This window comes from Notolepis coatsorum (assembly GCF_963971535.1).
Source record: "Notolepis coatsorum genome assembly, chromosome: 4".
Classification (NCBI taxonomy): domain Eukaryota; kingdom Metazoa; phylum Chordata; class Actinopteri; order Aulopiformes; family Paralepididae; genus Notolepis; species Notolepis coatsorum.
The window spans coordinates 96488204-96560292 of NC_140168.1; the positions used below are offsets into that span (position 1 = coordinate 96488204).

At 45.0% G+C, this 72089-nt stretch overlaps 1 protein-coding gene across 2 annotated transcripts; it reads right to left on the minus strand.

Annotated features, from left to right (window-relative positions):
* Positions 1-10709: 10709 nt before the first annotated feature.
* Positions 10710-55117, minus strand: snrnp40 (small nuclear ribonucleoprotein 40 (U5)). Of its 2 annotated transcripts, XM_084312908.1 has the most exons (10): positions 54894-55117; positions 51029-51158; positions 50277-50370; positions 32189-32354; positions 26987-27109; positions 21186-21306; positions 20051-20133; positions 17793-17854; positions 13356-13459; positions 10710-10837 (listed from the first exon to the last, which is right to left on the minus strand). In XM_084312908.1, the coding sequence occupies exons 1-10, from the start codon at positions 54999-55001 to the stop codon at positions 10788-10790; spliced, it is 1041 nt and encodes a 346-aa protein (XP_084169034.1). In that variant the 5' UTR covers positions 55002-55117; the 3' UTR covers positions 10710-10787. The 2 variants fall into 2 exon arrangements, with proteins under 2 accessions (XP_084169034.1, XP_084169035.1); XM_084312909.1 differs by lacking the exon at positions 26987-27109.
* Between the last annotated feature and the right edge of the window lie 16972 nt (positions 55118-72089).

Sequence of the window (72089 nt, forward strand, 5' to 3'; positions counted from 1 at the left end):
TTTTATAAAGCTACTGGGATGGAGGTTTTTCCTCTTCCGACGACCTGTTTTGGTTATCGACGGATTCTCGTTCATATCTGGGGGATGATGACGGAATGGATCTGAACATATGTAGAGGGGTCTCACGCCCTGGGGGTGGGCCACCGGGCGCGGTTCGCCCCGAACGTCTGGGTGGCGCCTTCTTTTCATGTTTAAGATCAACACGCATATCTGCCCCTTCTCCTGGAGTAGGCATGTCGGCGTGGTTCTGGTCACGCTGGTCCGGATCAGTTAAACCCGTTGTCCGCCGGGGATGCAGATCTGCTGTTCTGGTACCCTGAGGGACTTGGGCTTTTTTCAGGGGGAAAAATGCCAGGTCGGTCCGGGTGTCACAGGGTTAAGCGCTATGGAGACCCTGGTTGGGTACATTTGTACTCAGCACTGTCGTAATGGCTTACGGCCATGCCAACCTGTACACGCTCGATCTCGTCAGATCTCGGCCGCTACACAGGTTGGTCCTGGTTAGTACTTGGTTGGGAGACCGCCTGGGAATACCAAGTACGGTGTGCTTGGGGCTGGTTCTCCATTATTTTCGCTCCTCTCTCACGCATGGCGAAGAGGGGCCTGTTGGGGTGGTCTTTGACCTCCTCAGGGGACCCTGTGCTCCCCGTATCACCGGGCCCGGTCCGAAGTAATGTTTTCGTTGACCCGTAGGCCCGGGATAACCCTGTTGGAAACTGGAACACGGGTACTGCGGTAGTGCCGCAGGTATGTTTTGGAGTTTTTTCCTGAGGGGTTATGGGACCAACCACTGCATAGGGTAACGACTGGGTGGTTGGTTCTCTGGTGTGTCGGTGCAGTGTCAACTCCCGGGTTGCCGCTTGAGTGTGCCCCTGCACGTTCATGACGTCTGCCAATTGTGTCAGCCTTCATTTTGAGGGAGGTTTGTCATGGTGACGACGACGCCAGCATACGCCCCTTCCGCCGGGGCGGCTGTGTTCAGCTGTCCCCTCTGGCGCCTGTCTCGTCCGCAGTCTCCAGGCTCGGGTTAACAGCCTGTTGCCTGGTTTTTCCCCGGTGCGCTGCCTGCTTCCATTGGTTAACCTTTTTTGTGTGCTTACGGCCATGCTGACTGCCTGTTCTGCAGGGTCAGTGTGCCAGGCGGTGGACTACCCGCTCGGCTGAGGGGCCTTTGTCCGAATACGCTGGCGATGTGGGGGGCGGGGTCACTAAGTGCCCACCTGGTGGGGTCTTGATGCTGGCATCATGGACTTCTCCGGGCCCCCGTTCCAGGGGGTCCAGTCCCTTTGGTGGGTCTGGGCCTTTCTTCGCGCTCCGCTGCTGCGGCCTTGCCACAGGGTTGGGTTTGCCCTTTGTTCCCGGGTGGCATGCAGGTTGTGCGTGTGTGTAGTCGTGGGGTCAGGCCACGGTCTGCTCACCCTGTGCGTTGAGTTGCTTGAGTGCCTCTTCGCACGGTCGGGTCCGTCGCCCTCCCGGGAAACCTCTAATAGGGGGGGTGCCCTCCATTAGGGGGGGTCGGGGGGGCTCGGCTCTCCCTGTTCTGATGGTTGTGGGGGGCTTTCAGCGGGGTGTATTTGTCGGCCGGTGGCTCCCGATCGGCCTCCCTTGTGCAATGAGTGATGTCGAGCGGAGCCACTATGATACAGAACGATAGGTTATGACTATAACCAAGTTCTGTTAATAGTGGTGACGCTCGGCATCCGACGCCGCTGCAGCCCTTGATCTCGCCTTGTGGTGAAAGCTTGGGAAGGAGGCGAGGGGGTGGCCCCACCCCTGCTTATATGGGAAGCTGATAGGGGTGTGGTCAGACAAATATTGGGATATAAAGGTACATTTGTGGTCTTTATTCAGTGCGCGTGCACATGCGGGGATAGTGCAATGAGTGATGCCGACCGTCACCACTATTAACAGAACTTCGTTAACCCTTTCACTGCCACACAACAAAGGGTTAACCCTTTCACAACCACACTACAGAAGGTTAACCGTTTCACTACCACACTACAGAAGGTTAACCCTTTCACTGCCACACGACAAAGGGTTAACCCTTTCACAACCACACTACAGAAGGTTAACCTTTCACACCGTCTGTAGTGCGGTAGTGAAAGGTTAACCTTCTGTAGTGTGGTAGTGAAAGGGTTAAAGATAGATTTTGGAGCCTTGAGGCGTGGGGTATAGCAGGAAAAACAGGGTGTTACCCGACACCAGGAATACCTTCCTAACGTTTTGTACTGAATATAAATCAGTGTTTTGCTTCATCGGTTACCGGAGCCAGAGGCAGACGAGGGAATCGAGTAGCGGAAAGAACCTTGGTAACAAAGTTAGAATAATTATTTTGTATCGTTTTATCATCAATCGTTTTAATCCGGCCGTGGGAATATAGGCCTGTGCCTGTCTATACGCTCAGACTGCAGCCAAAAGAAGTGGCTCAAATCAGATTTATTTGAGCTCAGATCCGTTATTTTTTCCACAACGGTGTGAACAGCATAGGAAACCGATCTTTTCAATTCTGATTTGGGAAACTTTGATATGTAAGACAAGATATTCCCTTTATTGATCCCCTTGTGAAAACTATAGGCAGTGTAAATAAATCAAGGTGCAAATGAGGGTCTGTATGCCGTTATAATTGCATTACAATAAATATAGTTACAATAGACCTATAATCTAATCTAAATAAGTATACAGTATACACAGGTGCAGTATGCATACGGTATGTATGGCATAAACACACAAACTTGAAATAACATAAAAAAAATAAAATACAAATAAAATATATCTTCCTAGACATGGAAGCAATTGTCAACATAGTTCAAGACAAGTTTCTCAAGTTTCTTTAATAGTTGTCATACAGAAGTACAGAATACTTTCATACAAAATGCTTCTTACTGTTACGCTCCAGAGACTGTGCTAGACAAGATAGTATCAAATAACATAGTATAGCATGTAATTTAGAAGAAGAAAATGAGGTCACAGTGTTCGGTATAGACATATGTACAATGTTCTGAGTTACCATATAATATACAATACTATGCAGTGTACTAATGCAGTGGTTCCCAAAGTCGGGGTCGCGACCCAAAGGTGGGCCGCGAGCAGCCACGGATGGGCCGCGAGACGATTTAAAAAAAATAATTTTTTTTTTTTTTTTTTTTTTTTTTTATTTAAATTTTTTTTGTCAGGGCACTGAACTTAGAAGCAGGCCAGGACAGTGTTTCTAGTTGTATTCTAAAATTCTATTCTATTGTATTCTAAAATGTGACTATATGGTTTTATATTAACTTAATAAATAAACAAAAACGAAAAATCTACTTATTTCAACGAACATTTCAAACTAAATAACAGATTATGCACATAAAACGCTGAAAACAACCGAAGCAACAATAGTATTTTAATGAGGCTATTATTATTATCATTATTATTTTGCAACAAGTTAGCCCTCTCATAAATAGCACATATAAATGAATAACTAACTTGAACTAACTTAATAGGATTGAAGTGATATTTGGCTTAAAAAATCGGTCACCTGGCAAAAAAAAAAAAAAAAAGCCAGACGATGTGCATTGGGCCGCGGCTCTCTGACGCCTTATTTTCTGGGCCCCGGCCTGAAAAGTTTGGGAACCCCTGTACTAATGTACAGTCCTATATAGTGCAAAGCAGAAATGGGATGAGGTACAATTTAGGTACAATTTACAGTAAGGTGTACGAGTTGTAGTGCAATCCTTCATCAATAAATATAAAGTGTGGGGAGTGGGTGCTACAGTGTGTTTGTTTAAAGTGGGTGTGTGCTATAAAGTGTGTGGGGTGGGTGCTACAGTGTGTTTGTTTAAAGTGAGTGTGTGCGTGTGGATGTGTGTGCTATGTGCGTTTGGTGGTTGTTGTTGTGTAGTGTTCATTGTTCGTTTAGCAGCCTGATGGCCTGGGGATAGAAGCTTCTTCTGAGTCTTTCTGTGCTCGCCTTGAGACTCCGGTATCGCTTGCCTGACCGCAGCAGTTCAAAGAGGCAGTTGTTCGGGTGACTGGAGTCTTTAATGATTCTCTTAGCCTTGCCCTTGCAACGCTTGTTGTAAATGTTCTGGAGGGTGGGGAGCCCCCCTCCAATTGTGCGTTCGGCTGAACGTGTCACTCTTTGTAGTCTGCTTCGGTCTTGTGCAGTGCTATTCCCAAACCAGGAGGTGATGTTGCCGGTCAAGATGCTCTCTATTGTACATGAGTAGAAGTTCTTAAGGATCTTCTGACTGACTTGGAACTTCCTTAGGCGCCTGAGGAAGTAGAGGCGTTGTCGTGCCTTCTTCACAACACTGTCAATGTGTGTGGTCCATGTCAAGTCCTCGGATATGTAGGCTCCGAGGTACTTAAAGCTGTTGACTCTCTCAACCGGTGCCCCGTCGATGCTGAGGGGGCTGTAGTCCTTGACCCCCGACCTCCTGAAGTCCACAATCATCTCCTTTGTTTTGCTGACGTTCAGGGAGAGGCTGTTTTCCTGGCACCATCCCGCCAGGACCTTGACCTCTTCCAGGTAGGCCCTCTCGTCGTTGGCAGAGATCAGGCCCACCACCACTGTGTCGTCAGCAAATTTGATGATTGTATTGCTACTCCGCTGAGCCACACAGTCGTGTGTGTACAGGGAGTAGAGGAGGGGACTCAGAACACAGCCCTGGGGGGCCCCTATGTTGAGGGTGATGGATGAGGAGGTGCAGTTGCCTGCTCTCACCACCTGGGGTCTGCCAGTCAGGAAGTCCAAGACCCACTGGCAGAGGTCATAGTTCAAGACAAATGGTTTTGTTCGAGAAGGGACAGAAAGAAGCAAAGCTTATCTGGTCCTGCCCCTTCCTTACAATATCATATTAATATGTAATAAAGTTATCTATCAATATCAAAAATAATATACCTATCCACTACAGCAAAAGATAAATAAATGATTACAAAAATACTAGTTCACGTTATTTTCAAGCTCCTCTAACTTATACTTGTCCAAGAATTCCTGTTTATATCTGCATTTAAACATTTCTTTTTGATCCACTTTTTCTCCCATTTTTCTATATTTTTCTCCCATCCCAATTTTCGTATCATCCAATTCAACCCTCCCCTGTCTGCATTTAAACATTTCAATAGTATTTGTTTTTATTGCTACATCAAGGCCATTCCAAATGGATACCCCACAAACTGAGATGCACTTGCTTTTGAGAGTAGTACAGACAATAGGTTGTTTTAAATTCTTCATAAGTTATACGTTGTCCGATTAGGTGGGCGTCAGACACACTCAGTGATGGTAGTTCCTAGTAGTTGAATGTCTGACAGCAATCCCTGCCCACCGTTGTGGTCCTAAATCAGATGAAGGTCTGTTTTTTTGCAATGCGACCTCAGTCATATCGGAATTCATGCGACCTTTACGTCGCCCTAGATTGACATTCATTACAATTCTGCACTGGCGGGAGTCACTCTGTGAATACAAACATGGAAGACAGCTGTGGAGGTGGTCAGTGGATACAGACATGGAAGACAGCTGTGATGGAGGTGGTCAGTGGATACAGACATGGAAGACGGCTGTGATGGAGGTGGTCAGTGGATACAGACATGGAAGACAGCTGTGATGGAGGTGGCCATGGAAGACAGCTGTGATGGAGGTGGTCAGTGGATACAGACATGGAGGACAGCTGTGATGGAGGTGGTCAGTGGATACAGACATGGAAGACGGCTGTGATGGAGGTGGTCAGTGGATACAGACATGGAAGACAGCTGTGATGGAGGTGGCCATGGAAGACAGCTGTGATGGAGGTGGTCAGTGGATACAGACATGGAAGACAGCTGTGATGGAGGTGGTCAGTGAATACAGACATGGAAGACGGCTGTGATGGAGGTGGTCAGTGGATACAGACATGGAAGACGGCAGTGATGGAGGTGGTCAGTGGATACAGACATGAAGGACAGCTGTGATGGAGGTGGTCAGTGGATACAAACATGGAAGACGGCTGTGATGGAGGTGGTCAGTGGATACAGACATGAAGACAGCTGTGATGGAGGTGGTCAGTGGATACAGACATGGAAGACGGCTGTGATGGAGGTGGTCAGTGGATACAGACATGAAAGACGGCTGTGATGGAGGTGGTCAGTGGATACAGGCATGAAGACCGCTGTGATGGAGGTGGTCATTGGATACAGCTGTGATGGAGGTGGTCAGTGAATAGACATGGAAGACAGCTGTGATGGAGGTGGTCAGTGGATACAGACATGGAAGACAGCTGTGATGGAGGTGGTCAGTGGATACAGACATGGAAGACAGCTGTGATGGAGGTGGTCAGTGGATACAGACATGAAGACAGCTGTGATGGAGGTGGTCAGTGGATACAGACATGAAGACAGCTGTGATGGAGGTGGTCAGTGGATACAGACATGAAGACAGCTGTGATGGAGGTGGTCAGTGGATACAGACATGGAAGACAGCTGTGATGGAGGTGGTCAGTGGATACAGACATGGAAGACGGTTGTGATGGAGGTGGTCAGTGGATACAGACATGGAAGACAGCTGTGATGGAGGTGGTCAGTGGATACAGACATGGAAGACAGCTGTGATGGAGGTGGTCAGTGGATACAGACATGGAAGACAGCTGTGATGGAGGTGGTCAGTGGATACAGACATGGAAGACAGCTGTGATGGAGGTGGTCAGTGGATAAACATGGAAGACAGCTGTGATGGAGGTGGTCAGTGGATAGACATGGACGACAGCTGTGATGGAGGTGGTCAGTGGATAGACATGGAGGCAGGCACGTGCACACATAGAGGCCAAGGGGTGCCTGAGCACCTGCCTTTTTGAGCCTCATCAAAAAAGTGCCCTCTTTGATTTTTTTTTTTTACTGTTACGCATATAGACTGCCCTTCCAACTGAAAAATGTCAGGATAGAATAAAAATATTAGGTAAAGAGAGAGAGATGCCCCATATTCCATTGCAGTTTGCACGGCCTCCTCAGCATGCCTCTCCGCGGACCTATATATTTTATGCATAGCGTGGGTGGTGATGATGATCATGATAGAAACCGCTGTTGAATGCTGGTATTACACTCATTGAGGGACACAAAGAAGTCAAGTCCGATGGCATTTGGGATTCTCAAATACAAATCGGGATTGGAATAAAAAATGCATTTATATTAAACAATACAGAATATACAGCACTTCTTGGGGTCTGTAGGATAAGCACTTATTCCCTCCCCCCTGAACATTTATGGAGATGTATGGGCCTTTTAAGTCAGTGATAAAAGTGTCTTTCAAGGATAAGTGAGCTCCTGCACTGATTATTATAGTTCAATATTCAATATTTGATCACCAAAACCCCCCAAAAAGCATAAAAAGGGGGCTCCCCGCCCGAAAAGGGCCCTTTAAAAATCTTGCTTGCGCGCTCGCTTAATATATACACACAAGTGTTGTGCCCTTTTCAGCCTTTGAGCACCTGCCCCTCAAAAGTCCTGTGCACGTCCCTGCATGGAGGACAGCTGTGATGGAGGTGGTCAGTGGATACAGACATGGAAGACGGCAGTGATGGAGGTGGTCAGTGGATACAGACATGGAGGACAGCTGTGATGGAGGTGGTCAGTGGATACAAACATGGAAGACGGCTGTGATGGAGGTGGTCAGTGGATACAGACATGGAAGACGGCTGTGATGGAGGTGGTCAGTGGATACAGACATGAAAGACGGCTGTGATGGAGGTGGTCAGTGGATACAGACATGAAGACCGCTGTGATGGAGGTGGTCATTGGATACAGCTGTGATGGAGGTGGTCAGTGAATAGACATGGAAGACAGCTGTGATGGAGGTGGTCAGTGGATACAGACATGGAAGACAGCTGTGATGGAGGTGGTCAGTGGATACAGACATGGAAGACAGCTGTGATGGAGGTGGTCAGTGGATACAGACATGAAGACAGCTGTGATGGAGGTGGTCAGTGGATACAGACATGAAGACAGCTGTGATGGAGGTGGTCAGTGGATACAGACATGAAGACAGCTGTGATGGAGGTGGTCAGTGGATACAGACATAGAAGACAGCTGTGATGGAGGTGGTCAGTGGATACAGACATGGAAGACGGTTGTGATGGAGGTGGTCAGTGGATACAGACATGGAAGACAGCTGTGATGGAGGTGGTCAGTGGATACAGACATGGAAGACAACTGTGATGGAGGTGGTCAGTGGATACAGACATGGAAGACGGCTGTTATGGAGGTGGTCAGTGGATAGACATGGAAGACGGCAGTGATGGAGGTGGTCAGTGGATACAGACATGGAAGACAGCTGTGATGGAGGTGGTCAGTGGATACAGACATGGAAGACAGCTGTGATGGAGGTGGTCAGTGGATACAGACATGGAAGACAGCTGTGATGGAGGTGGTCAGTGGATAAACATGGAAGACAGCTGTGATGGAGGTGGTCAGTGGATAGACATGGACGACAGCTGTGATGGAGGTGGTCAGTGGATAGACATGGAGGCAGGCACGTGCACACATAGAGGCCAAGGGGTGCCTGAGCACCTGCCTTTTTGAGCCTCATCAAAAAAGTGCCCTCTTTGATTTTTTTTTTTTACTGTTACGCATATAGACTGCCCTTCCAACTGAAAAATGTCAGGATAGAATAAAAATATTAGGTAAAGAGAGAGAGATGCCCCATATTCCATTGCAGTTTGCACGGCCTCCTCAGCATGACTCTCCGCGGACCTATATATTTTATGCATAGCGTGGGTGGTGATGATGATCATGATAGAAACCGCTGTTGAATGCTGGTATTACACTCATTGAGGGACACAAAGAAGTCAAGTCCGATGGCATTTGGGAATCTCAAATACAAATCGGGATTGGAATAAAAAATGCATTTATATTAAACAATACAGAATATACAGCACTTCTTGGGGTCTGTAGGATAAGCACTTATTCCCTCCCCCCTGAACATTTATGGAGATGTATGGGCCTTTTAAGTCAGTGATAAAAGTGTCTTTCAAGGATAAGTGAGCTCCTGCACTGATTATTATAGTTCAATATTCAATATTTGATCACCAAAACCCCCCAAAAAGCATAAAAAGGGGGCCCCCCGCCCGAAAAGGGCCCTTTAAAAATCTTGCTTGCGCGCTCGCTTAATATATACACACAAGTGTTGTGCCCTTTTCAGCCTTTGAGCACCTGCCCCTCGAAAGTCCTGTGCACGTCCCTGCATGGAGGACAGCTGTGATGGAGGTGGTCAGTGGATACAGACATGGAAGACAGCTGTGATGGAGGTGGTCAGTGGATACAGACATGGAAGACGGCTGTGAAGGAGGTGGTCAGTGGAGGGACAGTGAGGCGTTTACCTAGGTGTTTGAAAGCATATTGAAAGAAGAAATGTCCCTTTCACCTCCTCCTCCTCGCCCCCATTACCTGCTCATGAATGATCTGGCCTCCACTGCATGTCAACTTATAAATTAAACCATGAACCAGGGTTCCCAGACATTGCAAAACTTTCAAGTACTTTCCTACGCACTATTTTTCATTTTAAAAAGGGCATTTAAAAGGATATAAAATTCACTTTTAAATTCAGTTTTATAGAAAAAAAAGATCATACCCAATATTTATGGCTTAAAAACAATTTCCGACACTTAGTTACACTTTAGATAAAGAAATTAAATGTCTTGATTCAGAACAATTTGATCATGGGTGAACAAAACGTTCAATGCGAATGGTTGATTTGAATTTAAAGGACTTAAGCACCTTGTTAAAAAAAATTCAGTTTAAGGAATTTCAGGCCTTGACTTTTTTTTGGTAAAAAAAATCAAGCACTTCAAGGACCTTGTGCGAACCCTGATGAACTGTGACTTCAGTGTCCTCCCAAGTTGACAACAATCTTCATTATGGTTTAATTTGTCAGTTCAGGAGCGTGACCAGTTCACACTGGAATCTGATATTGGCCAAAGAAAATAATCTGATATGAGCCCAAGGTAGTGATGCACCAATGTGAAAATTGTGGCAGATACCGATAACCGATATTAATACCGATGTCGATATCTCTGTATAGAAAACTTTTTTATGATAATCAAATAAAGAGCAATTTTCCAAAACGCATTTTCTTTCTTTACTTTTGTAACTTATTTTCAGAAATGACTGATATTTTGAAACTATTAAAGGCCAAAACATGTATAAAAAAAAAAAAAAAAAAAAATGATTTGTAATATCGGCCCAATCTTGATATCGGACTGATACCGATGTGTAAAAAACTGCCATATCGGCCAATATTATCGTGCATCACTAGCCCAAGGGGATTAATAAAGTTTCATCTCATCTCATCTGACTCCGTTGTCAAGCTCGTCTGAGGACGACCAAATGATGATCGTTAGCTCATTAGAAAAAAAGGACAAAAAAGGCACTCACACGGTTTTGTACAGATTTGAGTTTATTAAAAAACAGAAAGAAAGAAAAACATACATCAGATAATCGTGGCTGTTGCGGATGAAGAATATTATGAACAACACCTCCTGAGGCTCCGGGATAAGCGGCCAACGTATAAAAGCACGGCGACCGCAAGATGGTTCTGGAACACGTCCCGCAAAGGCCCTTCCAGAGCAGGACACACACACACACACACACACACTTCTCTCTCTCCCCCACACACACACTCACTTCTCTCACTCCCCCTCTCACACACACACTCACCCTTCTTCCGCACCCCCTCTCTCACACACTCGCCCTTCCCCTTCCCTCCCCCCTCCCTCTCTCACACTTCTCTCTCTCTCTCCCCCACACACACTCACTTCTCTCACTCCCTTTCTCTCTCTCTCTCACTACTGAATTTCGCCCATGTAGAGTCGTTTGTCACTGGACGCTGAGAGCACTGTGGGGGGAGAAAGAGAACAGTTAGAGGGAGAGCGGGAAATGAGAAAACAAACATGGAAGTTCAAGGAAAGATGGTGTCCTTGGGGGGGAAGGAACACGACTCATTGAGAACTTGCAAAAACTATGCAGATTTATTTTGCACATCATGCGTCCCAAAACAGTGTTGTACACCTTCATTTAGTTTGACAATTATCAAGAGTAAATTAGTTTGAATGTGGCCACCAGTGATGTCATTGGGGGAAATGTAATCCTTGTGTCATGTTAATTACAGCTCCATGAAATTATGTAAAATCTAAGGCTGCACCATAGACAGCGAAGTGGGCACTGAATTTGTGGGCCCATAGAATGTTTGTGTGAGCTCTTACTCATGGTTTGAATGTTTGTGTGAGCTCTTACACTCATAAGATTTGAATGTTTGTGTGAGCTCTTACACTCATAAGGTTTGAATGTTTGTGTGAGCTCTTAGGCTGAGGTTACACCTTTCGTATCATCTTCGTATTGTTTTCTTATACGCATCGCCGCGTATCGCCGCGACGTCATGCGCCTCGAGTCACACTTTCGTTTTTTTTTCGTTTTGTCACCAGAGCACACTGATGTAGTACACTGCCAAAGCAGTAGGTGGCAGTAGGTGGCAAACATGAAGGCAATTTCAACCAATCAGAACGAATGTGCCAATACACTTCCTGGAAGCTCCAGCAAAGAAAATGTAAATAAGGCAGGCGCCTATGCCGCGCCACCATCTTGCTCAATGCAGCAATTCTTTTTTCAGCAAAGCCTAATAAAAGTGCAATAAACAAAACGGATACATTCACTGTGTGTTCTGCCTGTCATTTGTTGATGAAACAAAACTAACATCAACACAAGTGACCACCAAGAGCGGATAGTTTAGGCTAAAAAACGATCGGATGCATTGTAGCATTGTTAGCTGCATGCTAACGTCAATGGAGTATTGTGGCTAGAAGCTACCGTTAGCTCACGCTACTTAGCCAGCATCAAAACTGATGATATCGCGAGCTATCAGTAGTTAGATAACATTAGAGACAACGCTGTGTGTATTAAACAAAGGTGAATAGATGACTGGGCCATTTTGTTTAATGCTTCTTAAGTTGAAAGAGGAACTCTGAGCTAACAGGGTCTGAATCCTGATAGCTCACGTTAGCCAGCTGCTCATGCCATCGGTAATGCTAGCAGAATGAATGGATGTAAACTTTATTTAACATATTGCATATGGGTACAATACAATACGGCTCAATACAAACAATTGTTAAGGGAATGCAGACTGTTGTAGCTTGGACTGGGGTCCTTATAACAATAACTTGACAACACATGGTAGCTGAAGCTATTTGGGACACGGAGCTCTACGACACACACACACACACACACTCTGCTGTCACCGGAAGGGCACGCAGATGGTATCTACTGCGCATGGGCGTTTTCGCAACAACGGCTTAGCGTGCTGACTACACGCTGTTTGTCGACTCGTTTTTTTGCGTATCTCCAAACGCAAACACAATTTTGCGTTTCAGCCGTATCCACAAAAAAACGCCAAAATACGCGTTTCTGTGTAGATAGGACATCATACGTCGTCAAAAACGTATAAAAAAACGCCAGGAATACACTAGTCTAACCTCTGCCTTACACTCATAAGGTTTGAATGTTTGTGTGAGCTCTTACACTCATAAGGTTTGAATGTTTGTGTGAGCTCTCACACTCATAAGGTTTGAATGTTTGTGTGAGCTCTTACACTCATAATAAGGTAAGGTTTAAATGTTTGTGTGAGCTCTTACACTCATAAGGTTTGAATGTTTGTGTGAGCTCTTACACTCATAAGGTTTGAATGTTTGTGTGAGCTCTTACACTCATAAGGTTTGAATGTTTGTGTGAGCTCTCACACTCATAAGGTTTGAATGTTTGTGTGAGCTCTTACACTCATAATAAGGTAAGGTTTAAATGTTTGTGTGAGCTCTTACACTCATAAGGTTTAAATGTTTGTGTGAGCTCTCAGACTCCTAGCTGGGGTGGCATTCCCCTTTAAGTGATGCTGAGGGAGAGCCATTTATCAACATGTGTCACATTGAAAAAAATCACATTGGTTAGAGAGACAGAGATATATTTGAATCTTGTCTAATTGGTGGTGGCGATTGATTTTGTGTGTTCACAAGCAGTTATAAATGTTTACAACCACGTATAATGCAAATATAATTCAGAAAAAGGGGGGTTCAGAAAGAGAGAGAAAGAGAGTGAAAAAGTAATTCAGAGACAGTGAGAGTGAAATAGTGAAAGTCATTCAGAGACAGAGTGAAAGAGTGAGAGTCATTCAGAGACAGAGAGACGGTGAAAGAGTCATTCGGAGACAGAGCATTTCAGAAAGACAAAGATTCAGAGGAATATTGAGAGAGGCAGAGAGAGAGAGAGAGAGAGAGAGAGAGAGAGAGAGAGAGAGAGAGAGAGAGAGAGAGAGAGAGAAAGGCAGAAAGAGAGAGGCAAGGGGATATAGAGACATCTGTTCCTCTCACCAATAGGTTCTTCAGGATGGAAGGCCACTTCGTTGACGGAGCCAGCGTGGCCTGGAAGCTTGTAGAGGATTCTACGGGAAGTGGTGTCCCACACATACACAAACCTAACGAACACACACACACCTCGTTAATATAACATACACAAACCTAACGAACACACCTCGTTAATATAACATACACAAACCTAACGAACACACACACACACCTCGTTAATATAACAAACACAAACCTAACGAACACACACACCTCGTTAATATAACATACACAAACCTAACGAACACACACCTCGTTAATATAACACATACACAAACCTAACACACACCTCGTTAATATAACACATATACATACCTAAACACACACACACCTCGTTAATATAACACACACCTCTCGTTAACACAATGGTGGCCAAGCACAGAGATCTCCGTGTTTCTATTCCACCCGTTGTGGACAGAGGCACGGATATATCCGTGGCAAGTTGTTTTTGCTTTTATTCCATTTTAATAACCTATTCAAGGTCGCCGAGCTGCACTGCAGATTTACCCTACTCTTTGAATTCGCCAACGTGCAATACCGGCCAGATCCTCTTAGGGGCGCTGTCGCGATAATGCAGTGTGCACTGTGGCTGAAGGGAGCATTCTTTTTTTTAGAGTTTCCAGTAGCTGGATTCTATATGTGTAGCCTGTAGCTTGGATTACGTTTTGCATCGCAGATTTCACCATGCAATAAGGGGATTTATCATCAGCCAATGGACATATCGATCTACCAGATGGTGATCGATAACGGGGAAATGCTTTGGGGGATCCCACCGGACCACGGTAAGATCTTTTTCACGTAAAGTACAGCCCAATCGGGCATTATTATGATACCAACCAGGCGTTCGGCCTATGAGGCTAACGCGGTTATTGGTAATCAATAATCAGAAACGACGTCTCCCACCCCCCCCCCCCCCCTTTCATGCATACATGCTTGAGGATCGTGCCGATCATATGCAGTTTGAGTTTTAACTGTAGCGTATCTATAATGCCATTGGATTTAACGTTAGTATCTATTAGCCCTTTATCTCGGCTTCCAGGAAATATACTAGACCAAATTCCGTATACCGCTTATATTCACAGCGCTATAAAATGAAAACGTATTGATGATTTTTTTTTCTTTAAGCCATTTTGAAGGGACGGTTTATGGTCTCAATTGACAATGAGAATGGACAGATAGCAATACTATAAAGTATAGATTTAGCTCTACAAACAGCCCCACGTCTGTTTACATTTCCTGGTCCTCTTGAGATTAATTACTCATCCCAGTGGCCGCGATTGTGTTAATATAACATACACAAACCTAACACACACCTCGTTAATATAACACATACAAAAACCTAACGAACACACACACCGTGTTAATATAACACATACAAACCTAGCACACCTCGTTAATATAACATACACAAACCTAAACACACACCTCGTTAATATAACACATATTAACGAGGTGTGTGTTAGGTTTGTATGTGTTATATTAACGAGGTGTGTGTTTAGGTTTGTGTATGTGTTATATTAACACTTTGAATGCCCAGCAGGGGGCGCACATTCAGTGCTTGAATGCCCACATCCACTTCAATGTTGGCATTAATATCGCCTAATCTATGTTTTAAATTATGGCTATGTGTCTAATCTGCCCGTCACATTATCAATTACCTATTTCCAGTCAACATTGTCGAAGCAGATTGTTTTTTATCGGTTAATTTCCGTTTCATAGCATTTAGAAAACCCATCGTTTTCACGAAAAAAAGAGAATTCCATGATAATCGCCCCGTACTGTAATATTCTGTCGGCCTATTTATGAATCGTTTTCAAATAAACGCTAGATTATCGATAGTATATGTGTACGTGTGCACGCTGGTGCGGTGCGCTGAAAATCGATTCTCTCAGTTCCTGATCGCTCTTGGAGTCAAACAGCCATATCACATTATAGGAGAAAAGCTTATATCTCCGTGAAAACGGGTCTGATTATCCTAAGACTGGTAACATAGATTCCTTACCTGAGATCAGATGGTATCCAAATGGATTATTCCAATTCCTGATCGCCATTCGAAAAAATCGATCCTTTTATTGATCCCACGCGTATACTGTACACATAATCCCTGCTGCTCTGAGGCTCCATCATGAAGCTGATCGACCCCGGATACATGAGTGAGAAGTAAAATGTGGAGTCCGGGTTTTTTTTCCCCATTCATTTTCATTGAGTCCAATCCAAAAGGGTGAATTACCATCTGGGAGACGATAGGGGGCGCTTTTTTCACATCCGAGCGCCTGGGGTGGCTGATTTTCCAACGGTAGACTCGGTTGATGAAATATGAATTCAGATCGCTAAAAAAAAACGAATTCTCGTTATGGGCATTCAACCCGAGGGGGGTAAACCAGAGAACTCGGGTTGGGCATTCAAAGTGTTAACGAGGTGTGTGTTTAGGTTTGTCTGTTATATTAACGAGGTGTGTGTTTAGGTTTGTGTGTGTTATATTAACTAGGGGTAGGTTGCTCTATAAGCCTACGGCTTCAAACCTATCCTTTTCGTTTGTTTATTTGTGAAAATGTTCGATTTTCTTTTTTTATTTATTTGTAAACATTCAGGGGGAAAAAAGTGTTGGGTATGTATATGTGTTATATTAACGAGGTGTGTGTGTTAGGTATGTATAACACATATACAAACCTAACACTTTTTTCCCCCGAATGTTTACAAATAAATAAAAAAAGAAAATTTCGAACATTTCCACAAATAAACAAACGAAAAGGATAGGTTTGAAGCCGTAGGCTTATAGAGCAACCTACCCCTAGTTAATATAACACACACAAACCTAAACACACACCTCGTTAATATAACAGACAAACCTAAACACACACCTCGTTAACACTTTGAATGCCCAACCCGAGTTCTCTGGTTTACCCCCCTCGGGTTGAATGCCCATAACGAGAATTCGTTTTTTCTTAGCGATCTGAATTCATATTTCATCAACCGAGTCTACCGTTGGAAAATCAGCCACCCCAGGCGCTCAGATATTAAAAAGCGCCCCCTATCGTCTCCCAGATGGTAATTCACCCTTTTGGATTGGACTCAATGAAAATGAATGAGAAAAAAAAACCCGGACTCCACATTTGACTTCTCACTCATGTATCCGGGGTCGATCAGCTTCATGATGGAGCCTCAGAGCAGCAGGGATTATGTGTTTTTACAGTATACGCGTGGGATCAATAAAAGGATCGATTTTTTCGAATGGCGATCAGGAATTGGAATAATCCATTTGGATACCATCTGATCTCAGGTAAGGAATCTATGTTACCAGTCTTAGGATAATCAGACCCGTTTTCACGGAGATATAAGCTTTTCCCCTATAATGTGATATGGCTGTTTGACTCCAAGAGCGATCAGGAACTGAGAGAATCGATTTTCAGCGCGCCGCACCAGCGTGCACACGTACACATATACTATCGATAATCTAGCGTTTATTTGAAAACTATTCATAAATAGGCCGACAGAATATTACAGTATGGGGCGATTATCATGGAATTCTCTTTTTTTTCGTGAAAACAATGGGTTTTCTAAATGCTATGAAACGGAAATGAACCGATAAAAAACAATCTGCTTCGACAATGTTGACTGGAAATAGGTAATTGATAATGTGACGGGCAGATTAGACACATAGCCATAATTTAAAACATAGATTAGGCGATATTAATGCCAACATTGAAGTGGATGTGGGCATTCAAGCACTAAATGTGCGCCCCCTGCTGGGCATTCAAAGTGTTAATATAACACATATACATACCTAAACACACACACCATGTTAATATAACACACACACACACCTAGTTAATATAACACAGACAAACCTAAACACACCTCGTTAGATTATGGCATATGTGTGTATATTCATGAGAGTGTGTGTTTGTGTGTATGCATGTGTATATTCATGAGTGCGTGACTGCGTGTATGTGTATATTAATGTGTGTGTGTATGCGTGTATGTGTATATTCATGTGTGTGTACAGTATATTCATGTGTGTGTGTATATTCGTGTGTGCGTGTGTATATGCATGCGTGTGTGTATATTCATGCGTGTGTACGTGTACAGTATATTCATGTGTGTGTACAGTATATTCATGTTTGTGTATATTCATGTGTGTGTATGTGTATATTCAGGTGTGTGTACAGTATATTCATGTGTGTGTATTTGTACAGACGTACAGTATATTCATGTGTGTGTGTACAGTATGTGTATGCGTGTGTGTGTACAGTATATTCATGTGTGTGTACAGTATGTGTGTGTGTACAGTATATTCATGTGTGTGTACAGTATGTGTATGTGTGTGTACAGTATATTCATGTGTGTGTGTACAGTATGTGTATGTGTGTGTGTACAGTATATTCATGTGTGTGTGTGTCTCACCTGTCAGCCGAGCCTGCAGATATTTTACTGCCATCATTTGACCACGAGCATCTCAGCAGGTTCTGAGAGAAGAAGACGAGACATAAACCTGCATGTAATATAATAACAGTCTACTGAGTCAGTGTGAGGGATGATTCACCTACTGAGTCAGTCTGAGGGATGATTCATCTACTGAGTCAGTGTGAGGGATGATTCATCTACCGAGTCAGTCTGAGGGATGATTCATCTACTGAGTCAGTGTGAGGGATGATTCACCTACTGAGTCAGTCTGAGGGATGATTCATCTACTGAGTCAGTCTGAGGGATGATTCATCTACTGAGTCAGTCTGAGGGATGATTCACCTACTGAGTCAGTCTGAGGGATGATTCATCTACTGAGTCAGTCTGAGGGATGATTCATCTACTGAGTCAGTCTGAGGGATGATTCACCTACTGAGTCAGTCTGAGGGATGATTCACCTACTGAGTCAGTCTGAGGGATGATTCACCTACTGAGTCAGTCTGAGGGATGATTCATCTACTGAGTCAGTCTGAGGGATGATTCATCTACTGAGTCAGTCTGAGGGATGATTCATCTACTGAGTCAGTCTGAGGGATGATTCATCTACTGAGTCAGTCTGAGGGATGATTCACCTACTGAGTCAGTCTGAGGGATGATTCACCTACTGAGTCAGTGTGAGGGATGATTCACCTACTGAGTCAGTCTGAGGGATGATTCATCTACTGAGTCAGTGTGAGGGATGATTCATCTACTGAGTCAGTCTGAGGGATGATTCATCTACTGAGTCAGTGTGAGGGATGATTCACCTACTGAGTCAGTCTGAGGGATGATTCATCTACTGAGTCAGTGTGAGGGATGATTCATCTACTGAGTCAGTCTGAGGGATGATTCATCTACTGAGTCAGTGTGAGGGATGATTCACCTACTGAGTCAGTCTGAGGGATGATTCAGTGTGAGGGATGATTCACCTACTGAGTCAGTGTGAGGGATGATTCATCTACTGAGTCAGTGTGAGGGATGATTCATCTACTGAGTCAGTCTGAGGGATGATTCATCTACTGAGTCAGTGTGAGGGATGATTCATCTACCGAGTCAGTGTGAGGGATGATTCATCTACCGAGTCAGTCTGAGGGATGATTCATCTACTGAGTCAGTCTGAGGGATGATTCATCTACTGAGTCAGTCTGAGGGATGATTCAGTCTGAGGGATGATTCATCTACTGAGTCAGTCTGAGGGATGATTCATCTACTGAGTCAGTGTGAGGGATGATTCACCTACTGAGTCAGTCTGAGGGATGATTCATCTACTGAGTCAGTGTGAGGGATGATTCATCTACTGAGTCAGTCTGAGGGATGATTCATCTACTGAGTCAGTGTGAGGGATGATTCACCTACTGAGTCAGTCTGAGGGATGATTCATCTACTGAGTCAGTGTGAGGGTCAGTGTGAGGGATGATTCATCTACTGAGTCAGTGTGAGGGATGATTCATCTACTGAGTCAGTCTGAGGGATGATTCATCTACTGAGTCAGTGTGAGGGATGATTCATCTACCGAGTCAGTGTGAGGGATGATTCATCTACTGAGTCAGTCTGAGGGATGATTCATCTACTGAGTCAGTCTGAGGGATGATTCACCTACTGAGTCAGTCTGAGGGATGATTCATCTACTGAGTCAGTCTGAGGGATAATTCATCTACTGAGTCAGTCTGAGGGATGATTCAGTCTGAGGGATGATTCATCTACTGAGTCAGTCTGAGGGATGATTCATCTACTGAGTCAGTGTGAGGAATGATTCATCTACTGAGTCAGTGTGAGGGATGATTCATCTACTGAGTCAGTCTGAGGGATGATTCATCTACTGAGTCAGTCTGAGGGATGATTCTGAGTCAGTGTGAGGGATGATTCATCTACCGACTCAGAAACTAGTATTAGTTTATACGCCGATATCAGATACCATTGGTGCATCATTAGATGAGGAAGTCTTTTTGTTAAGCTAATGTGCTGTGACAAGAGAATCACATGACATTTCTGCTTTATAGGATAGTAGAGCGACAGGCCATGAAGATAGGAGAGAGAGAGACAAGGAGAGGGAGAGACAGAAAGAGAGAGAGAGGCACACAGAGAGAGAAAGAAAGTGAGAGATAGAGAAGAAATAACATGCAACATAGGTGGAGAGCTGGGCTTGAACCTGTGCACGGCATGTACCCCCAGCCCCCAGCACCACAGAGTGAGCGTGGAAACACCAGCACGTCTCTTACCTTCTCGTAGTTGTGGATGTTCCCCTGGAAGATCTTCACACATCTCTCCTTGGGGGCGAACGGCCGAACGTCCCAAATACGAACTAAAGAAGGAGACGAACACTGGTTAAATAAAACATGCACTCCTACTTTTTCTTTTTGTTGTCGTCCTTAGCTCCATTTATTTTATTTGTTCTTATGTACCTTAGATACTATTGTTACCTTGTATATATATATTAGGGATGTCCGATATTGGCATAAAAATGTGATATCGGAAAATATCCGTATCGGTTTTAAAAATTTTCCTTTACATTTATTTAACCTTTTCCCAGGCAAGCAAGTAAGAACAAATTATTATTTTATTTGTCAAAGTATGCATAATGTTGTGTTAATTACACGACCAGCGATATGTAATGTTAATTACCTGAAATTATTCAGTTTTTGGGGGGGGGGACGGGGACCCTGCATATATCGGTTGATATCGGTATCGGAAATTAAGAGTTGGACAATATCGGTATAGGTAAAAAAGCCAATATCGAGCATCCCTATTATATATATATGTTTCATTACATGTATATATACATTCATGTTCTATTCTCCATCCATCTATCATCCACAGCAACACTATATTATCACCGACATCCTGTTGGGGGACCCCCTTTGAACAGCCCATCTGAGGTTTCTCTCCTCCACGCCGCCTGTGGGGACTTTTTTCTTCCTATTGCTAGGTTTTAGTGAGTCGTTCCTTATCTTCATTGGGGAAAGTGGATTTCATGGTGGTTTGACGTTTCATCTCGACTTGTAGAAGAAGACTTGTACAGCCCATGGGGGCTATTCCATGTGATCTCGGGCTACAGATAAATTTGATTTGATTACCAAACCAACAGACTTATCCAACGATGAATCACATTCCTAAAGGCCAGTGTTATGCACAGTTTGCACACACGTATACATGCGCCCGTGACCCCACACGTCCCAATACACACACCCACCCTCATCCTCCACACACACACACACAGAGACCCTCCACACACACCTACAGAGACCCTCCACACCCACCCTCATCCTCCACACACACACACAGAGACCCTCCACACCCACCCTCATCCTCCACACACACACACCCCAATACACAGACGCACCCACACCCACCCACCTGTATTGTCCATGGCGTTGGAGAGCAGGTACGAGCCCTCAGAGCTCAGACTGAGCCCCGTGATGGAGTCCACGTGGCCGCGCATGCTGTAGATCAGCTTGTTCTGCCTCAGGTCCCAAACCTACAGGAGGAGCACCTTTATTTAGATCTGACCTGTTGTTTTTAGTATTCACCTTTATTTAGATCTGACCTGTTGTTTTTAGTATTCACCTTTATTTAGATCTGACCCGTTGTTTTTAGTATTCAAAATGAGGCAAATAGCACAGCAGCAGGTGATTTAGTAGTCAGTCTACGCACCGGCTTTCTGCACCGGCATCATGAATGAAAACTTTTATTTAAAATAGACACCACAGCTACATTGAACGAATGAATGATTTTTATTTCGGTATTTTTTTTTAATGCAGTAGTAGTAGAACTTCCAAAAAAACGAAAAAAATAAAATGACCGAAAAGGTGTAGGCTGAAGCCGAGGCTTATAATTGCCTAACCCTTTTTACATTACACTATTTAAAAAAAAATACAAAAAAGAAACATAATTCAGTACATCATTTAGCAAAGGTTACAAATGTTTCATAGTTTTATGTACAAAACGTATACACATTTATTTATGTTTTTTTAATTAGTGCTGTCAATCGATTAAAATATTTAATCTGATTAATCGCATGATTGTCCATAGTTAACTCGCAATTAATCGCAAATCTACCTTAAACAGATCTTTTTCAAGTTACAAGTTTTAATACTCTCATCAACATGAGTCAACAAATGCTTGCTTTATGCAGCCATTTAACACAAAAGGATGACCCTCATGCATTGCAAATTTGCATCAAATTCAAAACAGAGTGATGCACAAAATAACTTAAATAAAATAATAATTTAAAACAATGAATAAAGTGTGCATGAAATAATAGGGGAAAGAAAACATTAGGAACTTGTTACATTCACCCACACAAGGGCTGAGGACTCACACCCCCGCCTCTCTCCCTCACACACACTCCCAGCTCTCCTTCTCTCTTGCCCCTTCCTCATATCTCTCACCCCCACCCTCTCTCTCTCACACACACACACACTTTGAGTCAGAAACAAACATAGTATCAATGAGAGTATCAATAATACACCTGAAGTGAAGTAAATTTTTTTTTAAAGATTGTAAATTCTGGGGCGCCCCAGTGGCGAACCACATAGCGCGCTCAGCCGCGACACGGCCGACCCGGGTTCGATTCCCGAACCAGTCGTTATTTGCCGAATGTCTTCCCCCCACTCTGTCTCCCATTCCTCCTCTATCTCTATCTACTGGACTGCCCAGTAGAAATAAAGCGATAAAACGCCAAAAAATAAATCTTTAAAAAAAAGATTGTAAATTCTAAAGTTAATCGCGAGTTAAAAAAAATGGTGCGTTAATGCATTAACTTTGACAGCCTTAATATATGTTTTTCTTTTTCCCTTCGTCACTATTTGAACACAGCTATGTTAACACTTTCAGTGCCAGCAGGGGGCGCACGATTTAGTGCTTGAATGCCCACCATCCACTTCAATGTTAGCGTTAACACAATGGTGGCCAACAACGTATTATCCGTGTTTCGATTCCACCCGTTGTGGACAGAAGCACGGATATATCGGTGGTAAGTTGTTATTGCTTTTATTCCATTTTAATAACCTATTCAAGGTCACCGAGCGGCACTGCAAATTTACCCTACTCTTTGAATTCGAGAAGGTGCAATACCGGCCAGATCCTCTTAGGGGCGCTATCGCGATAATGCAGTGTGCCCTGTGGCATCTGTAGCATCTGTAAAACGGAAATGCCATTGGATATAACGTTAGCAGCTATTAGCCCTATATCTAGCCTTCCAGAAAATATACTAGTCCCAAATCCCGTATATCGCTTATATTCACGGCCAGGGACCGAAACTAAAGCCCGCCGCCCGCCAGGGGCGGTCAGTTTTTACCTTTGGCGCTTGACACTTAGAGAGCTGCCTGCCGTGTGGCGTGTAGACGTGTAGTTCATAACGATACTCTTATTTTGATTGTGCGAGTACAGATTATAGCCGCTCTCGTCTTTTTTTTCTCCGCCGCGAGATCGTTAAAAAACTACAAGTCCCACATTGCACTCAAGTCAACGGTCCAATCACAGTAGAGTGACGTGACTGGTTTCATGAGAAAGAAAGCAAATGACCAATCGGAAGCTCTCATTTGGCTTGTTTACTTCCACCATTGCGATATGCGGGCTGAGCTACCGTTACTGTTTAAACAATGACCCAGTCAACTATTCACTTTTAGTTTAATACATGACGAGGCATTGTCTAACGGTATCTAGCTGGCTAGCTACTGATAGCTGCTGATATCAACAAATGCTCCAGCAATAGTCGACTCGAGTGCATAATACCTTCGTTCCCTCGTTAGCTAGCTCACGTTAGATCTTATCTGTCCCAGTAAACTAAATTGTCTTAACGTTATCTACCGGGCTAGCAGTAGCTACAGATAGCTCCTGATATCAATGTATTATAATATTGATTGAATGCGTATTCTAGCTGAGGGCATGTTGAATGTGATTTGACAAAAGAACCGTAACGTTAAAAATAGGGTCCAGCTGCATCGCCGGAGAATCCTTGCATGCTGAATGTAGGGTCTAGCTGAATATAGGGTCTAGCTGCAGGGCCGGAGAATCCTTGCTGGAGCTGGAGGCTACTCAAGTATACACACAGACAGTGGAGCTGTTTGCAGATAGCAAGCATTTTGACTTATTGCGTGGTGGCGATGTCTCGCAGATAATACAACTACAAGTATGATTATATAATATATATTTTATTTCAATTTTGTTTTTATATAAAATATATATATATATATTTTTTTTTTAATAAATTTTTTTTGGCAGGTAAGAAATATGCTTGGCGGGTAGACTCTTCCCATCTAGCCGCCACTGGCCGGTGAGTCAAAAAGTTAATTTCGCTCCCTGTTCACGGCGCTATAAAATGAGAACCTATTGATGATTTTTTTTTTCTTTAAGCCATTTTGAAGGGACGGTTTATGGACTCAATTGACAATGAGAATGGACAGATAGCAATACTATAAAGTATAGATTTAGCTGTACAAACAGCCCCACGTTTGTTTACATTCCTCGGTCCTCTTGACATTAAGGGCCCTTTCTCACTCACCCTATTCGTTTCTATTTCGTTCCGTTCTGGCCCGTTCCGAGATCTGATGCGAACCCCCCCCCCCCCCCCCTCTCCCCCCTCTAGTTTGCGTACACACTGCAGTCTTGTTCTGTTTACGGTTTGCCTTTTGAGCGTTTACGCTTGCCGTAGGTGATGATGTCACGTTCGAAAATGTAAACACAGGAAGTGTTAACATGGCGCTGGAGGCTGGATGCTGATATAAAATGATTAAATAAGCAATAAATATGAAGTTATATTTGAACCTCTGTTGTCAAGCCTTGTCAATATAACCCACCCCATTTTATCACGAATGGATGGTGTTGTAGAGTTCGCTTTTGAGCGTTTCCCAGGGCTAACGCTAAGCTAACGGTTAACGCTAGTTAGGCCATGGTTAGACTAGTGTATTCCTGGTGTTTTTTATACGTTTTTGACGACGTTTGATGTCCCTATTACACAGAAATGCGTTTTTTGGCGTTTTTTTTTGGATACGGCTGAAACGCAAAATTGTGTTTGCGTTTGGAGATACGCAAAAAAAACGCATCGACAACAGCGTGTATGTAGTCAGCACGGAGCCGTTGTTGCGAACACGCCCATGCGCAGTAGATACCATCTGCGTGCCCTTCCGGTGACAACAGTGTGTGTTTGGGACATAGCTCCGTGTCTCAAATAGCTTCAGCTACCATGTGTTGTCAAGTTATTGTTATAAGGACCCCAGTCCAAGCTACAACAGTCTGCATTCCCTTAACAATTGTTTGTATTGAGCCGTATTGTATTGTACCCATATGCAATATGTTAAATAAAGTTTACATCCATTCATTCTGCTAGCATTACCGATTGCATGAGCAGCTGGCTAACGTGAGCTATCAGGATTCAGACCCTGTTAGCTCAGAGCTCCTCTTTCAACTTAACAAGCATTAAACAAAATGGCCCAGTCATCTATTCACCTTTGTTTAATACACACAGCGTTGTCTCTAATGTTATCTAACTACTGATAGCTTGCGATATCATCAGTTTTGGTGCTGGCTAAGTAGCGTGAGCTAACGTTAGCTTCTAGCCACAATGCTATATTGTTATAATGGCATACTCCATTGACGTTAGCATGCAGCTAACAATGCTACCGATCTTTTTTTAGACTAAACTATCCGCTCTTGGTGGTCACTTGTGTTGATGTTAGTTTTGTTTCATCAACAAATGACAGGCAGAACACACAGTGAATGTATCCGTTGTTTATTGCACTTTTATTAGGCTTTGCTGAAAAAGAATTGCTGCATTGGGTAACTAGGCAAAAGATGGTGGCCGCCTTGTTGACATTTGCAGGCACATTCAAGTTCTGATTGGTTAAAATTGCCTTCATGTTTGCCACCTACTGCCACCTACTGCTTTGGCAGTGTACTACATCAGTGTGCTCGGGTGACAAATGAAAAAAAAAAACGAAAGTGTGACTCGAGGCGCACAACGTCGCGGCGAAACGCATATGAAAACAATACGAAGATGATACGAAAGGTGTAACCGCCGCCTTAGCTTAGCCTAGTCTAGTATAGCCTGTAGCACTTTCTTTTCAGCAAAGAACGTGCAATAAACAAAACGGATACATTCACTGTGTGTTCTGCCTCTTTTCTCACGAATGGAACTCTGTTGTAGAGTCCGCTTTTGAGCGTTTTGCAGCTAACATTATCCCATCGTTCGTGGCAATTATATTACATGTCATTGATCTACTGGTCGACCACGGCCGACTGGTTGGGCACCACTGGTCTAATAGAAATAAATGCATTCAAACAAGAAACTAATGTATAGAAAATAGCATGGCAAACAAAAATTGCCAGGCCTAATGCGAGCCAGGGAGTGCTGTGCGTTTGTAACGTGGCTTCATGTTTTCATCCACTTGTTTTTGGTTGAGGTCTGAACTCTCAAATTGCCCATAAATATCGTTTTTGTGGGTATTCTCCAGTTGTGTTGGGTACCGTGTGTGGTGTTATCTGCCCAAAATTCAAGCAAGCATGACAGTAACGACGTTGTGTGTGTCACGCCCCCCGCACCCGCACTGCCCGATTCCGAGACCACCTAATCCAACTGATCCCGTTCAGCGGGGGGTAAAACGAATCAGCGCCGAGTGAGAACACTCCCCCCCGTTCTCGGGAGCAGTGATTCGATCCCCAAACGTGAGTGAGAAAGGCCCCTAATTAGACTCAGCCCAATGGCCCCGAATGTGTTAATGGCAGCCCCCCTCCTACATCTCAGACCTCCTATCCCCCTATTCCAACACCAGGTCCCTCAGGTCAGCCGATCAGAGGCTCCCGACAGTCAGGAGGTCTAACCTTAAGCTCAGGGGGGGCCGTGCCTTTGCTGTCGCAGCCCCTGAACTGTGGAACAGCATCCTCACCTCCATTAGGCTCCTCGCCCCCTCGACAGATGCCTTCAAGTCTAGACTCAAAACCCACTTCTACTCATTAGCATTTTCCCAATGTACACCGACTCATGCCCTGTTTGCTTGTGTGTCCTCCCGTAAAACTGAGATGTGATTGTTGTCTATATGTTGTCTAGAAGATGTATCTATGTGTATCTACCCTCTGTACAGCACTTTGGTTGACATGCGTCATGTTTAAATGTGCTCTATAAATAAATCCGATTAATTGATTGTGATTGGCCGAGGTACCTTGATGTCATTGTCGATGCCTCCCGACAGGATCTGGTCGCTGGTGTCATTGAAGGTGACCGCCAGCACCTGATAGGTGTTCTGGAACGTATGGACCGCCCCCTTCTTACGGACGTCCCACAGCTGGCGGAGAAATTCATACAACGTCAATCAAACCTTTAACTAGGGATGCCCCGATCGATCGGCCACCGATCGTTATCGGCCGATAATTAGTATAAATATGCGATCGGGGAATTCCGATAATTATTCATATTCGCCGATCACAGACCCCGATCGATGACGTGGAAAGCATGAGCCAATTCTCCGCCGACCGCTCGAAAAACACGAGGCAGTGTTCATTGTCGCATTTTCTCACCTGTAAACATGTCGGCGGTGTGGAACTATTTCACGGTTTCTGAGACTGATGTAACAATTGCCATCTGCAATGTATGCCAGAATAAAATACCTCGTGGGGGAAACATTGTCAAGAGTTTCAACACAACGAATTTAATTCGACATTTGAAGACTCAGCACTTAGCGGAGCATGGAGAATTCATCGAGGAGAGTAAAAAAAAAAAGGCAGCTGAGCCTCCACCAAAGCGCGCGCTGACGCAGACCACCATGGTAAGCACATCTGCGTATGGCAGTGGGACTCAGAAGGCCAAGGCAATAACACGCAAAGTCATGGAATTCATAGGGCTCGACGACCAGCCATTAAGTGTAGTCGAAAACACAGGATTCCGACGGCTACTCTCTCACATTGAGCCGCGCTACACTGTCCCGGGGCGCACGTATTTTACAGATGTTGCGCTACCTGAGCTCTACCAGGCAGTGTTTGCGCACGTGGACAGCCTCATGAAAGAAGACGTGTCTTCAATCAGCTTTACCAGTGATATTTGGAGCTCTGACGTCAGCCCCATGTCAATGCTGAGTTTGACAGCTCAGTGGGTTGACGCAGAGTTCCAACTGCGTAAAGCTGTCCTGCATTCACAGGAGTTTTCAGGCTCCCACACCGCTGCAGCGCTGGCAACGAACCGCGTTTGAAAATATGTTCGAAACGTGGAATATTCCAAGGGAGAAGATTCACGTCATACTGCGAGATAACGCCCGCAACATGATCAAATGCATGACAGACGCGGGACTGCCACATTTGGGGTGTATGGCCCACACGCTTCAGCTGGCTGTCCACGATGGAGTGCTGTCACAGCGGAGCATTATTGACATCACGGCTACAGGGAGACGCATCGTGGGCCACTTCAAGCACTCCTGCCTGGCTTATTCTAGGTTGCAGAGTGTGCAGACGCAACTCGGCCAGCCTATCAAAAGGTTGCAGCAGGATGTCAGCACCAGATGGAACAGCACGTATTACATGCTCCAAAGTCTCCTTGGGCAAAAACGGGCACTGGGTGCTTATGCAGCGGACTTCGAACTACCCGCTATATTCACTGCCAACCAGTGGGGACTGATAGAAAACATGCTGTCCATTCTGGCACCGTTTGAAGAGCTCACCAAGGAAATTAGTTCATCCTCCGCATCTGCCGCCGATGTCATACCTTGTGTCATGGCTTTAAAACGTTTCCTGGGCAGAGATGTGGCATCAGACCATGGCGTGAAGACCACAAAAGCCACACTGCTGGAAGCTGTAACCCGCAGATTCGCAGACATCGAAACAGAGCCCCTCTACAGTTTGGCAACCATCATAGACCCAAGGTGATTTAGCCAGAATACATTTAGCAAAAATATAATTAACAAAATGTAATTATTAATCTATTTTAGATTAGCCTAACAAACATATTATTTCTATTATTTATTATTATCATATTATTAACTATGACACAGTCTTATGCTGCATCGTATAAAAGAACGAATGCCATGCTAAATTAATGTGATGTTTTCTTTGTTTTAATTTAAATAAAAGATACAAGGACCGATTTTATTCTGAAGAGCTCAAGGCACAGACACGGGGACTGCTTTTGCGTCTGCTGGCCTTACAGACGGGCCCCGACCCAGCACCCGGAGCCAGCGACACAGGCGAGCCAGCCGAGAAGGTGCCACGAGCAGGTTCCTTGTCGTCTATGTTTGGCGAAATTATGGCTGAAGAAACCCCGCAGCAGCAGGCCAACGACGATAGCGCGGCTGCGTCACAGCTGAATCTTTACCTGGCAGAGCCACCCATCTCTCGGAGTGCACAGCCACTGGCGTACTGGAAAGCAAACAGGGATCGCTTCCCTGCCCTCGCCACTGTGGCAAGAGCTTACCTCTCTGCGCCCTGCACAAGTGTGGATAGTGAGCGCTTGTTCAGCGCTGCATCCAACATCGTGGATGAACACAGGAACAGGATTACGTCCGAAAAGGCAGAGATGCTCCTCTTTATTAAAAAGAATCTGCCAATGATGCTTAATAAATAACACGCCATAGGCATTTAGTCTATAGGCTAAGGTCTCTTTCGGGCCTTGTTTTAGAAGCCTATAGCACCCAGGCATATTGCCTTTTGCACTGTTTTGCCTAAATAGGCTAATTGTTTTTGCAGCCCGTTATATTGTTATATTTTATTATTTATTTGTAATTGTTGCGGCGTATTTAGGCTAAGGTCTCTTTCGGGCCTTGTTTTAGAAGCCTATAGCACCCAGGCATATTGCCTTTTGCACTGTTTTGCCTAAATAGGCTAATTGTTTTTGCAGCCCGTTATATTGTTATATTTTATTATTTATTTGTAATTGTTGCGGCGTATTTAGGCTAAGGTCTCTTTCGGGCCTTGTTTTAGAAGCCTATAGCACCCAGGCATATTGCCTTTTGCACTGTTTTGCCTAAATAGGCTAATTGTTTTTGCAGCCCGTTATATTGTTATATTTTATTATTTATTTGTAATTGTTGCGGCGTATTTACGCTAAGGTCTCTTTCGGGCCTTGTTTTAGAAGGCTATAGCCCCCAGGCATATTGCCTTTTGCACTGTTTTAGCCTATTAACGCAAATTGTTTTTGCAGCCAGCAGTTATATTATATTTATATATGTGTAATTGTTGCAGTTGCTTAATATTATTATTATTATTATTATTATTATTATTATTATACTAATTAAAAACAAATGTTCATCTAATTAAATTCTCTGCGTATTATTTATTAATACTTCAATTCATTCAGAAACGTTGCAGCAAACAATCCATATGTGCATTTGTTTACATAATGATAACGAAAATAACATATCATTGAGGGAGGGACAAATGGAAACTTAGCCTAATGCTTCACCCTGTTAGTAAGTTGAACTCGCTCTGACTGGGGACGCTGAGGGCATGCTGAATTGACCAAAGCAGTATACACACAGACAGTGGAGCTGTTTGCAGATAGCGAGCATTTTGACTTGTTGCGTGGTGGCGATGTCTCGCAGATAATACAACTACAAGTACAAGTATAATTATATAATATATATATTTTATAAAAAAAAAAAAAAAAAAAAAAATTTTATATAAAATAATTTTTAATTTCTTTTTAATCAAAAATTATCGGTATCGGATCGGTATCGGCCGATATGGCTCACGACGATCGGTGATCGGTATCGGTGGCAAAAAACGTGATCGGGGCATCCCTACCTTTAACCCTTTCACTACCAACGGGTTAACCCTTTCACTGCCACACGACAAAGGGTTAACCCTCTCACCACCACACTACAGACGGTTGTAGTGTGATAGTAAAGGGATAACCTTCTGTAGTGTGGCAGTGAAAGGGTTAGAAGATCAGACTGAGCGGCTGGGTGGCGCAGCGGATAAGGCGCTCGTCACCAACGCAAGAGACACTGGTATCGAATCCAGCTGTCAGCGTTGCTTCCGGCTTGGTCGGCCGTCATACTGGCTCGATTGGCAGAGTCAGCGGGAGGGAAGCCGGTGGGTGGGTCTGGGTCGTTGTGGACAGCGACTCCTACAGTTCGGTCGGGGCGCCTGCACAGCGAGGGAAGGATCTAAGAGAGGTAGTGTGACCTTCCACACGTTACACTCTCTCAGTGAGAGTCGGCACTGCCAGGTGGCGTGTAGTCTTTTACCAACGCACTTGCAGTTCCACGTTCGGGTTCCGTGATCCGATTGGCCAGTGACGTTTCTCTCAGAGCCAATCGCGTTACGCCTATTTCTGCCTCTAACAGCCTGCTAGCTAGCTAACGCCTAGTTCCATCACTGGTTAAGCTTGGCAGCTCTTTCGAAGTTGGTTAAGGTTAGAGTTTGGAATCAGGGCTGGTGTTCTATCGCCCTGCTCTAAACCAAACTCTAACCTTAACCAACTTCGAAAGAGTCGCCAAGCTTAACCAGTGATAGAACTAGGCGTAACGCGATTGGCTCTGAGAGAAACGTCACTGGCCAATCAAATCGCGGAAAACTGCAAGTGCGTTGGTAAAAGACTACACGCTGCCAGGTGAAAAGAAGCGGTGGGCTGGCTACACATGTGTCGGAGGAAGCATGTGATAGTCTCTGCCATCCTAGACCGACTGTAGGGGGTAGAGTGCGCAACAACCAGGAAGGGGATTGGGAATTGGCATAACGACTAACATTGGGAGGGGAGAAAAACGGAAAAAGAAGGAGGAAAAATATAAGGAAAAAAAATTAAAATAAAGATCAGACTGAATATCAACAAGACCAGTTGGGCCTCAGTGAGGTGTTTTTGCCATAAACATAATTTGCTCATTTGTCGTTTTGTTCCCTTTGCTTTCAATGGAACAATGATGATTATACAGACTCTGCAACTAAGTCACTTACTGGCACAACCTAAACAAAAAACTTCTAGCACACAACAAACACACTTCTAGCCATCCAAAAAGGTTTCATTAGGTTTCATTCACCCAGATTTTTTAATAACCACTTAGAGCTAAATGTAATACCAATTAAAATGTTGCAATACCGTTTAAGGCCTTAAATTGAGAATTATGAAATGAATACTTTAAGACTTTTTAATCTAAGACCTACAGATACCCTGTAAAATAAGTAGTAATATCAACCAAATATTTAAATGTAGTATTGCGATTAACGAGGTACTTCATTCATAACGGACATCGGAAACTCTTACAAACAGAACTGTATATTATTGTATATAGTACTCATTACCTTTCATTCTTAAGCTTAGCATTGTATTTTATTATCTATTCTATTTTATTATTTGTATTTTTGCACAATCACGGTGGGCATGGCCACCTTCTCTTGAATCTTGAATCTTTAATAAATGACATCTGTAAAGTAGTGTTCACCTTGACCGTGCCGTCGTCGCTGCCGGTGCAGACCAGCTGAGGGCCTCGGCGGGCAGGGTAGCAGGAGTTGACGAAGGAGGTGTGTCCCTTCAGACGCTTCAGCCTCTCCCCCGTCTCGCTGTCCCACACGCCCACCGTCTTGTCCGTGCTCGCCGAGAACAGCATGCTGACAGAGACACACACACAACACACACAGTAAGTAAGACAACATTCAATCTCGTGTTTCCAGAAACGGTGTGTCAGTCAAACTGCCATCAAATACAACCACCCAGTAAAGCGTAAGAAGATACTTACACATTTAAAACAACTCAATGTAGACTAGGGATGGGTACCTTTCACATTTGAACCGATACCGGTACCGGTACCTGTGAATCGATACCGGTACCCAACGGTACCTTTTTTCGGTACTTTAGTCTCAAGAAATTTTATTTACCTACCTCAGTCGTAAAATAAAATCCAAACTTCAAATAACTACAATTTCGACAGTTTTCGGCTTGTCATTGCTCCGACTGCTTTGTTGTTGAATCAAGTCAAATCCTAGGTAAGCATATATTGTGCGTGTGAACGTTGACATGGAGAAAAAAAAAAAAAAAAAGAAAAAAAAAAAAAACGGTTTCTCACTTGATTCGATACTCTGTAGTACCGACGTGTTTCGGTTCGGTACCTCAAAAGTAGCGAATTCGGTACCCATCCCTAATGTAGACATAGCGTTTTTACAGGAGACACTTAAAAAACTGCGGACCATGCTCGACTGAGAGGGGGGTGGGTGGGACAGATGCATCACTCCAACTTCCACACGAGGGCCAGAGGAGCAGCCATTTTGATAGATAAAAACACGCCATTTACTATGTCAAGTGTAGAGGCCGACCCTGCAGGGCGCTATATTATAGTGGTGGGGAAACTGCATTCATTTCCGGTCATTCTGGCTAATATCTACGCACCAAACTGGGACAACCCTTCGTTCTTCACCAGCCTTTTTTCTCACCTACCGGATATGACCTCGCACCATCTCATCCTTGGCGGCGACATGAATTGTGCACTCTCCCCGGTGCTCGACCGTAGCTCGCCCAGAAAGGCCCCCCAGTCCAGCTCGGCCCACGCAATCCGGCGATTTCTTAAATCATATGGGGTAGCTGACGTGTGGCGGTTTCATAATCCTACATCCAGAGGATACTCCTTTTTTCCCCCGGTCCATAATACCTTCTCGCGCATAGACAGCTTTCTCCTGGATAAGAGACTCCTTCCCCTCGTAACCAAATGCGAATACGGAGCGATAGTTATCTCAGACCATGGTCCCTTAGTTATGAAAATGAGTATCTCGAATACACGGCTCGGCCACCGCCAGTGGAGACTCAACCCGTTGCTCCTGTCGGAGGAAGCCTTCACAAGCTTCATCACCTCGGAAATTACATTATTTCTCAACATTAAGACTCCGGGAATGTCTTCTTTTTTTTTTTAACTTTGACCAGTCACCTGGTTCTTTTAGCGTTTATCGCTTTTTCTTCGCATTCATACTTGGTCAAGTTCGACCGACAGAAGCAGGCTGAAAGGGTTCAGATGGGGGGGAAAGACACTCTGGGAAAGGCACGGCTGCCGTCCGGGATTCGAACGCGCTCAGCCCCAGATCCGCGCGAGCGCGGTTGTCCACGGCGCTGAAATAGCACTCGCGGTACGTGGTGAGCTACTGGAGCTCCCCTGGGAATGTCTTCTTTAACCATTTGGGAATCACTGAAGGCGTACTTAAGGGGACAGGTGATTTCATATTGCGCCAACCAAAAGAAGATAAACACGGCGGGGGGCGGAGCTAGGCGATCATGGAGTAGACGTGTTTCACGTGAGCTCCCTTCTACCGTGCGGAATATACGTTTCTCCCCATTAGTCTTTATTTTATTTTTATTTGTTTTTTGTCTGCTTGTTAAGTCGGCGTGTTTCAACTACTGTCGTCGACTTTTTTCGACTTTCTGCGATGTCGGTGGTGGAAACCAGATCCATGAGCGCTCCAGCCAGCAAACTACCACCGGGCCTGGCCGCGCCATCGCCCGGTGTCGGTGAGATAAGCGAAGCTGTGCTCTCGGTCATGACCAAGCTCCATGCAGAATCTGAGACACGCTTCGCTGAAACACAAAGGAAAGTGCTGGCGGATTTTTGTGATAACCTTCATCGAGAGATATCAGAGGAAATAAGGTTGGCGGTCGTCCCGCTGATAGACAAGATGGAGTCGCTGTACGTGGTCTCCTCGGCTAATGCTAACGAACTAGCCGAGCTAACGACGGAGGTCTCATTACAGGGCGAGAAGATGGCGGATCTAGAGTCCTCCCTGCTGGCTAGGCAGGCTGAAGTTGCCAAACTACAGTCGGTAATTGTGGAAATACAGTTCCGGGAGAGACGCTACAACATCAGGATTGTTGGAGTACCGGAGGGCAACGGGGAAGGCCGTCTCTCTGAGACCATGCCGGAATTGCTGCAAGAAATACTGGGGAATGACGTCCTCCCCTCCCGTATGTGAATCGGCCTATAGAGCGGGCAGGACCACTCCTGGGGTGAACAAGGAGCCGAGGCCCATCATTGTCAAGCTGAACAGGCTTCAGCAGAGGGAACTCATCATGCGGTCGGCTCGTGCCAGAAGGGGTAATCTAAGGCTTGGCGATCACAAAGTGGCCATTTTCGAAGACTTTACGCCTGAGGTTCAAGCACAGAGAGGCGAATACAAAGTGGTCATGAACAGGCTATGGAAACTAGGCCTGAGGCCCACGCTATTCGCTCCCGCGAAATTATCTGTGTTGGATAAGGTCGATGGTCGGCGTTCAATTTGGTCGTTGGCTAAAGCGAAGGAATATCTCGAGGGGATACCCGAGACTGTAGCTTAATATCTATGTCGGGTGAGTGACTTGGCGATGTGGCCCTGGATACATTGATAGGGCCGACAATTCACAAATACTTGCTGTCATGCCCAGACATGCTAACTGTACACTGCCCATCCAACTAGCGGGGCTTCCAAATGACTTCTGTTACTTGCTAATGCTGACCTCATGGTCGTACTTGTGTATCGCCTCTTTGGAAGCTAGCGAGCTAGCTGAACAATGTACATAACAGACTCTAACGTGCTATCCGGATTAATCACTAGCTTACGCGCTAGCCTCGGGCTAGCTAGCGGGCTGCGTCTATCGTCTACGCTGAGACATTCGAGACCATTAATATTTACGTACTTTGGTTGTTGTTGCTGTTTAAGTGTCATCGGTTCGCACAATTCAACGGTGATCGGGTCCTTAACTAACTTCTTGTATGCTTTTATTTTTATATCCAGTGTAACTGAGGGGTACAATTCCCTGACTGTATTATATAAGTATGGTATCATTAAACCACTACTGTAGTGTCTTATGTACATTACTACTGGCCATACAGTACACAGGTATATCAGATGAACACTTCCCACAATGACACGGTTCCACACAAAACTGGGTTATAATAATATTTATTAGCAGCAATGATAGTATATAACAATACTTTACGTAGGGTCGCGCTTATAAGGCGAAAGAATGTGCGTGAGTAAATCAATAACGTAAGTCCATTATCATATTACGCAGGAGATAATGAATACCACCTGTATCTTAGGAATTATATCTATGGTACACTAGTAAGGCAGCGGGAGATACTGGTAGGGTCCCTCCGGTTGTAGGCCAGCAAGGGGAGAGGATTTGTCGGTAGTAGAGTCTGGGTCAACGAAGAATAGGGAGACTCCAAGTACAGGAGACGGTGCAATAATCTCTTGATCCGCAGACGAATAACAGCTGTTCTCCGGCATGCAGCTCCGCATGGAAGAAAGCTAGCCAGCCTCAGGCTTCTGAGAGGCGGGCTCAACGTTGCTCCTCACAGGGTAAATCCCACACAATTGTGGGTGTAGACGATTCTCCGCTCCATCAATTACAGGACCAAAGCAAATATAATCCAGCCGAAAAGGGCTATGTAGTCGTCGGGTAGGTTATCCAGTGTACATGTCCACACGGTCCTCGTCTAGGGCTCCTCGGGTGAAGGCGCCAGGGTAAGCTGCCCAGCCTGGATAAGCACACTAGCTGGTACGAGGAAACGTTGGTGATGCTGGTCACTGTAGAACGGTAGCCGCACGATACACTATACATAAATAGACTATTACTGAATTAATAGAATAGGTCGAACTCGACGGTACAGCGTTAAACTCTGATACTTCAGTTATTAATTCGCACGCGGTCTCAATGCTCTATTTGGGGCCAAACAGGCCATACTTCACTGCACGTTGTATCGTGGGTGAGGCTTCAACTTATTGGGTAACTTAACTTCTGTATTCACCTGCGCCATATATTTATACGTTAGGTGAACAAACTAGTACCAGCTTTATTCCTGTCTCGTATCCTTGCGCAGAGCCGTTCATGTCCAGGCAAGTCTTTGGCGGTGACTTTGAACTAGACCTTGGGGGTATGGCAATGGCGCCTAAGGGACCGCTGTCCAATAAGAGAACGAAATATTATGGTCTGTACTAGGTTAAAGGGATATTCCGTGTATATGTACAAGGAATACACAAGGGATATCAAACGATATACAAATATTATGCAATATATATCAATTAATAAATATATATATTCGGTTTAATCTGATCCTTCGTAACATCCAGGCTGTTTTGAGCTTTGGGCTCCGGTAGGAGAAGATCGGTTGAAAATATATATATACACAATATATGATAACAGGTTGTGTCAGGTATTGCTTATTACCATCCCCGGGTTAATGAATGTGTTTAATTCTATTCTTACATAGGTTATGTCATTCCAGCCGTTTTGCCTGATTAGAGGGGCTGTTACAGGTGTGCACTTTGACCATAACCCCCTTTTTTCCCTTTCTTATTATTGTCGTTGTTTAAATTACATCCGTTTGCGCAATTTACCTGTGATCCGATCCTGCCTTAGACTATCTGCTGGTATGCTTTAATTTAATTTTGTTTTGGATTTTCCTTTATCAATTTGTGCTATAACATTGCGACGTTGATGCACAGACTCGGAAGTAGATGGTTGCAGGGTTGATGTTGAGTTATTATATGATAATGGCTATTTTTTCCATTATAGTTATCTCAGGTTAGGGCCAAGGCTCACGGTGGTTTTCGACCGATATCTTTATTGAATTTAATTTTTATTATTATTTGTGTTTATTGGACTAGTGGGGGTTTAATCAGGGGTTTATCTAGAGGGGGGTCGGAGTGGAGAGCGTCTTATTGGATCCATGACTCCAGTGGGAAATGATAGGAAGATGACCATCCTTAGTGGATGGGGCATAGGGAGGGGATTGGAGAGTGGGTATAGGAGGGTTTATAATAGGACGGGTGGGTTAGGGTTTAGAGTAGAAGGAGGGGGGGTTGTAACTGGGGTGGTATTTTTATGTGTTTTATGTACTGTTGTCTTATATGCGTGTAATTGTTCCTCCTCTGAACTCCTGGGATTGACCGTCTGGGCCCGCCTGGATCAGCGCCTCTGTACTCAGCCTGGCTGCACTGGTATGTTCTCTACGCATTTAGATAAACTCGACCATGGCTAAATTGAATATTTTAATTTGGAACGCTGGGGGTCTTAACACCCCACACAAGCGTGCCAGTGTCCTTTGGTTATTGAAGAGAAGAAATATTGACATTGCTCTTCTTAGTGAGACGCATTTATTGTTGGGTGATGTGTCAAGGCTAGCAAATCGACAATATCACGTTATCTCCTCATCCTCAGCCGATGATAAGACGAAAGGAGTCGTCATAGTTACAAGACGTAACCTTGATATCAAAGTCCTGGATGTGTGGTCGGACACGGAGGGAAGGATTACTATAGCAAAAGTTGAGTTCTCTCATAGGAAGATGGCAATAATAGCATTGTATGCCCCCAACACATTTGATTCAGTGTTCTATAATACAATCACGAAGAATATGTTGGAACTTACTGGATACGCTCTCATTGTGGGTGGCGATTTTAATGCGTGCTGGGATGCGGAGTTGGATAGGTCCAGGTCCTCTGAAACAAGCAACCAAAAACGGTCCTCTAAGGCCCTCAGGATGTGGGCCCAGGCCCCAGGACACTGGGCTCGCAGACCTATGGCGCTTATCCAATCCCTCCCTCAAGGATTACTCTCACCTGTCTGCCAGACACAAAACATTCTCTCGAATAGACTATGCATTCGCATCCCCTAATTTGTTTGATAGTTTCGTCTCATTGGTTCCCCTGGCTCTCTCGGACCACAAGGGGATTTTCCTTGTGGCAACCTTTGGCAGGCTCTCCACGAGAGCTCCCAGGTGGCGTTTTAACTCAACCTTATTAAAGAATGATGATTTCTGCTCTGAGTTCAGGAGTAAACTAGCTGAATTCTTACAGATCAATGTTGGCACGGTCGATGACCCCAGGGTCCTATGGAACGCATTGAAAGGATTTATCAGGGGTCATGTCACACTTTTCACCTCCAATTTACGTAAATCCCGGTCAAAAAACTAGAAGGACTGGAAACATTATATGCAGATCTATACGCATCTTTGCAAACTAACTATAGTGAACGACTAAACACACAACGTAAGATAGTCAAGAAGGAAATAAACTCCATACTTAAACAACAGTCTGAGTTCTTGATACATAGGACAAGGCAAAATTACTACTTTCACGGCTCCAGGCCTAGCCATCTATTGGCAATGAAAATACGCTCGAATTATCATTTCTCGGATATCCCCTCGATCAAGACGCGACAGGGTACAATCACTACTGATTCGAAAAAGATCAACGACACTTTTAAAGAGTTTTACTCTCGGGAGCTTCAGTAGCTCACCGCGTACCGCGAGTGCTATTTCAGCGCCGTGGACAACCGTGCTCGTCACGGATCTGGGGCTGAGCGAGTTCGAATCCCGGACTGCAGCCGTGCCTTTCCCAGAGTGTCTTCCCCCCCATCTGAACCCTTTCAGCCTGCTTCTGTCGGTCGAACTTGACCAAGTATAAATGCGATAAACGTATAAAAGAGCCAGGGAAATGGCCAAAGTTTAAAAAAAAATATATATATAGTTTTACTCAGTTATATAGCTCAGAGGTTAATCTCGACGACTCTAAATTTGAATCGTTCATTGGCGGGCTTGAGATACCCCACATTTCTGAGGAAGAGGCTAAGGAACTGGGGAAACCGATCACCCTTACGGAACTAAGGGAGACGATTGCTGAAATTCAGAGGGGTAAGGCACCAGGCTGGGATGGTATTCCACCCGAGGTGTATTTAGCTTTCTGGGACCAACTGGGCCCATTGATGCTCGATATGATCAATTACGCTATCGAACAAGGGGAGTTCTCAAGAGATGTCAACATGGCGCTGATTTCTTTACTTCTCAAGAAGGACAAAGATCCCAATGATTGTGGTAGCTATAGGCCCTTGAGTCTTCTCTGGGCCGATTTAAAAGTGTTTGCCAAGGTGCTGGCCCGCCGCCTGCAGAGATTTATGACGGTATTGGTACACTGCGATCAAACTGGTTTTATCCCGGGGCGCCTGGCTGCAGATAATCTTAGGAGGCTGTTACATGTAGTCGATAACAGTAAAGACAATACAGCTCCGTCCACTGTTCTGTCTTTGGATGCCATGAAGGCGTTTGACAGACTGGAATGGTCATACCTGTGGAAGGTGCTTGAGGTCATGGGTCTTGGAAAGAATTTTATTCATATGATTAAAGTCCTGTATGCCTCGCCGTCGGCAATGATACTGACAGGCAAAAACTGTTCCACACTTTTCCCAGTCTCCAGATCTTCTAGACAGGGTTGTCCTCTGAGCCCGGGACTATTTGCGCTTTCTCTCGAACCATTGGCCCAATTTATTAGGCAATCGGAGGACATCGTCCCCATAATGATCAATAATACACCACACAAAATTGCTCTCTATGCGGATGACCTACTGATTTTTATGGATAACCCTTCCCGGTCGGCCACAAAATTATTGGGAATAATCGACGACTTTGGTAAATTGTCAGGCTTTAAGATTAACTGGAACAAATCAGCCTGCCTACCTCTTAATGAGCTGGCCAAGGCGGTGCGACTACCAGCTGATATCCCCATAGTGGAACATTTTAAATACTTAGGTATAGAGATATTCCCCACGCTGAGTCAAACTACTAAGTACAACTTCACGGGTACTTATGATAAAATACGCCAGGATCTAGACAGATGGTCGTCCCTTCCTAACTCCTTACAAGCCAGAGCTTCCATAATCAAAATGAACATTCTGCCTAGGATACATTTTGTTAGCTCACTGCTCCCCCTGCCCCCTCCAATAGACCACTGGCGCAAGGTACAATCGATGGTATCTAAGTTTATCTGGAATAACAAACGCCTGAGAATCAAAAGAGCTACTACTCAACGTAGGAAACAAGATGGGGGACTCGCAATCCCTGATTTTAAGCTTCATTTCTGGTCCTTCTCACTGAGACCTCTGATGTGCTGGCTAGACCCTGTAGATGCTGTATCTTGGCGCTCCTTAGAAGCGGCGGCGGTCTCACCGCTAAGATTGCAGGATGTGGTGTACTCCACTGTCTCTATTTCGAAATGCCGGCTGAGGTATGGACCGATCATAACTCACGTGATCCAAACGTGGCGTAATGTACAGAGGTCGTGTGGGGTTAAATGCCCATGGCACCTGGACTCTCCAATTTTTAATAACCAGCAATTACTTGTTGGGCACAAGCCGGTTAATATTCCTCAATGGCAAAGGAGGGGAGTTCATACTCTGGAGGATATTTATGATAAGAACGGCCTCCGTGCGTTTCAGGACTTAAGAGAATTTTATGATCTTCCCGGCGAGTCCTTCTTTCTTTACCTTCAACTAAGGTCAGCGCTGAGGGCGCATGGCGTGCCGTGGGCTCAAGCTTTGCACCCACACCCCTTCCTCAGGCTCATAGTGGACAGGACGACTTCCAGAGGGTTTGTCTCAGACTTTTATACGCTCTTAATTCAATCCACGTATAAAAATGTATCATTGGATACAATCTGGCGTGTGGATATCCGGGAGCTGGACCCCGAGTTTGACTGGGATGATGTTTGGGCAAATGTGGCATTATCTTCCCGCAAACCCAATCACCAGCAAATTAATTTTAATTATATTCATAGGACCCATCTTACACCTAGGAAGCTATTTGCTATGGGACTGATAACCGACTCTCGGTGCACTTTGTGCTCTCAAAAGGCCACTGGCACTTATATGCATATGTATTGGGATTGCCCACCAGTGGCCCGCTTCTGGAGGTCAATAGCGGACAAACTTTCTGATCTGTGTGGCTTAACTATCCATTCACAGCTGTTACGCTACTCCTGAACGATATAACAACACTACCCGCGTCCGTACAATTGAAAAGGGTTGTTCTAGCGGGCGTCACAGCGGCGAAGAAACTAATAGCAATGAGATGGAAGGAGCCGGAGAAGCTCACAGTGATTAACTGGTCCCTAACACTGTTGGATGTGATTTATCTTGAGATATCCACAGCGCGGGTGATTGGGGTAGGGCAGGCTGGGATTGACCTGTGGTTCGCAGCAGCTGAGAAGGTCAGGACCGCCGTGTGCGGCTGAGCGGGGTTGGGGGGCTTGTTCGGGGGAGTCGGGCGGTCTCATGGAGGGGGAGGAGGAAATGTCCTGTCTGTCTTGTCTTTTGTTATGTCCTCTTGAGTTTAGCTGGGGATTTTATGGGGGGGCAGCTATTTAACTATTTCTTCACTGTTTGGTCACTTTTACACAGTCTCTGTGAGTCTATGGAACACCTCTACAGGTTTTTGTTTTTTCATGAAGGTTTATTGCTCTGTTTTCGGGTCGTGTTCTCAAAAAATGGTCCTTGTGGTGAATTAGAGATGTACGTTTTATTATACAACGGCATGCAAATTTCTCGATTCTGATTGGCCATTTACACGTCTTTATTGGCAACAATCCACGGTCCTGGGCTCAGGACCCGCCCACAACCGAATCACATATCACTCCCCGGCTCACTCCGGGAGAAAACAAGATCGCGGACAACAAATGGTTATGTTGAAAGCACCATAACGACTAAATATGAAGCGATTCTGTCAAGGGGAATGTGTTAGTCCTTTAAACAATGTTGGATGATGTAATTGATGGGTCTTGAGTCAATCTAGAACAAAAGAAAAATCGCGGATTGATTGATTGATTAATTGATTGATTTAAATTTCTTCCTTCCTACTTTCTACTGACTGCAGCGTTCTCTCTCACACTGTCCGACGCTGGCGTACCCACAAACACACATACACACACACACACATACACACACACACACACACACACACTGTGACACACACACACACACACTCCTGTCTGCAACAGCGGGGGAGTCAGACTGAGGCCCCGTCCACACGAACGCTGGGTTTAATGTAACCGTGATTGTATGTGCGCAGTTGCACTGTTCGGCCACACACAACCGGGGATTTGCTACACTGCAACCGCGGTCTTTTGAAACCGGTGGCCAGGGTGGAGTTGTGCGGTTTTGCAGTTGCGTGTGGGCATAGCAACCGAGGTTATTCCCAGTGTTTACAGCAGAGCTGTCGCAATTATTCCCCATGTTCACGGCAGACCGCGGGGTAGAGAGATTAGAGCAGAGCCAACTACACCAGTGTTTACAGCAGAGCTGTCCCAAGTAGCGTTATATGAAAATGATTGTAACAAACTTTTGTTCAAAACGTATCGTCTGTGTTGAAGAGTGTTGTGATCGACTGATGTCTGTTGACGCTCAGAGTAAACATGTAGCTGCAGCTAAACTAAACTCATGTGTTGTCAAGTTATTGTTATAAGGAACCCAGTCCAGACTGCATCCCCATAACAATTGTTTGTATTGAGCCGTATTGTATTGTACCCATTCTGCAATGTGTTAAATAACGTTTGCATCCATTCATTATACTAGCGTTAACGTTACATTATTACGTTAGCATTTAAGCTATATACTATACATAGAGAATGCCATTGACATTAGCATGTGTAGCTAACAACACCGGAGATCTTTTTTGTGAGACTAAACTATCCGCTCTTGGTGGTAAATTGTGTTGCTGATGGTTTTGTTTCATCAACAAAATGAGAGGCAGAACACAGTGAATGTATCCGTTTGTTTATTGCAGTTTCTTTCTTTGCTGAAAATATATGTTCCGTTGGCAAAATGATCAATAGGGTCCAGCTGTGCTTCTAAACGGGAAGTTTACTTCTTCTTCTTCAGTAAATTAATGGCAGATCGCGACCCAAGTCCCAACGGGAAGTTTAGTGAGCGTTCAGTCTTTTCTGATTGGTTGAAATGGCCTTCATGTCTGAACAACATCGCCGCCTACTGCTTTGGCATTGTATTACATTGTACTGAATGTATCGGTTGCTGGGTTCCAGCTCTGCCTGTGAGTACGCAGTTATACACGGTTGTCCACCTGTGTTCACCGTGTGGACGGAGTTTTATTTTTTCAAACTTCGGTCATATTAAATCCAAACTCTCGTGTGGACAGGGCTTGAGAGAGAAGCAGCGCTGTTTTAAGTGAGCATGGTCTATTGAATTGATTGATTGGTTGATTGCTAATTTTATTACTGTACCCCTGGTTTCCAACTGGTTAAGTTTAGGCTAAAAGAAATAAATAAAAAAATAGGGCGAAGAAAACGTTTTTTTCCTATAGGGCAAAGAAAACGTTTTAATTTGTTTTACCTACTTTATATAGAAGCATCTAAGAATGAAGTTCTATGGAAAGTAGGTCTGCATTCCCTTAACAATTGTGTGTATTGAGCCGTACTGTATTGTACCCATTCTGCATCTGGTAATAAAATTTTCAATCAATCATTCCAATAATACACAGTTGGATGTGTTAGTTTGGTTGGATGCACTTCAAGCTGCTTCCACATGGAGGCAACTTGTCTTTTTTGTAGTTGTGGGAACTACTTTTTCTGGCGGATGGTTTTTTCAATAAATCTTCGATTAATGTGTGTTTATTGTATAGAAATAAGGTTGGATGAATCTGGCAGTTGTATAAAAGCTTTACACCACTTGTAGTCGTGATTTGTGACCAATAAACCATGCCTAGGGGGGTCTAACGACCACCCCTAGGCATGGTTTATTGGTCACAAACCACTCCTGCGCGTGATGTAATGCTTAATTGATATAGGGTCACACGGCCGGGAATCGGGGCTGAACACTGGGAAAGACCATTTATTAGATAGTACCCCTTGGATTTAAAATTTAGAAGGTTGAACTCTGTTTTCTTTTCTCTTTGTCTGTATAAATTGTTATTCTGTATTATTATTGTTTTTGTTATTATCTTGTGAAGTTCTATGTATTGTGATTGTGTTAATGTGTTGTCTTGTTTCATGTGAATAATAATAAAAAAATTTGATAAAAAAAAAGATAAACACGGCACGCCTTAAGCAACTGACTGACAAGATTTTGGAGCTAGATAGACTACATAGCCACTCGCCATCAACCGACACGTTAAGAAAAACGTATATCGCTGCGAACTGAGTTTGACCTCCTGTCAACGCGACAGGCTGAGTACCTCATTACTAAAACGCGACAGGGGTACTATGAACATGGGGAGAAGGCCGGACGGATACTTGCCCATCAGCTGCGACAAAGAACTGCCAACCAGTCCATCCCCACTATCAACGACGAGCGGGGCTCAAAAGCCACTGACAACCTTAAAATGAATAAAAGCTTTAAAACTTTCTACCAATCGTTATACACCTCGGACTCGCAAGTGGGGCCCTCCACGCTAGACGATTTCTATAGGACCCGTCGCGTCCCGACAGTCGACCCAGAGAGGGCTGCAGATCTGGAGGAGGAATTTACGGTTGCGGAGATTACGTCAGCGATTAGATCTATGCAGAGTGGCAAGTCCCCGGGGCCAGACGGCTACCCTACAGACTTCTACAAAAAATTCTCAACCCAGCTGTCCCCGCTGCTGCTAGCCGTATTTGATGAATCATTCTCAACAAATTCTCTTCCTCCGACCATGCGCCAAGCGGTTATCGCCTTAATCCTTAAGAAAGACAAGAACCCACTGGAATGCGGCTCGTTCCGTCCAATCCTTAACGCCGATGTCAAGGTTCTCGCTAAGGTTCTGGCCCATCGTCTGGAGGGGGTTCTCCCCTCAATTATCTCGCCGGACCAAACAGGCTTCCTGTATAGCCCCTCTCCACCCGGAACACCTGAGGTGGTCCTCTCCCTTGATGCGGAAAAAGCGTTTGATCGGGTGGAGTGGAACTATCTTTTTCACGCTCTGGAGAGGTTTGGGTTTGGCCCTAAACTCATAGCTTGGATTAAAATTCTATATATGTCTCCGATGGCTGCCGTTCGCACCAACAACAATCTATCCACCTACTTTGAACTCCATAGGGGTACGAGACAGGGATGTCCTTTATATCCACTCCTTTTCGCGATGGAGCCCCTTGCGCTGGCTCTGAGGCAGAACACCGATATCAAGGGGATCATGCGCGCGGGCTCGGAGCATAAAGTCTCGCTCTACGCGGACGACATGTTGTTGTATATATCACAACCCCAAACGAGTCTTCCTCGGTTGATGACCCTACTTTCGGACTTCGGCAAAATATCCGGATACAAAATCAACATTCAAAAAAGCGAACTGATGCCCGTCGGCACCTCGGCGGATCGGATACCTCTGAGCACATTCCCGTTTAAAATTAGCCCTAAAAAGTTCAAGTACCTCGGGATATGGATCACGCATGAACATAAGGACCTATGTATGGCTAACTATCAACCTTTACTGTCTAACCTGGCGAGAGATATTGAACGTTGGGACCCCCTGTCGCTATCCCTGGGTGGGAGAATCAACACAATAAAGATGAATGTATTGCCGAAATGTCTATATGTATTTCAGAGTCTTCCAGTCTTTCTGACCAAAACATTCTTCTCCAAGATAAACAACCAGATATCTTCCTTTATCTGGAACAAAAAACCGCCCCGGATCAAAAGATCTATGCTGCAGAGACCCTGCGTCAGTGTTTCTCAAAGTGGGGGGCGCGCCCCCCAGGGGGGGCACAGAGGCATGACAGGGGGGGCATTGAGATTTATATATATAAAAAAAAAAAAAAAAAACAGAAAATGATCACTAAAGTGCTATCTGTTGCAGCTGCACTGCTCTCCATGAAAATACCATTTCTCAAAATCTGAAAATAATTATTTAATAAAACACAAAAGGATCACCAAGTTACTCTGGATAGTAACTCTGGACTCTTTACAGACAACATTGAGACAAAGCTTCCTGACACATCTCCATCCAAACTCTTGGAAGAACTCTTTGAAATCTCATCTGATACCACCTAGAGAGCTAGTTTCAGAGTGTGGTGCTGAGTACCAAGTATCTCATCTCATGGCCCACCAAGTATCTCATGATGCAGCAGTTAAGGTGTTGATACCATTCAGCACCACATACAGTATCTGTGTGAAGCTGGCTTTTCATCCATGACAGCTCTGAAAACTAAATATAGGGCCAATTTGAAAGGTCACGATATTGGTGTTATTTCAATAAATTTAAACATGGCCCATTTCATGACTATTTTGTTGGGGCGAGGGGGGGGGCCCAAAATATTTTGGTCCGTCAAAGGGGGCCCTGACAGAAAAAGTTTGAGAAGCACTGCCCTGCGTAATGGGTGGGATGGCGCTCCCAAACTTTATTTACTACTACTGGGCAGCAAACATAAGATCGTTATTATACTGGGTAAAGGGGGAGGACACAGCCCCCTGGTGGACAGTACTGGAGGGAGCGTTGTTAAATCCACCTCCTTATCTGCCTTGTTATGTGCTACGCTCCCGTTCACACAGCCCATATCTAGCTTTTCCTCGAACCCAGTTGTCATCCACTCGATAAAAGTGTGGAACCAATTTACAAGAACCTTCTCCCTCAGGGAACTATCACTGGCTGCTCTGATCACAAGAAATCACATGTTTGTCCCATCAACGATGGATAAGGCCTTTGACAGTTGGGTTGGGAGTGGAGTGATTACGCCGTCTGACCTCTATATAGATGGCAACTTTGCCTCCTTTGAACAGCTAGTACAGAAATACAAGATCCCTAGGTCACACTTCTATAGATACTTGCAACTCCGGAGCTTCGTAACTTCGAACTCGGACTGCTACCCAGTGTGTCCTCCTGCCTCCCTTTTAGACTCAATCTTGAACTGTAAACTGATCCAGAAACAGGCTATAAGCAGAATTTATGAACTACTTAATAGAAGCAACTAGACACCTTTAGATCTCCTCAGGGGCAGATGGGAGACTGACTTAGGTGAACCAATCACAGAGGTCACATGGGACAAGATAATTCAGGGGATTTTCTCCTCTTCCATTTGCCTTAAACATGCGGTTATCCAATTTAAAATTGTACACCGACTGCATTAGTCTAAAGACAGGCTGTGTCAGGATGTGCCCAAAGTTGCACACCTACTGGCAGACCATCTTTGACACCTTCTCTAAGATATTTGGAAAGGAAGTGGAGCCATCACCATATATTGCATTATTCGGAGTGGCCCCAGCGGACATCCACTTTAGATGGTGGGAATCTAGAATGCTGGCCTTCTGTTCACTTTTGGCCAGAAGGCTGATACTGTTCAAATGGAAGGACCCAGGTTCACCTGTCTACGGCCACTGGATGAGAGAGGTCATGTATCATATTAAACTGGAGAAGATCAGGTATACTATCAGAGGTTGTACCAAAAAATTCCACAATATTTGGGATCCTTTCCTAACTTTCTTTGAGGTATGGAAGCGGATAATGTGACAGAGGAGATCTGACTGGCCTTCCTGGTCTCTCAGCTTGTTATTATTTATTTTTTCTATTATGTTCTTACTTTTCTTCTTCTCCATCTGCAGAATGCAAGAGATATGAGACTGCTGTCGGGTGATTTAAAGGCTAAAAGGAAAAACAATGATTAATACATTTTTAATAAATAAATTTTCAAATAAAAAAACCTTGTTAAAAAAACTGCCATCAAATGTACACTTTAGAGCAGTGGTTCTCAACTGGTGGGTCGCGACACAAAAGTGGGTCACGGGGCCATTTTGAGTGGGTCGCGGATGTGTGTGTGTAAAAAAATTAAAATGTTTTTTTTTATATATATTTTTTGCACTACCTATCTTTGTGAAAGTGGCTTCTCAGCTCTGGTCCAGCTGAAGACAAAGCAGAGGAACAGATTGGACATTGAGCATGACCTCAGAGTTGCTTTGTCTACCATCACCCCAGACTTTGAGACTCTTGTCAGGAGCAAACATCCCCAGTTATCCCATTAGTTCCCTGGGATGTTAAGCTAAGAAGTCTGCTAAGAAGAAGCATATATTATTTATTATTATTAGAATTTAATTTCATTGGGTTTTTAGCCCTAGTTGCACTTTTGTTGCATCCCCAGTTAACCCATTAGTTCACCAAACTTAGGTATGTTATGTTAAGTTAAGCATATACCGGTATTATTATTATTTTTTTTTTTTCATTGGTTTTTTTTTAGCCCTAGTTGCACTTTTGTTGCACTTGTGTGTTTATTTCATGTTTTTAACAGTGCATGAAAGATTGTGTATTACTGCAAAGAAATAAATCATAGTGGTTCAAAAATTTGGGTCACGACTTAATGACTAAGGGAAATGTTGGGTCCTGAGGCTAGACCAGTTGAGAACCACTGCTTTAGAGCACTTTAGGATATGCCTAGCCTAGATAGCACTCTAGTCGCATTTTAGGATAAGTATTACTCCTGTAATTTCAACTTCTGCTTTGTGTTTTAACCTTGTAATTGTACCGTATGCATTCCTGGTTTTTATGTATTGTTCTGGTTTTATGTATTTGTGGTTCTATGCATCATATTTTTGGTTTTATGTACTGTATGCACTTTTGGTCTCATGTGGTGACTACCGATGAAAATTAGGCTTGGCTAATTCGGGTGTATTTACATCAATGTTTTATTGCAAGATGCTGAATGTTAATTAATATACATTGTCCCTTATAAATAAATTCTAATTCAAATCTGTGTACTGAGAAAGGGCTGTACACCCGATGCATTTTCTCAGTCGAATTGGATTTTACTGTTCAATATGACGATTCGACTATACTATATGTATATTTCAGAATGTATATACGGTACATATTTTAGAATGTACATCTCTGGCCGTGTATTTTTATTCTTATTCTTATTTTTGACTAACTAAATGTTCATTGTGAGCGATCTGTGGTGCTGAATTTCCCTCTGGATTAATAAAGTACTTCTATAAAGTACTTATATTCTATTCTATTCTATATTCGTACTGTAAACTAAATTGTTGGGTCCTGCAACGTAAGCGAAGATAGTGAAACCTTAAAGGAACACTCCAACATTTTGGGAAATTAGCTTATTTGCTATCTACCCTGGAGTTAGACAAGAAGATACGTACCTTTTTCTTCTGTGCATGCAGTAGGAGTAGGAAGACGTTGGGAACTAGGCTAATGGAGGAACCTACTTCCAGTGACTGGCGCTAGGCTAACGGTGCGTGTCTTCCTACTCCTACTGCATGCACAGAAAAGAAAAAGGTATGTATCTTAACACTCCAACATTTTGGGAACCCTGGAGTTAGACAAGATGCATACCTTTTTCTTCTCTGTGCATGCAGTAGGAGTAGGAAGATGTTGGAACTAGACTAATGGAGGAACCTACTTCCAGTGACTGGTGCTAAGCTAGGCTAACGGTGCATGTCTTCCTATTCCTACTGCATGCACAGAGAAGAAAAAAGGTATGCATCTTCTTGTCTAACTCCAGGGTAGATGGCAAATAAGCTAATTTCCCAAAATGTTGGAGTTTTCCTTTAAAGAAACATTATGGGAACTGCCCTTACCGTCTTCTCCAGAGTCAGACAAGACGACACCAACCTGGGGGGTATTCAGGATGGCGTGGAATTGTGGAGCAGGGGTGATGGGTGGGGTACTTACTGGAGTGTAGCAATATGATTTCATGTAATCATTTCTTAAGAAGTTTTTATGAAATTATTATTTGATGAAAGGCATCTACTGTATCTGCACCCCTTTTTAATTAAATAAAACTGAATATGAATATAAGATATGAATAAAAAGAGTCAGTCCTACCCTCCGTCTGTGTTGTAGTGGAGCTCCATCACGGCCCCGGTGTGGCCCTTCAGCGTGGCAAAGTTATCGCAGTCTCCAAACACGTTCCACATCACTGCAGAGGAACAAGACACATCAGTTCATATGTGTGACAAGATTCAAGATACTCCTTTTTGGAAAAACTCTTAAACATACCATTACATAAAGATGTGTAAAACACAAATCTTTTGTGATATTGTTATCGACTTTGGACATGTTCTAGGTAAGACTTCAGGCTATGGCCCCAGCAGTGTTTTCAGCTAATAACTAGAGTAGAGACGAACATTTAAAATAAAACTTTTATTTCTGTGCGTTCACTGTGTGTAACTCTGTGACAATAGCGCTCAGAGTGTTTCCCTTCAAAAGAGGCCAGACTTGTGCATCTGCTACACAAATGGTTGGAGAATAGTGTCCAATTTTCTTTCAGTATGCAATTGACAGCCGTTTTATGCTAAATTTGCAGGACTGAGGTTAAGGTTAGGGTTAAAGTAAGGGTTGGGTTTATAAGCAACAACAGAATGGTTAACGAGCCTGTCCAAGCCAGAGGACTGAGGTTAACCCTTTCACTGCCGCACTACCAAAACGGTTAACCCTTTCACTGCGACAATACACAGAAGGTTAACCCGGCGACCGTCGGTAGTGTGATGGTAAAGGGTTAACCTTCTGTCGTGTGGCAGTGATTCAGTGAAAGGGTTACGGTTAGGGTTAAAGTAAGGGTTAACTGGTTAACTCACAGATGAGCCTGTCGAAGCCAGAGGACGCCATCGTGGCTCCGTTGGGGTGGAACTTGCAGCAGTAGACCTCTCCCTCGTGGCCACACATCAGCATGATGGGCGCCTGCAGGCTGGAGCTCCGTGGGGGACCCTGTGGAGGACAGTGGTGCGTCATCGTCAGCCGTCATACATCCTGACCTGTACAGTACACCAGTGGTCCTCAATGTGGGGTCCAGGGACCGGGGGGTCCCCAGCCCTAAATCAATCAATCAGTGTATCAAATGTATTTGTATAGCACATTTAAACATGACACTTGTCAACCAAAGTGCTTCTAAGTGGGTTACGTAGCAAAAAAAAAAAAAGTACTCCTGACGTATAAATAAACAGAAAATAAACAACCAACAGACAAACAAAGAAACAGAACAACACGTCAAAACAAACGAGGCAAGAGTCAGAGTGAGTCAGGGAAGGCGAAGGAATATAGGTGAGTTTTGAGCTTAGATTCAAAAGACTCGATGGAGGGGGCAGATTTGATGGACGTGGGGATGCTGTTCCAGACTTGAAGTAGGACCTACGGGTGGTTAGGAGACCCTTGTCAGCAGATCCGAGGGTGTTAAATAGTTTTAATTTTCACTTATTCACTTCAAAATGTGCACAATGAGAAAATGTGTAAGAATGACTATTCTGATCCTAGGTTTCACACTCACTTCACATCTCCCCACCGAGTGTGTAGACAGACTCTCGGATGGGGCTCCCAGAGACTAAATCTTATCAAATTGGTTTCCTATTATGCATCAATTTGGTGTGGAAATGTTTGAATGCCACTGCAAAAGATGAGGGGCCGAGGGGCGCTTGAAGCCTTTCTCCAACGTGTTCGTGTTTCCGCGTCTCTGATTGGCCAGGTCATGTGACATGTACGCCCAATCGTGGGACCACAAGTTTTTACACTGGTTAAGCTTAGGCGCTCTTTCGAAGTTGGGTAAGGTTAGAGTTTGTCTTAAGAGCATGGCGATAGAACGCCTGCCCTGATTCCAAACTCTAACCTTAACCAACTTCGAAAGAGTCGCCTAAGCTTAACCAGTGATAAACTAGGCATTAGGTAGTTTGCAGGCTGTTCGACCCGGAAATAGGCGCAGAACTTGCCGTCCCACAATTGGCGCACATGTCACATGACCTGGCCAATCAGAGCGCAAAGTGGGAACTAGGGCTGGGCGATATGGCCTCTAAATGATATTGCGATATGTTTTGGCCATATCACGATATATATCGCAATATTTTGACATTTCCTCTAAAGCACTTGAAATTGCTTGATTTAACCCTTTGATGCATACAGTCACGCCAATATGATGATTATAATAAGTCCCTGCAAAACATGTTTCCATTATTAAACCATGAAGATGCTTTAAAAAATAATTAAATGAAAATGTACTAAGAGTAGTCTACTGACACACTAATAAAAAAAAATTATTTACATCTAAGACAATTTATATAAAAACTATTGGGTGCCTAAGACTTTTGCACAGTACTGTGTTTTCTATCCACTTTATCCAAACACACATATATATATATATATATTACACACTACTGTGAGAAAATAATAAATCACACACAAAGCCTTACAAAGGGATAATGGCTTATAGCAGACTTAATGATTTTAGAATATTTCAGATAATGAAATGAAATGTTTATATCATCAACTATCCAGTTAGTGGGAACCCGGAAACACGGATGCGTTGGAGAAAAGCTACACGCACCCGGGACACACACCTCTCTCTCTATCTATCCTGATTCCTGTCTGGATTATATTCCATAGAATAGATGGGTATTCATGATAGGTATTCATGAATCATGATGGTCCACCACAATATCAGATAGACCCGCCACAAATAGATTTACAAAGCTGATACAGTAACATGTCAACAATGCTTCTCTTATGTTGCACACATGCCTCCGTTAGACTGCCTCCCTGTATGCCCCCAGCCACCACAAGTCAATGAAGAACTACCGTTTTTCAATCCCTGCATCACCTTGGTACACAGAGGCAGAAAAGTTATCCGACCACTTCAAACATCGGACAGTCCTATACATGCATTGATTGAAAACTTTATTAGCAGATTGGGTACAATACAGTATGGCTCAATACACACAATTGTTAAGGGGATGCAGACCAGAGAAAGACTTTAGTCTTGTTTACATCAGGGTCCCCCATTTTCAATTCATCTGGACCAGGGTTAGAAAAAAAAAAAAAAAATCAAGGGCTTTTTTGCCCCCCTTAATTGATTTTCGTGGGCTTTTTTTGTATTTCGGGGGCACTGAATTTTTATGATGAAAATTAACATAAGGATTATAAAACATTGTTGTCTGTTGACACTTTTTTTTACAGTCTTCGTCCCTATGTTTGATAATGTAATGTTAATGTCTCCATATATAGGGCTCTACGCTAACCTTTTTCCCAAGGAGCACATGTGCTCCTAAATAAAATGTTAATAAATAAAATCTAAATAAAAATTTAGGAGCACACAAAGAAATTTAGGAGCACAGTGAAAATTGTTCAAGTAACAGAGTTTATTAACTATTTATCACATGCATATTATACTGTGCGTGTGCACACTATGAATTGAAAATGGGGGACCCTGATGTAAACAAGACGAAAGTCTCTCTGGTCTGCATCCCCTTAACAATTGTGTGTATTGAGCTGTACTGTATTGTCCCCATTCTGCAATCTGTTAATAAAGTTTTCAATCAAACGCAAAGGATATCGGTTGTCAAGCTGCTTTTGTATGTTGTAGTGTTGTTATGATACCAACATTTTGACTTTGATACAGATAGGAAAGGTAATGGAATATATTATTAGATGACAGAACATTGAAAATTCTTTATACAATTATTGTATAAAGTATACTGTGATTGGACGTTTATGCGCCTTGTGTAATGTGGGACTATTAACAGCGGAGCTGTTTTGTAATCGTCACTCGTCTCGAGTAAATGATTTTTCCGGGTCGCGCACACACACATATTATTAGGGGCAAATACAAGGGAAATGCTCGCACTGTAGATCATATATATAATTATATATATAATTAGTAAACTGTCGGGAGCATTTTCTGCCCCCCCTTAACTGATTTTCGAGGGCATTTTGTCCATTTTCAAGGGCATTTTGCCCGAGCCCCCGTTAATTTCGAACCCTGAGTCAGGACATTTATGACATACACAACATACAGATATACAGTACTGTACTGTTACATCCAGACATTTATGACATACAAGATATACAAATATAGTACAGTTTACGAGACAGAGATCCTAAAAGAAAATATATACATTGGAGGGGGAAGAAACTGTACATTGGAGGGGGTTGGGTGGGTTGGGTTACCGGGCCAGTTTCGAATTGCAGCCTTTTTGAGAGTAGTTTTGAAGGTGGGTAGGGATTATTTTACGGCTGTAAATGTGTTTAGTCCCTTGTCCCCCCGAATCTGGGTTTAACATGATTTGTGGAGCTCCCTCTGGTGTTGTGGTCGTGGTATTCACTGACCTTTGGGAAGTATTTTGACTTGTATGTACATGGGTACCTTGGTCGTGTAGTGCATCTTGTAGACCAGGCCCATTGCAAGTTGCTGAATTTTCAATCTATTAATCAATCAAAGCGGGGAACATAGAACCCGGGGAACATAGGGATGATCCCCTGGCTTGCACATCGCAGCCGAAGGGGCTAATTAAATGGGGGGCCCTGATGTAAACAAGACGAAAGTCTTTCTCTGGTCTGCATCCAATTGTGTGTATTGAGCCGTACTGTATTCTACCCATTCTGCAATCTGTTAATAAAGTTATCAATCAATCAATCAGTAACGTTACTGTAACGTTAGTTGTTAGCATTAGCTCTCCTCACCATGGACACGAGTTGTTGCGCCGCGGCCACCAGCTCCGTGCGCGGCCTCTTCAGGAGCCCCGCGGGGACCACCGCCATGTCCGCCGCTCTCTTCTTGGGCTCGATCATTCTGGTTGTCTGTACTCAAACAAAACAGCTCGACCGCCGATATTTTGTCTGTAAGTCGAATCCCAAATGAATGAGGTTGCCTTGCGGAACTCGAAGACAAAACCAAGGAAAAGAAGGGAGAAATACTTCCGGGTCCGTGTGGACGTTTTCTTCTTCTTCTTCTTCTTGTAAGTTTCCGGCGGACTAGGCGTATTGCCGCCCTCCACAGGACAGAGGGAGCACTTGGTGGTTCTCACCCAGGCCTAGAAATGAAGGCAAAGAGAAATAATTAACTCCCTGAGAAGAAAGAACTTTAAAGAAGGAATTTCGTTGTTCTCTGTACTTTCAAACGGAAATACGAGGTGTTTTCCTATTTCCGTTTGAAACCAAAATCGAAAAAAACGGGGGGAACTGAAATACGGAGCTGTTTTTCGTATTTTGGTGTCAGAATCAAATAAAAAAAATGAGTAAATAATGGGCCGATTTTAATGTACTTGTCACCTGGTTCCGTTCTCCATTCTTCAAAACGAAATAAGGAATGGCCAAAAACCAAAACCGGCCCATTATTTACTAGTTTTTTTTATTTTTTATTCTGACACCAAAATACGAAAAACAGCTCCGTATTTCAGTTTCCCCCCGTTTTTACGATTTTGGTTTCAAACGGAAATAGGAAAACACCTCGTATTTCAGTTTTTTTTTCCGTATTTCCGTTTGAAACGAAAAACGAACTATCAAAACGGCGTTATTTTTTTTCGTTATTTTTTTTCATAGCCGCATTTTGCGGAGATGCTCTCTGATTGGCCACTTCATGTGACATGTGCGCCCAATCGTGTGACGCCTGTTTCTACACCTGTTAAGCTTAGGCACTCTTTCGAAGTTGGTTAAGGTTAGAATTTGTCTTAGGGCATGGCGATAGAACGGTCCGTGTACGTTTTGATAGTTCGTTTTTCGTTTCAAACGGAAATACGAAAAAAAGAAAAAAAAATGAAATACGAGGTGTTTTCCTATTTCCGTTTGAAACCAAAATCGGGGAAAAACTGAAATACGAAGCTGTTTTTCGTATTTTGGTGTCAGAATCAAATGAAAAAAAGAGTAAATAATGGGCCGGTTTTGGTCCGTGTACGTTTTGATAGTTAGTTATTTTTTTTAATTTTAATTTTATTTTTTAAAATCTTTTTCCCCTCCTTTTTCCGATTTTTCTTCCATCCCACTGTTAGTCGTTATGCCAATTCCCAACCCCCTTCCTGGTTGTTGCGCACTTTCCCCTACTGTTGGTCCGAGAGGCCGGAGACTGTCACATGCTTTCCTCCGACGCATGTCCAGCCAGCCGGCAGCCAGCCTGGCCGCGCAGATTCTCACTGGGAGAGTGTAACGTGTGGGAGGCCGCACTACCTCTCTCCAGATCCTACCCTCGCTGAGCAGGCGCCCCGACCGAACTGTAGGGGTCGCTGTCCACAACGCCCAGGACCCCCCCGCCAGCTTTCCCCACCCCCTAATACTGCCAATTGTATTAGTGTGAACGGCCAGCCAAGCTGGTGACAATGCCGGGAGCTGGATTTGAACACGCGAACCCAGCGTCTCCAGCGTTGGTGACGAACGCAATCTCCGCTACGCCACCTGACCGCCCGTTTTTCGTTTTTGATGTGAAGAATGGAGAACGGAACCACGTGACAAGTACGTTTTTCAATGTAAAAGCCATGCACGATCTAACGAATATGTATAACGTTATGAATAAATACATAAATACATGCATACAGATCTATACCAGGGTAACGTTATGATACATATATTTTTTGTTTTGTGCATTTCATTTAGACATGATATTTTATGTGAAGTAATAGCCTAATATGGTCTGTCCCAAATAGTGTTGTCTAAACGCACGTTACCCAACAGATATCCTAGTTCAGTGGTCGGCAATAGTGATGCCCAACCAGTCGGCCGTGATCGACCGGTAGATCAATGACATTCAATATAATTGATGCGAGCAATGTTACTAGTAATAGGCTAAGCTAACTAGCGTTAGCCGTTAGCTTAGCGTTAACCCTCAAAAGCGGACTCCACAACACCAGTTCCATTCGTGAGAAAATGGGGTGGGTTATATTGACAAGGCTTGACAACAGAGGTTCAAATATAACTTCATATTTATTGGTTATTTGTTTCTTTTATATCAGCATCCAGTCTCCACCACCGTGTGTTAAACTCTTCCTTCCTTTGTTGATGTTCGAGCGTGACATCGCCTACGGCAAGCTTACACGCTCAAAACGCAAACCGTAAACAGAACCCGGAGCGAACCAAGACTGAAGTGTGTACACAAACTAGAGGGGGGGGGGGGGGGGGGGGGGGGGGGGGGGGGTTCGCACCCAAGGATGGAACGAGGACGGAACGGAGCTGATTCGACCCCGATGGTGAGTGAGAAAGCACCCTGAGGCAAGTGCGCAGCCAGGGACCGTCTAAAAAGTGCAACACCGGAAAGAGACACTACAAAAAGATTCAATAACTTCACTGTCATACAATAGGTCTGATATTAACATTCAGTATTCAATATTGTCTGATTCAATATTAACATTCAGTATTCAAGTAGAACAGCTAGCTAGCTGTTGTGGACACTCACCGTTCCACAGCAAAACGGTAGGCAAGGCACCTTGGTTGAGAAATGCAGGTTTCAGTCTATGTGTTTTGTAGGATAGACAGTCTATCTATCCTGTCTCAAGATGCACAATGAGATCTTCTTCTTCTTCTTTTTTGGAATTTCCGGCAGTGTAGACGCATCGTGGCATATTACTGCCCTCCGCAATTCTTTTGATGGGCTCTTCTTCTTCTTCTTCTTCTTTTCCCGCAGTCTACTGGAACCCGTCATCCCCTACATTGTCCATTGGAGTGCAGCTAATGCTGCTACTTCCTGTCTGAGCCCCCCTCCGCGGGACCCTCCTTGCCCCCTGCGATCTTATTCTGGGCTGCTTTGTCCCTCTCAGCCCCCTCACCCAATTCCCTAGCCACCTCCTCCCATTTCAGACCTTCCATTCCCAAATGTTGAACCGCTATCCTAACAATCATCTTTACCCTCTCTGTTTTACCCTTAGCCTCTGCCAGACCATTAACTACCCCTGCCACGAAGGGCGGCTACGTGGCGTAGTGGGCAAGGCGCTCTCCACGAAATGCTGGAGACGCTGGGCTCGTCAGTTCGATGAGGTGAGACGGATCTTTAAAAAAGTGGATATCAGGAAGGCAGCAGGACCGGACGGCATCCCCGGCCGCGTCCTAAAAGTCTGTGCCGACCAACTGGCCCCGGTATTCACTGACATCTTCAACCTGTCCTTGGAACAGGCCGTCATCCCCACCTGTCTGAAGAAGTCCACCATCATCCCTGTACCCAAAAAATCTACGCCCGCTTGCCTCAACGACTACCGCCCTGTAGCCCTCACCTCCATAGCCATGAAGTGCTTTGAGAAGCTAGTGAAGGGCTACATCTGTTCCTCCCTCCCCATCAACCTGGACCCTCTGCAATTTGCATATCGCCCCAACAGGTCCACGGAGGACGCCATAGCCCATGTGCTGCACACAGCAGCATCACATCTGGACAAGAGGCAGGGGAACTATGTGAGAATGCTGTTCATCGACTACAGCTCAGCATTCAATACCATAGTCCCCTCCAAACTCATAGCCAAGCTCAGGGACCTGGGCTTGAACTATGACCTGTGCCAGTGGGTCCTGGACTTCCTGACGGGCAGACCCCAGGTGGTAAGAGCCGGCAACTGCACCTCCTCATCCATCACGCTCAACATAGGGGCCCCCCAGGGCTGTGTTCTGAGCCCCCTCCTCTACTCCCTGTACACACATGACTGCGTAGCACAGCGGAACAACAACACCATCATCAAATTTGCTGATGACACAGTAGTGGTGGGCCTGATCTCTGCCAACGACGAAAGGGCCTACCTGGAAGAGGTAGAGAACCTGTCACAGTGGTGTCAGGAGAACTGCCTCTCCCTGAACGTCAGCAAAACAAAAGAGATGATTGTGGACTTCAGGAGGTCGGGGGTCAAGGACTACAGCCCCCTCAGCATCGACGGGGCACCAGTTGAGAGAGTGAACAGTTTCAAGTACCTCGGAGCCCACATATCCGAGGACTTGACATGGACCACACACATTGACAGTGTTGTGAAGAAGGCACGACAACGCCTCTACTTCCTCAGGCGCCTAAGGAAGTTCCAAGTCAGTCAGAAGATCCTTAGGAACTTCTACTCATGTACAATAGAGAGCATCCTGACCGGCAACATCACCTCCTGGTTTGGGAATAGCACTGCACAAGACCGTAGCAGACTACAAAGAGTGACACGTTCAGCCGAACGCACAATTAGAGGGGGGCTTCCCACCCTCCAGAACATTTACAACAAGCGGTGCAAGGGGAAGGCTAAGAGAATTATTAAGGACTCGAGCCACCCGAACAACTGCCTCTTTGAACTGCTGCCGTCAGGCAAGCGATACCGGAGTCTTATGGCGAGCACAGAAAGACTCAGAAGGAGCTTCTATCCCCAGGCCATCAGGCTGCTAAACGAAAATAATCGCTAAACGAACAATAATCACTATGCAACAACCATCAAATGCACACAGCACACACACCCACACGCACACACTCACTCAAACAAACAACACACTGCAGCACCCACTCTCCACACTTTAGATCACACAAACACACTTACACTTTATATTTATTGATAAAGGATTTGCACTACAACTCGTACACCTACTGTGAATAGTACCTAAACTGCACCTCGTCCATTTATGCCTTGCACTATATTGTATTGTATATTAGTACACTGCACAGTATTGTATATTGTATGGTAACTACGTCTACGAACATTGTACATATGTCAAAACTGAACACTGTGACCTCTTTTTTTACTTCTAATTTTTACTATGTTTTTATTTCATACTTATCTTGTCATGCACAGTCTCTGGAGCGCAACAGTAAGAAGCATTTTGTACAAAAGTATTCTGTACTTCTGTATGACAACTATTAAAGAAACTTGAACACATTTGCTTTCAGTTTAGCTGGTCGTCCGTACTAATACACATTGGCCGTATTAGGGGGTGGGAAACTGATGGGTGGGGATTGGGCGTTGTGGACAGCGACTCCTACAGGTCGGTTGGTGCGCCTGCGCAGTAGAATCAGGAAGTGTCGGGGGCAGCGTGAGCCTCCCACGCGTTACTCCTCGCCACTGAGAGATTGAGCTGCGCAGGTGAAAAGATGCGACTGCTGTTACCTCAAGTACCGGAGGGGACTTGTGCTATGTATGACTTAGTCCACATTGCAGCCGGCTTGTGGGAGGCAAGAAACAGCGTCCGTGACAGGGGAGGGTTGAATTGGATGATACGAAATTGGGATGGGAGAAAATATAGAAAATGGGAGAAAAAGTGGATCAAAACAAAAAAAAACTACCCCTGCCACGAAGGCCACAATACCTAATTTCTCCTCCCTTACCCTCTCTCTATCCTCCTGCTCTACCCTCTCTGCCAAATGCCCTTCTCCAACCCCCTGCTCCCTTTCTTGGCTGCCCTGTCCTACCCTGCTAACCGCCTCAGCATACGACAACTTACCCTCCCTTCTCACTCTCCGAACCGCGACCTCCTTCTTCATCACCTCGACCTCCTTCTTCATCACCTCACACCCCCTGAACGCTACACTATGCTCCCCACCACAACTACAGCACATCGGCTTCACTCCCTCTCCACACTTCCCAGTCATGTTCCCCGCCACACCTTCTTCTTCTTCTTATTTGAATTTCCGGCAGAGTAGACGCATCGTGGCGTATTACTGCCCTCCGCAATTCTTTTTATGGGCTCTTCTTCTTCTCCTTCTTCTCCTTCTTCACCTTCTTTTTCTTCTTCTACTGGACCCCGTCATCAACTACATTGTCCATTGGAGTGCAGCTACTGCTGCTACTTCCTGCCTGAGCCCCCCTCCGCGGGACCCTCCTTGCCCCCTGCTATCTTATCCTGGGCTGCTTTGTCCCTCGCAGCCTTGTCCCTCGCAGCCCCCTCAGCCAATTCACTATACACCTCCTTCCAGTCCAGACCTTCCAATCCCAGATGTTGAACCGATATCCTAACAATCATCTTCACCATCTCTGTTCTACCCTTAGCCTCTGCCATACCAGTAACTACCCCTGCCACGAAGGCCACAATACCTAATTTCTCCTCCCTTCCCCTCTCTCTTTCCACCTGCTCTACCCTCACTGCCAAATGCCCTCCTTCAACCCCCTGCACCCTTTCTTGGCTACCCTGTCCTGCCCTGCTAACCGCCCCAGCATACGTCAACTTACCCTCCCTTCTCTCTCTCCGATCCGCGACCTCCTTCATCATCACCTCGCACCCCCGAAACGCTACACTATGCTCCCCACCACAACTACAGCACTTCGGCTTCACTCCCTCTCCACAATTCCCATATTCATGTTCCCCGCCACACCTAGCGCACCTCAGCCCCTTCCTACACGTGGTAGCTATATGGCCAAACTCCTGGCACCTATAGCACCTAAGAGGATTATGAACAAATTCCCTAACCCTATACATCCTACGCCCTACAAACACCTCCCTAGGAACAACCCCACCCTCAAACGTAATCACTACCGTCCCCGTCACTGCCCTCTCTGCTCCCCTCTTCATCCTTTCTGCACTCTTAACTATGCCATTACGCCCGTTCTCCATTAGCTCTTCCACCAGCTGCTCTACTGTAACCTCGACCGGTACCCCAGCTATCACCCCCTTACATCCCCCCCCCCTCTTCTCCCCTACTCTCGCCACCTTACTTATACCCACCCCCCCAATGCTCCGCATCTTCCTAGCCACCTCCACCTGCCCCTCACTACCACACCCTACGGCCAGATTCCCATCCCACAAAACGTTCACGTACTTTACCTCTCCTAATCGCTCGGCAATGAGTTTGGGCCACTCGAGCCTACCTACTTTCCTCTCACCCCTCTCCCCCTCAAGCCTGACCACTATATGGATCACTTCCGCTTTTGCCACATCTTTTCCAGCACCCTCGTCTCCCGGCCCACTTGAGCTATCGTCCCCCCCTTTCTTCCTCTTCCCCCCTTCTCCCCCCCTCTCCTCCCCCCTACTCTCACCCTTGCCCTGGCTATCCCCATCGCTGTCGTTCCTCTCCGTCCGCTTCTTCCTCTTCTTCCCCACCGTTTCCCACCCCTCCTCCTCCCTCTCTTCTTTCTCCCTCTCCTCCCCACTGTACTCCGACCCCTTGCCCTTCCACTGATCGCGAATATCGGTCGTTCTGGAAATTCGTAGCTCCATTTGCCGTTCTTCCTCTTCCTTCTTCTTCTTCTTTACACCATCCGACTCCTTCCCTTTGCCACAGCAAGACGGTGGGCAAGGCTTGGCCACCGTTCCACAGCAAACGTACTCTCCCAGGGGAGACCTCGTCCTCTCCCTAGGCCTTCTTCTTCTTCTTCTTCTTCTTATTTGAATTTCCGGCAGTGTAGACGCATCGTGGCGTATTACTGCCCTCCACAATTCTTGCTTCGCCCACACTTGAGAAAGTTTACACTCCTCTTCTTCTTCTTCTCATCTTCAAAACACATTTCTATCGTCTCTGTCTCCTTCTTCTCTGCTCCTCTTGTCATACAATCACAATACAAACATCATCTCCTCTCTTGGAGGGCCCCCCCAAGAGGGGGAACCCTCCATCTCATCGCCACTCCTCAATCTTGAGCTCTCTCTTCTACTTCTTGCTTCCTGAGAACTCTACCCTCCCTAGGCCTTCTTCTTCTTCTTATTTGAATTTCCGGCAGAGTAGACGCATCGAGGCGTATTACTGCCCTCCGCAATTCTTTTTATGGGCTCTTCTTCTTCTCCTTCTTCTCCTTCTTCACCTTCTTTTTCTTCTTCTACTGGACCCCGTCATCAACTACATTGTCCATTGGAGTGCCTCTACTGCTGCTACTTCCTGTCTGAGCCCCCCTCCGCGGGACCCTCCTTGCCCCCTGCTATCTTATCCTGGGCCGCTTTGTCCCTCGCAGCCCTGTCCCTCGCAGCCCCCTCAGCCAACTCTTCACACACCTCCCTCCAGTCCAGACCTTCCAATCCCAGATGTTGAACCGCTATCCTAACAATCATCTTCACCATCTCTGTTCTACCCGTAACCTCTGCCATACCAGTAACTACCCCTGCCACGAAGGCCACAATACCTAATTTCTCCTCCCTTCCCCTGTCTCTTTCCACCTGCTCTACCCTCACTGCCAAATGCCCTCCTTCAACCCCCTGCACCCTTTCTTGGCTCCCCTGTCCTGCCCTGCTAACCGCCCCAGCATACGTCAACTTACCCTCCCTTCTCTCTCTCCGATCCGTGACCTGCTTCATCATCACCTCGCACCCCCGAAACGCTACACTGTGCTCCCCACCACAACTACAGCACCTCGGCTTCACTCCCTCTCCACATTTCCCATATTCATGTTCCCCGCCACACCTAGCGCACCTCATCCCCTTCATACACGTGGTAGCTATATGGCCAAACCCCTGGCACCTATAGCACCTAAGAGGATTATGAACAAATTCCCTAACCCTATACATCCTACGCCCTACTAATACCTCGCTAGGAACAACCCCACCCTCAAACGTAATCACTACCGTCCCCGTCACTGCCCTCTCCGCTCCCCTCTTCATCCTTGCTGCACTCTTAACTATGCCATTACGCCTGTCCTCCTTTAGCTCTTCCACCAGCTGCTCTACTGTAACCTCGACCGGTACCCCAACTATCACCCCCTTACATCCCCCCCCCCCTCTTCTCCCCTACTCTCGCCACCTTACTTATACCCACCCCCCCAATGCTCTGCATCTTCCTAGCCACCTCCACCTGCCCCTCACTACCACACCCTACGGCCAGATTCCCATCCCACAAAACGTTCACGTACTTTACCTCTCCTAATTGCTCGGCAATGAGTTTGGGCCACTCGAGCCTACCTACTTTCCTCTCATCCCTCTCCCCCTCAAGCCTGACCACTATATGGATCACTTCCGCTTTTGCCACATCTTTTCCTGCACCCTCGTCTCCCGGACCACTTGAGCTATCGTCCCCCCCTTTCTTCCTCTTCCCCCCTTCTCCCCCCCTCTCCTCCCCCCTACTCTCACTATCCCCATCGCTGTCGTTCCTCTCCGTCCGCTTCTTCCTCTTCTTCCTCACCGTATCCCACCCCTCCTCCTCCCTCTCCCGTTCTTCCTCTTCCTTCTTCTTCTTCTTTACACCATCCGACTCCTTCCCTTTGTCTTCCACTATCTCCGAGGCCTCCTTCTCACTTCCCTCTCCGTTATCGGTCGTTAGCTCCATATCTGCCTGTTCCCTTTCGCTATCTTCCTCGCCCTTCTCACACCATTTACTTCCATCACGATCCTCCCAATACCCTGGGTAGCCGCTCACAGGCCGGGGCCACCAATCGCAAGGCCTTCGCTGTTCCTGATCTCTCACAGCCACTTCTTCCGCACCCCACCACCGACTACTGCTCCCACGCATGTCTTCGCTGCACAGTTCCGACGGACGCAGACGCCGCCACTCGGCGCATCTCTCCCAATCCATCCTCCCACATGAACAGGCCGCACTTCTGTCTTCCTCTCCAAACAACAGCCTCCCCCCACGAACATACGGCATGGCCTTTCCACAGCAAAACGGTCATGAGAACTTCTTAGGCGAATTGTTGAATATATATAGAACACAAATGTTCTAGAATGTTTGATTATGACATCATACTGTGACATCACAACTGAATTGTTGAATATATATAGACCACAAATGTTCTAGAATGTTCTATTATGACATCATACTGTGACATCACAAATGTTCTAGAATGTTCTATTATGACATCATCTGTGACATCACAAATGTGCTAGAATGTTCTATTATGACATTATACTGTGACATCACAAATGTTCTAGAATGTTCTATTGTGACATCATACTGTGATATCACAAATGTTCTAGAATGTTCTATTATGAGATACTGTGACATCACAAATGTTCTAGAATGTTCTATTATGACATCATACTCTGACATCACAAATGTGCTAGAATGTTCTATTATGACATCATACTGTGACATCACAAATGTTCTAGAGTGTTCTATTGTGACATCATACTGTGACACCACAAATGTTCTAGAATGTCTATTATGAGATACTGTGACATCACAAATGTTCTAGAATGTACTATTATGACATCATACTGTGACATCACAACGGAACATGTTTGAGTTCCATTTGAATAATATAAATAATATGTTTGGTAAGGCTGTCCCCGAAGCCTGTTTTTGGGATTCAATCTTCGTCAGGGTTCTTCGAACGGACGTTCGAACCTTCGTTTTTTAAGCGAAATAAACACAAAGGACACCTCTTTCCTATCGTAGTAAGGTAGACAATGAGCTACAACCTTATTTTCACCTAAACGAGCCGTTCTCGGAGCTGTACATTTAATAATATTGATCTCTTTGTGCAGTCGGCTGTGAGGCAAGTGCGCAGCCAGGGACTGTCTAAAAAGTGCAACACCGAAAAGAGACACTACAAAAAGATTCAATAACTTCACTGTCATACAATATGGTCTGATATTAACATTCAGTATTCAATATTGTCTGATTCAATATTAACATTCAGTATTCAAGTAGAACAGCTAGCTAGCAGTTGTGGACACTCACCTTTCCACAGCAAAACGGTAGGCAAGGCACCTTGTTTGAGAAATGCAGGTTTCAGTCTATGTGTTGTAGGATAGACATCTATCCTGTCTCAAGATGCACAATGAGATCTTCTTCTTCTTCTTGTGATTTCCGGCAGTCTAGACACCTTCCGGCGTATTGCTGCCTAACTGTTCGATCTTCTTCTTCTTCTTTAATGTCGGGTCGCAACGACAGAAAGGCGCATACCGCCACCTCCTGTCGCTGGGCCAATAAGGCAAGATTCCGGCAAATAAAAGAAAATAATAACAAAACAAACAAAAATCAAAATCAAAACATAAACCCAGGATAAACAAACACTACACAGCCCTAACCTCACCTCCCTATCCTACCTAATAAACTTAAACCTAAACCTAACCACAACAAAGAAATTAACTCACTCCTGTCCTACCCCCCAACAATTCTGTGGCCTTACACCTTAGGATGTAGGCCTGTGTCCACAAGAAATTCCATGACAGCTTTCACCACTGCCCTTTGCTGTTCCTCAGGTCCTAATATACTCCTCAGTGAGACGCAAGGCAGCCCTGGATCCAGTACTGCAGTGAACAGCACCCTCCTCTCTGATGCGTATTTGGCACATTCCATAAACACATGTTGCACAGTTTCCTCTGCCCCACATTCACACAGTCCATTTTCATGCTTCCCAATGCGGGCCAGTCCCCCCGCTAGTCCACAGTGTCCAAACCTCAGCCTTGTCATTATCACCTGCTCTCTTCTGTTGTTCCCCAGGGTGACATTCCCTCCCCTAGCACTATTCTGCAAGCTGTAATAAAACCTTCCTCTCTTTTCTCCCTCCCATTCCTTCTGCCACCTTCTGGTAACCTCCGCCTTTATTTCACTGCGGTATTCTGATACCCCCAAGGCTACGCCTACATCCACCTCCTCCCTCCTCAGGGCCTCTTTGGCTGCCAAATCCACAGCCTTGTTGCCCTTCACCCCCCTATGGGCTGGAACCCAAATGAACCCCACTTCAATTCCTGCCCGTTCTGCTCTATAGAGCGCAGTTAGCAGTTCACAGATGAGATCCGGCCTAACCCGTGACCTCCCACCCTGCAGCGCCATCAATGCAGCCATCGAGTCCGAGCAGATAACCACCTGCTGCGGCCTCACCTCTTCTACCCAGTTTACTGCCCATAATAATGCCACTACCTCTGATGTAAAAACTGACACCCCATTTGACAGCCGTCTGCTCTGGGTGACCCGCAGAGCGGGAATGTGGATTGCGAACCCCACCCTTTTACTACTAGGCTCCATGGACCCATCTGTGTATATTTGCAAGTGACCTGCCCAGTTCTCCTGCATCCTCTCCCTCACCAAATCATCCGGGTCTCCTCTACCCTCCTCTCCTTCTTCTTCTTTAGAATTTCCGGCAGTGTAGACGCATCGTGGCGTATTACTGCCCTCCGCAGTTCTTTTGATGAGCTCTTCTTCTTCTTTCTTCTTTTGAATTTCCCGCAGGCGTATTACTGCCCTCCTCAGTTCTTATACTACGCTAGTCGTGTGCCATAGTTAGGCCTCTGATTGTTTACCCTCTTCTTCTCATCTTCAAAACACATTACTATCGACTCTATCTCCTTCTTCTCTGCTCCTCTTGCCTGTCCAATACTAATAAATACAATAACGCTATATCCTCTGGTACAACTCTGACGCGTGCAGAAATGTCAGCACTGCCTCAGAAATGTCAGCACTGCCTTCTTCTTCTTCTTCTTCTTTTGAATTTCCGGCAGAGTAGACACATCGTGGCGTATTACTGCCCTCCACACTTCTTTTGATGATCTCTTCTTCTTCTTCTTCTTCTTCTTCTTCTTCTTCTTTCTTGGCGTATTTCTTCCCTCCTCATTTCTTATACTACACTAGTGGTGTTCCATCTTTAGGCCTCTTCAACTCACACTTTCTCCTTCTTCTCTGCTCCTCTTGCCTGTCCAATACTAATACATACCCTAACGCTATATCCTCTGGTACAACTCTGAAGCATGCAGAAATGTCAGCACTGCCTCTGTGATCAACTGGTGGTTCTCATTATCCATGCCAAAGAATGATTTAAGAGAGAAGGAAGACACTCCCAGCTCTTCCAGACTTTTATAAAAGATTTCCCTCTCTTTCCTATACCTTTCACATTTTAGGAAGACATGCCCGACAGTTTCAGTCTCTCCACATTCACACACCCCATCTGGATGTTTGCCCACAATGCACAAGCTACTGTTCAACCCACAGTGCCCCAGCCTCAGTCTACACATCTTCACCCTATCACTCCTTGACCCATATCCCTCCACCTTGATCTTGACCCGAGGCTGCAGAGAGAAATAGTGCCTTCCCTTGGTCCCCCTTTCCCACTCATCCTGCCACTCAGCCTCAACTCCTTTCTTTATCTTATCTCTGAGTTCTACTCTTCCCATTGAAATGCCTATCTCTTCCTCCCTTCCCAGGCTCTGTTTGGCAAGGGAGTCAGCCATCTCATTCCCCGCAATCCCAGCGTGCCTCGGGACCCAACAAAACTCCACTGACCAGCCTGCCTTCGCAATCCTATATAAAACCAACATTATTTCCTGAATGAGATCAGGGCGAGCTTTAGACCCACCTGCACTCAGAGCCATCAGTGCAGCAGCCGAGTCAGAGCATATAATCACCTGGCTTGGTCCCACTTCCTCCACCCACCACAATGCCCAGAGGATGGCAAGCAACTCTGTCACAAATACTGAGCTGCCATCGGATATTCTTTGTCCCTTACCGATCCCTAACCGAGGCACCCACCACCCAAATCCTGCCCTCCCACTTTCAGGATCCACAGAGCCATCAGTGTACACCTCCAGAGCCCCTGATTCCAGAAGGAACCTCTCTATTTCCTCCACAATCTCGCCCTTATCCTCCTCCTTCAAGAACCTAAGTTCAATGACTCGATCAGGCACTAGCCAAAATGGCACTGATAGCCACCGAGTGTGCTCCGCCACTCCCCCCTGATGCAATCTCAACTTCCTGGCCCACTGATCAATACTGGCCAAAAAAGGTTTATACTTATCCCCATCTCCTGAAAGTAAACACCTAGCTGGGAAGGACAGACTTGTCCCACTCAATTTTGCCCAGTACTGTAGCCCTAACTTTACTCTCCTCAGGTTTAGGGGCAACTCCCCCATTTCCACCAATAGTGCTGAGGCAGGGGTGGTCTTAAAAGCTCCACAGCAGATTCTCAGAGCCTTGCACTGAAGCACATCCAGCTTTCGCAAATTAGACTTGGCCGCAGAGCCGTACACATAACAACCATAATCAATTGTTGACCTGATCATCGCCTGGTATATCATGCACGTGGTCTCTCTATCCGCTCCCCACCCACTCCCAGCCAAACTTCTCAGCACATTCACTATTCTTTCACACTTTGCCAGGATTTTCTCTATATGAACAGCCCAATTCAATCTTTCGTCAAACCAAACTCCCAAAAATTTAAACACCTTTACTCTCTCTAAGGGAGATCCATACATAACCAGCCTTCCCCTAGGCACCCTCTTTCTAAAACCAAAAATCATATAATTAGACTTAGAGGCGGATATTTTAAAACCCCACTTGTCTCCCCATTCCTCTACATCCCCCAGAGCTCTTTGTACCTGCTTTAAACAATACTCAACATTCTTCCCTCTTTTCCATATGGCCCCATCGTCCGCAAATAAAGACAACCCATATCCTTTTCCAATTTGCCCAAAAATGTCATTAATCATCACATCGAAGAGGACCGGACTAATCACGCTTCCTTGCGGGGTGCCATTTTCTATTTTTACAGTTTTTGAGGTTTGCCCCCCCACACGTACTTGGATCGTCCTGTCTAATAGAAAATCCTTTATCCAATTAAACAATCTCCCTCTAACTCCTAGGTCATACAATTTCAAAAGCAGCCCCTCTTTCCACAAAGAGTCATACGCCTTCTCAATATCCAAAAATACACTTATCACTACTTCCTTATTGTCAAAAGCCTGTCTAATGTCCTGGTCTAGAACAGCTACTGATTCCATTGTAGACCTGCCATTTCTAAACCCATTCTGATACCCAACATAAAGATCCTTACTTTCTAAAAAGTAAACTAATCTATTAGTAATCATCCTTTCCATAATTTTACACAATACAGACGTCAAGGCTATGGGTCGGTAAGATCCTGGATCAGCCGCTACTTTACCTCCTCATTCTCTCAGAATATATAGAACACAATGTTCTAGAATGTTCTATTATGACATCATCTGTGACATCACAAATGTTCTAGAATGTTTGATTATGACATCATACTGTGACATCTGTAATAGAACGCTTTCTGTTTCGAAACTAGGAGCATGCGTTAGACGGCGCTACACCTTAATCTAATACGTGACTGGATGTAAATACAAAACCGTTAGGTTGACGTGTATTAACACAACTAGATTATAATCGGACATCTTTCCGTGGATATTGTCAAGACTGTGGAACTTCCTGGTTGTCGCAACATTTTACCTACCGAAACTGTCACGAATGCTTGACTTTGACTAACGTTTATAGATTTAACGGTTGGAAACTTAAACATTCTAATATCTAATAGCCTGGGATGTTTTCAACACACGACGGTTTTCTAACGTTACGAATGTAAAGAAGGGGAGAAGGAAAAGATTTCGTAAGTTTTCACAGCCATGGCAAACGGCAATGGTGGTGCATCGAGCAACGGTGATTTGGTACATGTGTCAGAAAGTTCTGACCTATTTCACGACAGCATTCTTGGTCCTCTTCAGAATGCATACTTATATGAGGAGTCTAAGCAGTCTTTCATATATAAATCAGCTTTCTTGATCAAGAATGCCACCCTGCAGGAAAAGTATGAGAACTTCCGAGTGCAGAGAAGAGATGCTGGATACTCTGAAAAGGATCTCAAGGAATCTTATGGGTTTCTACTGTTTGATGATAAAAACAGGGCAAATCAACTTGGAGAAACTGGTGTGGTCACTGGAAACAGCACATGCACAACTCTTGGAGATCCACTGAAAGGTGTGTATGTATCCAAGTACTCTGACTGCCTGGACATCAACCGCTGGTATCACGGGAAAACTGGCTACATTGCGATCATCAAGCTGACCAAGGGCAGAGTAAAAAATGTGCTGGAGAACTACACCCAGAACCTCACAGCCCCCTCAGAGGGGTTTGACTGCCATGTGTCCGAGCAGCTGGCTGCTGTATCTGCCAACACCAGTTCCTTTCTGGCCTTTGAGAGAACCCAGTACTACATGTATGAGCGCCTTGATGTTGGAAGCAATACAACAGTCGAGTCTCCCAGCCACGCTTGTCCATTTGCCATTGTGTCGTTTTCCTATCGGGATACCAAGGCAACTCCATTAGTACCTCAAGAGAAAAGCGAGGAGAAAAAAGCAGTGCTTCATTATTTACCCTGGAGGGGTCAGCTACAGATCTGCTCCCAGCTATTCAATGTTGGACTGAAGTCTACAACAGGGGCCTTAATGCCAGCTAAACTACCTGCAGTAGTGAAAGTTAACCGAGTCGTTTCCATGGTAGATCTGAGACAGTGCGTGCCAAAGGCTGTCTTTGAAACCTGGTTTTCTGGTGAAGTCTCTCTGGATGGCATGTGCTGTACTCTGTATGAATTGGTTCCCTCTGAGGTGGAGGACACATCTCTTGCTCTGCTTACCCAGGAACTGATGGCGAAAGACCTAGCTCTAGCTGTACAGCTGAATGATGGTGGTTTTCTTATAGTGTTACATTCTTCTCACTTCCTGACATATGATGATGCTAGGTCCAATACAACTGAGGTTCTACAAGGCATGTTTGTGTTTCCAGACTCAAGAGCAATACAGAGAGACACCAAAGTTGGACAGAAAAAGCCTACCATTTCATCTGAAATTCTTCAGGTCCTGCCAGCATTGAACTACGCAGAAAGTGAAGTTGAGAAAGGTTGCACTGACCAAACTGGGGAACTGTGTGGAATATTTGAGCAGCACATCCAAAGTTATGCTGCTCTGATAAACCCTGGACTGGCAGCAAGTCCATCAAGGGAAGCCAGCATCTTTCCGGATCAGTATGATGTACCTGATGCCCTAAAATACCTCTACTCTGCCCCAGTGTGGAGTAGCAGGACATGGCAGAGTTTAAAGTCGTACCAGACCCAGCCTGGCTCCTTCCAGCTGCCTGTGTCCAGGGCCACAGAGCTCCTGGAAGCTGGACAGGAGGAGAGAAGGGACGACCCTGATGATGAGGTCTATGTTTTTCTGTCATCTCCCGAGGGGGCACCGGCCACGCCTGTAACTCTGTGCCTTGAGGCTCGTTTGGAAGCCCAGGAATCCCCAACACATGCTGATACATCAGTGGACAGTCATATAGCAAGTGTTGGAGCTCAGAATGAAGCAGACATTATGCCTCAAAATGATGTG

Excerpts from the sequence above, each read along its gene's own strand:
- snrnp40 (XM_084312908.1), bottom strand. The coding sequence starts at position 55,001 with ATGATCGAGCCCAAGAAGAGAGCGGCGGACATGGCGGTGGTCCCCGCG. Across the intron at positions 51,159-54,893 it reads CGCAACAACTCGTGTCCATG|GGTCCCCCACGGAGCTCCAG; the intron begins GTGAGGAGAGCT and ends TGTCCTCCACAG. Across the intron at positions 50,371-51,028 it reads TGGCTTCGACAGGCTCATCT|TGATGTGGAACGTGTTTGGA; the intron begins GTGAGTTAACCA and ends GTTCCTCTGCAG.